Source organism: Callorhinchus milii, unplaced genomic scaffold, assembly GCF_018977255.1.
Source record: "Callorhinchus milii isolate IMCB2004 unplaced genomic scaffold, IMCB_Cmil_1.0 Scaffold14, whole genome shotgun sequence".
NCBI classification, from domain to species: domain Eukaryota; kingdom Metazoa; phylum Chordata; class Chondrichthyes; order Chimaeriformes; family Callorhinchidae; genus Callorhinchus; species Callorhinchus milii.
The window spans coordinates 16,183,972-16,256,060 of record NW_024704755.1 but is presented as its reverse complement, the minus strand read 5'-3'; the positions used below and the strand labels follow the sequence as shown (position 1 = coordinate 16,256,060).

At 48.4% G+C, this 72,089-nt stretch overlaps 1 protein-coding gene across 1 annotated transcript; it reads left to right on the top strand.

The window, feature by feature from the left end:
• Positions 1 to 38,807: 38,807 nt before the first annotated feature.
• e2f4 (E2F transcription factor 4) lies at positions 38,808 to 61,026 on the top strand. The gene is made up of 10 exons (XM_007905841.2): positions 38,808 to 39,114; positions 47,381 to 47,490; positions 48,915 to 49,076; positions 50,096 to 50,139; positions 50,675 to 50,739; positions 51,454 to 51,736; positions 52,864 to 53,064; positions 55,789 to 55,836; positions 56,541 to 56,585; positions 57,739 to 61,026. The coding sequence occupies exons 1-10, from the start codon at positions 38,998 to 39,000 to the stop codon at positions 57,852 to 57,854; spliced, it is 1,191 nt and encodes a 396-aa protein (XP_007904032.1). The 5' UTR covers positions 38,808 to 38,997; the 3' UTR covers positions 57,855 to 61,026.
• The last annotated feature ends 11,063 nt before the right edge of the window (positions 61,027 to 72,089 follow it).

Here is a 72,089-nt window from a genome sequence, read left to right as displayed (position 1 = left end):
ACCTATTTAAAACCCAGGTGATTTCTGTGTAAATCGCTCTATGAAAATATTGCAGCCAATAAGATTTACTGGCACTGTATAGTCAAAGTATTTCAGTAGCACTTATTACTTTTGGGAAGGGAGTGAATGAGAAAACGAGGGTCCAATCCCTGAAGCAGAATGCAAACTAGCTTTTAAAAGAGAGTGAGATAAATCTCTGCATATAATATTGTGCATATCGCATCGGCAACACGTCTCAAAGAGCTTCACAGGATCTTCCTGTAAAGTGCAGTAACTGTGTATTTGTAGGGAAGCCCAGTAGCCAATTTGCACACAGCAACGTCCCACAAACAGCCATGAAGCGAATGAGCAATTTTATATGGGGGATTGCTGACCGGGAGAGAGAAACTCCCTTCTATTTTTCAATAGTGACTTTAATGTCTCCCTAAAGCAGACAGGACCTCGCCTTAACATCGCTTCCAAAGGACGGCACCTCCAACAAAGCATCACACTACACAGGGGTGTCAGCCTAAACTGCGATTAAAGTCCCGACGTGGGGCTGGAACACACAACCTTCTGACGTAGAGGCGAGAACGCTCCCACTGCGCCAGGCTGACTGACGCACCAGCATTAATCCCAGAGACAGCAGCCCTGTGCACTCAGTGCCAACGCTCATTGCTAACCTTTTCCACCTTCCCCAATTAGCAGCCTCACCAGGATGCGATGCTCTAAAACCTTTGGTGATATTGCAAGTGGCAAGATATTTATCAACCTCTCAGGTTGCCAGGATATTACGTGTGGAGTAACACGGATCCTGAAGCAGGCGGTATTGATATCATAAATCACGGGAGCAGCTTATTTAGCAGCATTTGAGCAGTTACCAAGCTTTTTAATTGATCTGGAAACCAGAGTAAACAGTCTGATCAATAACCGTTGACTTCAGTCACACTGACTGATGGAATATCACTGCTTTTGCATATCATAACAGTCTCCTTTCCAGTCTAATACCTGTTATTTTACTGCCTTCCATATAATCGATGATCACCTTGTTTGTCTAAGTCGCTAAATGTAATCTCACAAGCAAAATCCAGCCTCCACTGAGTAATGTATTCCCTTTATAAATTGAATAATAAGACTGACACACTGCCTTTTGACATTGTTGTGATCCTTATCAGCTAGAATTGATGGCTTGACAGCCTGTGCTGACATTAGTCACTGGACCAGTGAGACTCCGGGTTCCTAACAGGATAACTGTTACCGTTGGGTTGGACTAATTCAGTCAGCCCAGGACTGTGAGCAGCTATTGATCAGTTTGCAAAGGATTTTGCAGTGTGTGTTACAAAACTTCAGTTGCATGGGAATGTTATTAGCAGCCTCCAAATGTTATAGATTCACGCTCCCCTCCCTGCCTGGCTGTGAGCTGTGGCTGCATTTGAGTGGGATAATATTAATAATAATAATAATAATCATCATCATTATCATCATCATCATCATCCGTGCATTGGATACAGCATCTTATCACGTTTTCGAGACGTCCAAAAGCGCTTCACAGGACACACTGTAAAGTGTAGTGACTGTGTATTTTGTGGGCGAAACGCAGCAGACAATTCTGCACAGCAGCGTCCCACAAACAGTAGTGAATTGAATGATTCAGTACTGGAATCTGATAGACAAGCAATGAGGTGCTGACGTGATCAACACCCTTTACAGAAGCCGTGGTAATGATCAGCAAAGGATGGAGTGGCTCAGGGATACACTCAGACCCTGAGCGTTTCATCACTCCTCCTTGTAATGGAGCACAAGAGAAGCTATGAAAAGGCAAAGGGATGATGGAGTTACAGTGGCCAATCCCCCTGAGGTTAAGTGTAATTACAGAGTGTATATTGCTGAGATCAGCTGAATTGCATGGACAGTGCCCGCCTTTGGGGAGTTTCAGTTAAAGCAATCTACCTTCACAATGGAATGTGTGTAGACAAATCTGCTTCTGGTCTGTTTCGATTTGAGAAGCTTCAAAGTCACAGCGCAAACGCATGGCAAAATAATCCCAACTCCGTCAAGCATCACAGTTCCTGTAGTTATTATTATTTGGGACTCACAACAACAACAACAAGATTTCATTTATAGAGCGCCTTTCACGTCGGGAGGACGTCCCAAGGCGCTGGACACTTGGGTCGGGACCCGAGCATTGGGGGGGAAATGGTCAGGGTGAGGGGAGGGAAGGGAGGGAGCGAGGAGGGGGTAGAGAGTCGAGAGGGGAGCTGAAGGCACGGTCAAAGAGAAAGGTTTTGAGACCGGCCTTGAAGGAGGAAAGGGAGGAGGCGGCGAAGGCACTGGGGGATGGAGTTCCAGAGCCTCGGGGCTGAGAGGCTGAAGGCCCGACCACCGATGGTAGGGCGGTTGGGGCGGGGGATGTGGAGCAGACCGGAGCCAGAGGAACGGAGGGTACGGGCAGGTAAGTAGGGAGATAGTAGGTCGGAGAGGTAGGAGGGAGCGAGGCCGTGAATGGCCTTGTAGGTGAGGATGAGGATCTTGAAATCGATCCTCTGGGGGATGGGGAGCCAGTGGAGGCGAGCGAGGGTGAGGGTGAGGGCGAGGGTGAGGGTGAGGGTGGGAGTGATGTGGTCGCGGTGTCTGGTGCGGGACAGTACACGAGCTGCAGAGTTCTGAATGACCTGCAGTGTGGAGGGAGGTGGCGGGAAGGCCGGCGAGGAGAGAGTTCCCATAGTCCAGCCTTGAGGTGATAAAGGCGTGGACCAGAGTTTCAGCCGCGTGAGGGGTGAGGTAGTGCCGTAGTCTGGCGATGTTCCGGAGGTGATGGAAGGCGGTGCCAGTTGTGGTGCGGATATGAGGAAGAAAGGACAGCTCAGGGTCGAACAGAACCCCGAGGTTCCTGATGGCTTTGAGAGGTGGAGAGTGCAGCCTTGGATGCTGATGGTGTCAGCGCCTGAGGTGCGGAGGCGCTGACGTGAGCCAATCAGGAGGGCCTCAGTTTTACGCACGTTGAGCTGAAGAAAGTTGTCTCTCGTCCAGGACTCGATGTCGGACAGACAGCTGTCAGGACATCGGGGGTCGTGGAGTTGAGGGTAGAGGAGGAAAGGTAGAGTTGGGTGTCATCCGCATACATGTGGAAGTTAACCCCATGTCTGCGGATGATGTCACCACAGGGGGAGCATATAGAGGGTGAAGAGGAGGGGACCGAGGACAGAGCCCTGAGGGACACTGCACGAGACAGTGCGGGGGGTGGAGGAAAAGCCGTTCGTGGAGACAAAATGAAGACGTTGGGAAAGGTACGACCTAAACCACTCAAGGACAGGGCCTTGAAGGTTGAGGTGGGAGGACAAGCGGTGGAGGAGGATAGCATGGTCGACCGTATCGAATGTGGCCGATAGGTCAAGAACGACGAGGAGGCAGAGGAAGCCCTGGTCGTAGATGGTCAAGATGTCATTAGTGACCTTGACCAGAGCGGTTTCTGTGCTACAGGATGAGGTTGGTGACAGAGGGTGGGGAAACGGGTTCGAAGGTACGTAGGGGAGGATGGGTAGGAGTCGGAGTGTGGGAGGGAAGGGGTGGGGGTCGGTGGAAGTTGGAGGGCAGTGACCGCGGAGCGGATTCCCTTGATTTTGGATTCAAGTAAATCCAGCATCTCCTCACAGTGAAGGTTGGAGGAGATGACCTGCGCGGGGTGGCGGGGGGGACGGAGACGTCGGGATGTGGTAGAGAACAGAAGCCTGGGGTTGTTCTTCGCCCTCCAGGATTATCCTGGAGTAGAAGGACAACTTGGCCGAGGCTAGAGTAGAGCGGTAGATTTTGAGGAGGTCCAGCCAGATTTGTCGGTGGACCGTTAGGTCAGATTTGACCCAGCTGCGTTCAGCGGCCCGCACCTGGCTCTTCAGTGAGCGGAGGTGGGTGGTGAACCAGGGGGAGGAGCGAGAGTAAGAGACAGTACGGGAGGTGATGGGGGCAAGAGTGTCGAGTGTGGAGGAGAGGGTGTTGTGGAGGAGGGTGAGGGCAGAAGAGGTGTCAGTGAGGGATGAAGGCCAGAGGGAGAGGAGTTCAGAGGACTCCAAGGCAGCGGTTAGGGATTGTGGGGGTAACTTCTTCCAGGGGCAGTAGAAGACGGTGGTGGGTCTGGTGGAGGTAGGGAGGGGGGTGGAGGTGGTGAAGGAGATGAAATGATGATCGGAGACGGCCTTGTTGGTAATAGTGACATCCGAGACACTGAAGCCACAGGTGCCTCACAGTCCAGGCAGACATCACGTTCAGTCCTGTAGCTCAGTGGTTAGAGCTCGCAAGGACCTGAGTTCGATTCCCGGGCAGAGCAAAACGTTGGGGACATTTCCTTACTACGCACGCCTCTGTTTACTTAGTAATAAGTAGGAACCCGGTTGGTAGTCAATTGGCAGATTGATTTTCTGGATAATCCCTAAGAAAAAATAATAATTTGTTCCCTCGACTGTCTGTGGGACACTACTGTGTCCAATTGGCTACTGTGTTTCGCCCACAAAATATACAGTCAATTCACTTTATATTATATTCTGTATTCGCCAATTGACTATCAACCGGGTTCCTACTTTCTGCTGGGTAAACAGGAGTGTGGGGTAAGGAAACTTATCTAATATTTCGTCCTGGCCGGGAATCAAACCCAGGTCCTCTCGCTTGCGAGGCGAGTTCAAGATCCTCATCCTCACCTACAAGGCCATTCACGGCCTCTCTTCCTCGACTCTCTACCCCCTCCTCGCTCCCTCCCTTCCCTCCCCTCACCCTGACCATTTCCCCCCAAAGCTCGGTCCTGACCCAACTGTCCAGCGCCTTGGGACGTCCTTCTGACGTGAAAGGCACTCTATAAATGGAATCTTGTTGTTGTTGTTGTTGTTGAGTGCTCTTACCACTGAGCTACAGGACTCCATATAGGTTAGGATGACCCGACACAGTAGTTGCAAAAGAGCAATCTGACACCAACACTCGGAGGGTGATTAATTATAGGGCAGGGGGTTGAGGTCAGGACGCTAGACTTATTTAAAAAGCAGCGTGAAGCTGCAATGGGAGGACAGGGAGGGGTGTGTTCTTGAGGGTTGAGATTGAATGGACTGAGAAGCCGCCTTCCTCCTGTTCAATCTTGTGACCTTGGTTTTCTCAAAGCAATAATACGCTCCAAATGGATTCAACTTTACTTCAATCAAACTCCGACCCTATGTGTATAATGACTTGTTTTTCTCTGGGACGTACACAGACCAATCTATAATCCCATTACTTTCCCCGGTGTTCAAATCACTACATAAACCTCTGCAGATTCATCAGCCCCGACTAAACAGGGGCCGATTCTGAGCAGTGGCTTTATGGCCTGTCTCGTCGGCTCGGACTCATTTTCCCCCTCTCTGAAAAGCCAGCCATCAATCAAGAGTTGTGCCGCAACACGTCACCCATTATTACACACCAGACGTGGAGATCTATCACAGCATCGCTCTAACCTGGAATTTTGGTGACGGAAAAGATTTTGTCAAAATTTGTTTTGTGCTCGTCGTGTGAAAGTATTTATACCTTCGTACAGTGTAGTCAGAGATAGACAGGGGAAACCCATAGCCATGCTTAGGAATATCCCAACCCAGATTGAGCTCTGTGCTTGCCACCTTCACGTGGAAATTTCCCCGAGTTTGGAATGGAATGTGCACTCTCAATCTGCACAGGTTGGCAAGAGCTGAAAGCTCAGCAGGATACTGCTGGGTCTAACCAGCTAAAACTGCACAGCTTGCCACTCCGATGCTTTGAGATTTACTCCTGATGTGACAGTTTGATCACAGCAAATGCTGTTTGAATGTCCTTTGGTCAACCCCAGCAACTGCCCCTCTGCTCCCCCTCGCTCAGTGACCCCTCCACTTGCCTTTGTGAAGGCCTTTATGACTTGTATCCTGTGTGAAAGGCATAATTGCAAATTGTAATTACATCGCCCACAAAATACAGTCCACACAGACACGCCACTTCACCCTTCACCTGCAAAGTGTTTTAAAACATCTCAATGACCTGAAAAGGCGTTGTATCAAATGCAAGGATTATTCCTATTATCTAAAGAACTGCAACTGGCTCAAGGTGGGTTACCTCCAATTACCAGCACGGAGCTTCATCGAGATCAAAGTACAGTGACTGAGGGACTGAAAGCCATGAATAAATCACGACTCTGAAAGTTGACACAGTCGAGCAGTTACAGAAATTCAGAGATCCATTAGATGTGCATTACAGAGAGCCTCTTGCACATCAAACTGCTGTTGCAAAACTAGTTTCTAATTGATAAGCAGTTGCTGTGAGTTGTGAGGCCGATAGAGCCGTAGAGAGGAAATCGAGCATTCCTTGTGTTTTTTTTTACATAACGTTTATTTGAATCTATAACATGTTTTGCTTTCCACCTTAATGTTTTTAAAGGGAAGCTGTCCTTGTGAAATAGTGCCTGGCAAACTTTTTTTAATTGGAGAGAAAAAGACTTTACTACAGTCCTCATCGGACGGTTGCCGCAATGCCTTTGGGCTGTTAATGGTCTAATTTGGGAAACAGTGTCTGCAGCATGGTTTATATAATAATAATAATAATAATAATAATCATTGAATTTCATATAACGCCTTATCACATCTTCGAGACGTCTCAAAGCGCTTCACAGGATATACTGTAAAGTGAATTGACTGTGTATTTTATGGGCGAAATGCGGCTGAAATTCCATGTTGATTACACATTGGTGATTTCTTGGATAACAATTTTTATTGTACGTCAACTTACAAACATCTCACAAAGTGCTGTACAAAGAGGGAGTGGGAAGGCTGGGAGTGGGGGGCATGGGTGGGAACGGACCAAAGGTGCAATCAAGGTCTTTAGCTGGATTTGGAAGGCAGAGAGGGAGGGAAACGGTGGGATAGTTTGTGGAAGAGTACCAGGCAGGGCAGGAGCAAGGTGGCTGAAAGCTGACCCGCTGATGGTGGGGCAGAATGGACAGGAATCATAGAGTCGCACACATTCACAGCGCAGGAGGAGGCCATTTGGCCCATCGAGTCCACAGCGGCTCTCAGAGAAAGAACTCATTCAGTCTCACTGACTGCCCTATCCCCAAACCTCTTCATGCCTCTATCCTTCCTATATCTGTCTACTTTCCTTCAAAACCCACAATGGACTCTGCCTCCATATGATCCCAACAACTCTCTATGTGAAATACATTACTCCTAAGCTCTCCTGTTGCTCTTCATGTGACTATGTTAAATCCTCCAATTTTAAATATTTTTAATAATAATAATCCTTGCATTTGGTATAACAACACCTTCTCACGTTTTTGAGACGTCTCAAACACAAGAAAAAGTGGAAAAAGCAACAAAGGAATACAAAGACAGTTTAGGCTGACACTCCACTACAGTGCTGGGGGGAGAGCTGTCTTGTCAGAGGTGATTCCCTTCAGATGACACATTAAACTGAGGTCAGTCACTGCGTTGTTGCAACATCTCAAAGCGCTTCACAGGATTTTAGTGACTCTGTATTTCATGGGCGAACTTAGCAGCCAATTTGCAGCCAGTCAAGGACCAATTTTATTTGGGGGCTTGTTGGCCAGGATACCGGGAGAGAGAAACTCCTTTCTCTTTTTGAACAGAGCCTAGGAATCTTTAACATCCACCTGAACAGGCAGACGGGACATTAGTTTAATGTCTCATCTGAAGGACAGTACCTCCAACAATGCAACACCCCCGTTCCCCACTGCAGTGTCAGCTGAGACCATGTGAGTTGAAGTCCTGACGTGGGGCTTGAACCCACCACCTTCTGGACTCAGAGACGAGAGTGATCAGAGGTAGAGTGGGGCAGGGTAAGGGCGAAAGATTGATGTCTCCTCTGTAAAGGTTCTCTCATGAATTTGACGTTATCTGACTCCGCAATCCCCCGAGGTTGTCCATTCCACACGCTCAGCCCTCACTGTGTAAAGTCAGTGCACCGGGCTGACACCTGTGTCAGTAAATGGAAGCAAACCACTGTGACTTCAGTGCTTATAGACAGAGGACATGGTTTCTGGTTCTGCTGTTTACCTCTGCCCCCACCTCCCTGCCGTGCACTGGTTTACTGCTTCTGTGCCTGTGATTAATTCTATTTTATTTCCTTACAGGCTGTACTTCTGTTTACAGCTAACACCAGCTGTTTAGCAATTTTGCTCTAATTAGGAGGAGTTCTGTGCAAATTAGGTTGTTTCGCAACAATTGTTAAGCTGCCACTGCAATTTCCCTTTGGTTAGAAGGTTAGCCCTGGGATCAAACTCCATTCCTCGCAGAAGTTGCTTTGATTCTCCAGCTTTCAAATAACGGTGGATTGATTAGGGAATGGCTCCCCTTCCTCTCTCAGCTGTAAATGGGGGTTTGATACTGCTGTTAATAATTATAATCCTTGCATTTGATATGGATCCTGATTATGTCTTCGAGTCGTCTCAAGCACTTCACAGAATATACCGTAAAGTGAATTAACTGTATTTTGTGGGCGAAACACAACAGCCAATTACACAGAGCAGTGTCCCACATATAGTTGTGGGTTGAGTAATCATTTTTTTTTAATATTTATTTACTGTTGGACAGAAATGCATAGCACCAGCCTGGCTCAGCCGGTAGAAAATAATTTAATCATTTTTATACAGCGCTTTTTCACGTCAGGAGGACATCTCAATGCACTTCATGGGTTCCACCATAAAATGTAGTGACTGTGCATTTGTGGACGAACACAGAAGTCAATTTGCAACCAGAAACCTCCCACAAACAGCCATGAAAGTGAATGGTTGCGAGAACATTGGGATTTCAACCTCACAGTCTTGGCTGACACTCCAGTGCAGTACTGGGTGTGGGTGGTACATTACGAGAGGTGTCATCATTCAGATAATAATAATAATAATAATAATAATAATAATAATAATAATAATAATAATCCTTGCATTTGATGTAGCGCCTTATCAAGTCTTCAGGACGTCTCAAACACTTCACGGAATATAATGTAAAGTGAATTGACTGTATATTTTGTGGGCGAAACGCGGCAGCCAATCCCAGCACAGCAGCGTCCCACAAACAGCGTGGATTGAGTGACCAAATTATTATTTTTTTTGAAGGGATTATTATCCCCAGAAAAGCGATCAGCCAATCGACTAACAACCGGGTTCCTACTTACCGCTGGGTAAACAATTTAAGCCACTGAGCTACAGGACTCCACATTAGACTGATTTTTCGTCTGCACCTGTTCAGTTGGGCGTTAAAGATCCCATAGAACTATTTGAAAAAAGAAGAGTTTCTCACAGTGCGTTGGCTATCAATCTGCCAGACAGAATTGATCATTCACTTCGTAGCTGTTCGTGGAACCTTGCTGCGCGTAATTTGGTTGCCGTGTTTGCCAACAAAATACACAGTTGTTGACAGCAATTCCCTGTGTAGCGTTTTGACAATAGAGGCACTTCATCAAATGCAAAGATAAAAAAGAATTTGCATTATATATTGACTCTCTCACTCCCCACACTATCTCAAGCTTCCTTCTCATTCTCTTGAGATGGATAATTAATGAGAGAGATAATTAACAGGATAGATAATTAATGAGATAGATGCCTGAAACTCAGGTTCAGTGGAATCCTAGCCTGGGTCCCAGAGGTGAAAGGGTAATTTGCCCCCAAACCAGACTCCCTGACATACAGGGCAGCGGCATGGGCAGGAATGAAATAGGGTCAGAGAACCAGTAATGGAATAAAGGTAATTCACTTCCTTAATCAAGGAACTCATTTAAGGGACAACAGCGACGGTCTGGAATGCCCTGCCTGAAAGGCTGATGGAAATGGATTCAATGACAACTTTCAAAAGGGAATTGGATAGGTACTCGAAAAGGAAAGATTTGCAGGGATAAGGGGAAAGAGCGGGGGTTGAGACTGGTTGGGCAGCTCTTCCAAAGAGCTGGCACAGGCACCATGGGCCGATTGGCCTCCTTCTGTGTGATAATATCCAGTGATTCTATGGATGGGCTAAATGTGTTTGAAACCCCCATAGTTTTCTCAATATTGGCAGTGCCCACATCTTGTTGGCAAATGTTGCCATCTTGCCCTCTCGCTCGGCGATGCCATTCTATTGGACCCAGCGGATCGTGTAGGGTTCTGAAACGTGTCAACTCCCACCGAGCGTTTCTAAATGAAGGAGCAGGATGTGTTTTGGAATCCCCCGCTTTGAGTTAAACGGCTATTTTGCTGTGTTTTTAATCCTGCCCTCTCCACTCGCCACCCTACCACTCGATGTCCTGCCCAGCCCCACAGTAATATAACGTCAAGGTCAGTCCCAGCCCCACAGTAATATAACGTCAAGGTCAGTGTCTAGTCAAGCCACAAAATACACAATCAATCCATTTCACAGCAGGTAGGAACATAGGAACAGGAGGAGGCCATTCAGCCCCTCCAGCCTGTTCCGCCATTCTATTAGATCATGGCTGATCTGTTACTCAACGCCAATTACCCACCTTTGCCCCATATTCCTTGATACCCTGACCTAACAATATAACAAGTATATCCTGTGAGGGAAGCACTTTGAGACATCTTGACGGTGTGATAAGGCAGTATTTCAAATGCAAGGGTTATTATTACCGATCAGGGTGTAATAATAATAATAATCCTTATATTTGATACAGCGCCTGATCACGTCTTCGAGACGTCTCAAAGCGCTTCACAAGATAAACTGTAAAGTGAATTGACTGTATGTATTGTGGGTGAAACACGGCAACCAATTGCGCACAGCAGCGTCCTACCCACAGTCGTGGATTGAGTGACCAAATTATTATTATTATTATTATTATTATTTTTGAAGAGAATTATTATTCCCGGAAAAGTGTGTATCGAGGCAAAGTCCCTGAGCAATGGTACACACAGGAGTTGAATGTCAACAAGACCGAGGCCCTCCTAATTGCTCCCGTCAGCGCCTCCTCACCTCAGGCGCTGACAGCATCACCATCCATGGTTGCACACTCCACCTCACTGAGCCAGTCCGCAACCTTGGGGTCTTGTTTGAGCCTCAACTATCCTTTCTGCCCCACATCTGCTCCATGACCCCCCTGCATTCCCCCTCCTCTACAACATCGTCCAGGTCTGCCACTGTCTCACACCGCAGACCGCAGGAAACCCTCATACACACCTTCATTACATTGAGGCTCGACTATGCAAACTTCCTGCTTGTCGGCCTTCCAACTCCTCCCTCCAGAATCATCCAGATCATCCAGAACTCTGCAGCCCGTGTCCTCTCCCCCCCCCAGGCTCTGTGACCGTATCACCCCCATCCTCGCCCGACTCTGCTGGCTTCCCATCACACAGAGGATACAGTTCAACATCCTGGTCCTCACCTTCAAAGCCCTCCATGGTCTTGCTCCCGCCGACCTCTGTGACATCCTAACCCCCTACCAACCTGCCTGCTCCCCCCGCTCAGCGGGCTCCAGCCTGCTTCACATTCCCCGCCTCGCCTGCCCCACCACTGGCAGATGGGCCTTCAGGCACTCTGCCCCCACTCTCTAGGACTCCACCCCGCAGTCCCACCGCCTCGCCCCCTCCCTTGCCTCGTTCAAGACCCATCTCAAGACCCTCATCTTTGTCCATGCCTTCGATCTCTCTATGTCCCCCCCTGCCCTCCAACCCCCAGCTTGGGTCCGAAACACTGATTGTCCAGGGCCTTGGGACATCCTCTCAACGTGAAAGGCGCTGTACACATATAATTCTGTTGTTGTTGCTGTTGTAGTGTGGGTGGGGATGGGTTAATCCACAGTAAGTTGACAGAGACTTGGCACAGTGAGTGGCAGAATCACTTACACCGCTCTCCCGCAGATAACAGCAGTGACAGGCTAAAAGATCATTTTTTTGTGGTTTAACGAGAAATATATTGAGTTGCTGACAGTGGCAGAGTTGTTACTCCTGTTCACAGCTGATTTGTTTCAGTGATAGAAATTCCTACATTGCGGTGGGTTGTCAGCCAGGGGCAACTGAGCCAGAGCGCACTGTGAGTGTGTGTGTGACTGTGAGTCCGGGTGTGCGTATGATTCCTGGTGTGTGTGTGAGTCCTGGTGTGTGTGTATGTGTGTGCATGTGTGAGTCCTGGTGTGTGTGTGTGAGTCCTGGTGTGTGTGTATGTGTGTGCATGTGTGAGTCCTGGTGTGTGTGTGATTCCTGGTGTGTGTGTAAGTCCTGGTGTGTGTGTGCGTCCTGGTGTGTGTGTGAGTCCTGGTGTGTATGTATGTGTGTGTGTGTGTGTGAGTCCTGGTGTGTGTGCGAGTCCTGGTGTGTATGTGTGTGAGTCCTAGTGTGTATGTATGTGTGTGAGTCCTGGTGTGTGTGTGTGTGAGTCCTGGTGTGTGTGAGTCCTGGTGTGTGTGTGTGTGTGAGTCCTGGTGTGTGTGTGTGTGAGTGCTGGTGTGTGTGTGTGTGTGTGTATGTGAGAGTCCTGGTGTATGTGAGTCCTGGTGAGTGTATGTGTGTGTCCTGGTGTGTGTGTGTGTGTGTGTGAGTCCTGGTGTGTGTGTATGTGTGTGAGTCCTGGTGTGTGTGTGTGTGCCTGTGAGTCATGTATGTTCCTGTGACTTCTGTCTGTATGCATGCATGTGCCTGCCTGCTGCCTGCTTGTAAGTCGTATGTGTGATATACCTGGCGTGTGTGTATCCTCTATGGGTGCGTGGGGTTCTACTGCTGTTAGTGCTTGGTGTGTGTTTGGCGTGTGCTTGTCTTGTGTTTGGCGTGTGTTTGTCACATCCTTGGCACGTGGAGTCCTGTAGCTCAGTGGTTAGAGCACTCGCTTTGCAAGTGAGAGACCTGAGTTCAATTCCAGGCAGGGCGAAACCTTGGGCAAGTTTCCTTAATCCACACAGAGCCTAATAATAATCCCTCCAAAAACAAAAAACAATAATAAATTGGTCATTTTCAATCTACGACTGTTTGTGGGACATTGCTGTGCGCAATTGGCTGCCGCGTTCGCCCACAAATATACAGTCAATTCACTTTGCAGTGTGTTCTGTGAAGCGCTTTGGGACGTCCTCTCGACGTGAAAAGCGCTATATCAAATGCAAGGATTATTATTATTATTATTATTATGTGCCAAGCGTGTGCCCAGTAACAGGAAAATAAAGTTGCGCCAAACACTTTCCGGAGCTGAGAAGTGCCATAAAGCTTCACACTGAGCTCTTGTTCCTCTAACGACTAAAACCTTCAGCCACTTTCTCATGGTCTCAGTGTCAGCCTCTGGGTCCTGTGCAATGGATCGCTCGCTCCCAAAATGGAGTCCTGTAGCTCAGTGGTTAGAGCACTCGCCTCGCAAGCAAGAGGACCCAGGTTAGATTCCTGGGCAGGGTGAAACTTTGGGCAAATTTCCTTACTCCACACCCCTCTGTTTACCCAGCAGTAAGTAGGAACCCAGTTTGTTGGTTGATTGGTGACTTGCTTTTCCGGGGATACAAATCTATTCAAAAAAAATAATAATAATTTGGTCACTCAATCCACGACTGTTTGTGGGACGCTGCTGTATGCAATTGGCTGCTGCATTTTGCCCACAAATTCTTTGGCATTGTACAAAATGAGAAGAGAGTTTCTAGGTTCTCGGGAGACAGACGTTGGAAGCAGAAAATGTTGTTTGTTTCAAGAACAAATGAGGTAGATTTCTGCTAGAAAATAATATCTCAGGATACATAGTTTGGGGCACGACATGTCAAGCCACTGCCAGGAAGGTGAACTAAATGGACGTTGGTTTTCTTTAGCCAATTCTTCTGTTTCTCTCCAGATGTCCTGGCTTGATGGAAAATTGGTCACTCACTCCATGGCTGTTTGTAGGACATTGCTGTGTGCAAACTGGCTGCAGTGTAACTCCCACAAATATTGTCACTCAACAACACCTCCCACTGTTTCCCTCAAACAGCCATGGAGTGAGTGAACAATTTTTGGGGGGGGTTTGTTGGCAGGACACCAGGAGAAAGGAACTCGAAACGTGCACAGCATCTTTAACGCCCACTTGGACAGGGACACAGGATTTCAGTTTAACGTCTCAGCACAACAACACAGCGCTGCATTGGAGCATCAGCCTAGACTAAGTATTTCCAGGTCCTGACGTGGGCTTTGAACCCACAACCTTCTGACTCAGAGGGGAGAGGGCGCTACCAACTAACCCAGGCTGACGCACATCTCTCCCTGATGGCTCACAATCTCCCAGATAAAATTGGACGCTCACATTACACATTACACATTACACACATTACTGTGTGCAAATTGGCTGTCACTTTTCCCTACTTTACCTTATATCCTGTGAAGTGTTTTGAGGTGCCCGAAAACTTGACCCTAATGGTGGGCAGAGAGGGTGGGTTCTGTACCCTCCACAGTCTACCCACACTCCACGTGACATACTTGAGCCTGCTAAGCTTGTTGAGGTGTTAATAGACTTGTGTCTAACCCTGTGTGAAGGCTTGCTGCCTCCATCAGCATTTCACGGGGATCTTTGTTGCGATCAGCTTTTTTTTCAGAAGATGTTGCAGAAACTGTGGCGAAGGTTCATTCTCCGGGGCTCTCCACAATTGATTCACTTTCACCGACCGTTCAATCACCCAATTAAAGTGCCAAAGGATAAACGCTCGTCTCTTACAAACATCCATCAATCTCCCCGGCTGCACATTCCCCCGTTTCCTCACCCCGTCGGGATTTGGTTATTGTACGGTGTTTACTATACGTGTCTTGGGCTATTGTTGCTGACACTTTCAAACTGTTTTCTCAATGGCTAGTGGTTCCTTTTTGATTGCAAGGCTGAACGGCCTCTTTCTGTAATAGTAATAATCTTTGCTGTTGGATTGTTGAGACGTTTCAAAGCGCTTCACAGGATATATTGTAAAGTGTAGTGACTGTGTTTTGGGGGCAAATATAGCAGCCAGTTTGCGCACAGCAAAGTGTCCCATGAACAGCCATGAAGTGAGTGACCAATTTTATTTGAGGGTTTGTTGGCCAGGACACTCGGAGAGAGAAATTCCCTGCTCTTTTGAAATAGCGGCCTAGGATCTTTAACGTCCACCTGAACAGGCAGATGGGACCTCGGTTTAACGTTTCATCCAGAGGACAGCTCCTCGACAATCCCTCAGTTAAAAATGGTCACTCGTTTAATTGCTGCGTGCAAATCAGCATTCACCTACAGTCCTGTGTCCTCCTGCCCGGCATGATGGAAAGTATTGTTCAGGGTTGATTATCTCTCAAAGCCATGTTGAATGTGATGTGAAATGTGGCTGATTTTCCCCCTCTGATTGACTAAGGAAGGCAAGGCTTTGGATAGTTGTCTCAAAGCTCTTTTTCTCTAGAAGTAAAGTTTAAAAGCGTGTAACAGCCGTTGAAATAACATGTCTGTGTTTTTAATAACAGAGCTCCCATCTCACCCGAGCATTGGGTCAGACACTGTAGGAGATTTAATAGCCCTTCAGCACTAGAAAGCAATTTTATCACTTCCTTGTGCTAGTTTATTTCAAGGCTGCCTCGGCAAATTACACCGAGACGAACATTTTATATTCCGACTAGCTTTCAGCGCAGGGGAGTTTTGTGTGTCAAGCGGAAAGGGACTGTTTTTTAGACCCAGAGTAACGTCAGTCATTGACGTGAAGGCTCAGCTTCACATTGTCTCAGATCGTGAGAGCAAACAGGTCCTGTGTCTCGAGGTTAAATTGAAGCTTTCAAATCACTTCACACCCCCAACCTGCCTCTCCTCCCAGCCCCAGAAAGAGCTCTTTGCACTGAAATGTCAGATCAGGTCTGGTGTAATTGTGGAACCTTTCCCGCCCATTCAGAAGCTGTTTGTTCTGCAGTTCTCCCACAGAAATCCGACAGTTATAATAATAATAATCCTTGCATTTGATATCACGTCTTTGAGACGCCTCAAAGCGCTTCACAGAACACGCTGTGAAGAGAACTGACTGTATACTTTGCGGGCGGCCAATTGCACACAGCGGTGTCCCACAAATAGTCGTGGATTGAGTCACCCAATTTTTTTTGAAACAATTACCATTAACCCTGGAAAAGTAAAATCGATTAACAACGAGATTCCTACTTACTGCTAGGTGAACAGAGACATGTAATTTTTGTGTGGTATTTCTCAAGTTCTTATGTTCTTATGTAATGCTTAAAAAATATGGCACATTGTCCCCGTGATTTTATATTTACTGAGGTCCTTCTGTGGACGTTAAAGACCCATGGCAATACAACTCAAATCGTCGATTGGCGGATGGCTTTTCTGGGGATAATAATCCCTTCAAAACAAACAAAAAATGGGATCACTCAATCCAAGACTGTTTGTGGGACGCTGCTGTGCGCAATTCGCTGCCGCATTTCACCCACAAAATACACAGTCAATTCACTTTACAGGATATTCTGTGAAGCGCTTTGAGACGTCTCAAAGATGTCATCAGGTGTTATATCAAATGCAAGGATTATTATTATTACAACACAACACAATTTACATTTATACATCGCCTTTCACATTCGGAGAACGACTCAAGGTGCTTGACATGGGTTTTGAGGTTTTGAGACAAGCCTTGAAAGAGGAGAGGGAGCAAGAGAGTGGGAGGAGCTCGAGATGGATGGGGTTCCAGAGATCAGAGGCAGAATATTTGAAAGAGAAGGGAGTTTCTCCTGAGATCCGGTCCCAAGTTGGTCACTCACCTCATGGCCGTTTGTGGGACATTGCTGTGCGTGCAAATCATCGCATGTGCCTACAAATACACAGTCACTGCACTTAACAGTAAAAATCCTGTACAGTGCTTTCGGTCGTTGTGACGATGTGCTAATGCGCTGTAACAGATGCGAGGATTATTATATTATCATGTAATTATCATATAATATTATTATAAATAGCAAAACACAGAGTCACTACACTTTACAGTATATTCTGCGAAGTGCTTTGAGACCTCTAGAAGATGTGAAAAGCGCTATGTCAAATCCAAGGATTATTATTGTATTATATATTGTTATGAATCTGTCAGCATTTCTGGTTCAGGTTTACTGCGGGAAAAAAAAACGAAATTGGAAAATGAACACTGAACTATTTCTTGTGCTGCTGCACACCAACTCCACACAATGAATGTTAAATACGGTTACATCCTAATTAAAAACAATTTCTCATGTGCTTTTTAATACCTGTCAGTGAGATATTTAAAACAGCATTTGTCTGCATTACCACATAATAAATTGCTGCCCAACATCTGTGCAGTGAGGAACAGAGTAACGTTCCTGTCAAAGGGAAATTAATTTGGTGTTCGGCGGATAAATAAATTATTTAGAACTGGCACCAAGCAAATCCAATCTTATTCCAGGCCAATAAGAAATTAATTTTTGTCATCGTTGCCATAATTAAAGGGCTGCCCATAGGATTTCTTGAAAGGATGACTGAATTGAAGATAATTCAGACAGTTTTCAGAATAAAATTGCTCTCAATCTGTGCCGGTGCCAGCCAGTGTCTGGGCTTCTGTCTGCTGTGGCCTGTCTGCCCGCTCCCCACCCTCTCAGGCCTTGTCCAGCCAATGTCCTGTAGCTACAGCCAATGTCCTGTAGCTCAGTGGTTAGAGCACTCGCTTTGCAAGTGAGAGACCTGAGTTCAATTCCAGGCAGAGGGTGAAACCTTGGGCAAGTTTCCTTACTCCACACAGAGCCTAATAATAATCCCTCCAAAACCAAAAACAATAATAAATTGGTCATTTTCAATCTATGACTGTTTGTGGGACATTGCTGTGCGCAATTGGCTGCCGCGTTCGCCCACAAATATACAGTCAATTCACTTTACAGTGTGTTCTGTGAAGCGCTTTGGGACGTCCTCCCGACGTGAAAAGCGCTATATCAAATGCAAGGATTATTATTATATTATTATTATTATTATATTATTATTATTATTATATTATTATTGTCCAGCCGCCTGTGTTTGTCCACCTGTGATCCAGAGAGGCAAATTTACGCAAGTATTATTATTAGATACCAGTGGCAGTCTCTGTGCGCGTCCATCTGTCTGTCTGTCTGTCTGAGTCTCTCTGTGTCTGTGTGCTTCTGTCTGTGTGTCTGTCTGTCCCTGTGTATGTCTGTCTCTGTGTGCGTCTCTTTGTCTGTGTGTGTGTGTGTATCTGTCTGTGTGTTTCGCCCACACAATACACATTCAATCCACTTTACAGTATATCCTGTGAAGCCCTTTGAGACGTCTCAATGACATGATAAGGTGCTGTATCAACTGCAAGGATTATTATTATGTGAAAGATCCTTTTTGAAAAGAGAAGAGGGCTGCTCCTGGTGTCCTGGCCATCAAACCTGCACATGAATTGGTCGCTCACTTCGTTGTCTGTTAGCGGAAGCTGGTGAAGGCTCTATTAATTTGTCCTGTTATTACAAGTGGAGCAGAGCATTGCTGTCAGACACACTCATAATAATAATAATAATAATAATCCTTGCATTTGATATAGCGCTTTTCACGTCGGGAGGACGTCCCAAAGCGCTTCACAGAATAGACTGTAAAGTGAATTGACTGTATATTTGTGGGCGAACGCGGCAGCCAATTGCGCACAGCAATGTCCCACAAACAGTCGTAGATTGAAAATGACCAATTTATTATTGTTTTTGGTTTTGGAGGGATTATTATTAGGCTCTGTGTGGAGTAAGGAAACTTGCCCAAGGTTTCGCCCTCTGCCTGGAATTGAACTCGGGTCTCTCACTTGCAAAGCGAGTGCTCTAACCACTGAGCTACAGGACTCATTGTTCTGTTCAGTGCTCAAGATCACAAGCCGGTGTCTGAACACTGCGGAACAGAGCTCTGGATGTAAACCTGATGGGGGAGGGGAGATCGTGGCAGGGGGTATGGGATCGTGAGATGAGGAATAATGCAGGGCCCATCCGTGCTCTGGTCCTGGTTCGGGTTGGATGTGGAGACGAATGGTTTGGAGTGTGTTGTCTCACCTCCTCTCCCTCTACCCCTCTGATTCTCTGCCCACCTCCAACTTAACGACAACCACAACTTGCACTTGCACAGTGCCCCTCACGCAGGGTAGCGTCCCAGAGCGCTTGACGGTGGCGGAGCACGATGCCGAGCCGGTGTGGGGGAGGGGGAGGTAACCGAAGGCACGGTCGGAGAGGGAGGTTTTCAGGCGCGACCTGAAGATGGGGAAGGAAGGGGTCAAGGCGGAGGGATTGAGGGAGAGTGTTCCAGAGTTTAAATCTTACAGTCACTCCCCTCGGCCTGTGCCCCTCCCCTCAAAGTGCGGTTTGTGGTGAGTTCCCAGACTTTAATAACGTAAATCATTAACACGTTATCTCTAATGGCATAATTACACCGTACACATTTAATACCGATTAAAGTGAAACTATTTTCTAATTAACCTAATGTGCATATTTAGATTAGGTTAATTAGCATAATTAACAAAGAATTCAAAATGACATTGTAACTGATCAATGGATGTCTGTGATCGTCGTATTGTGTGTGTGTGTGTGTGTGAGAGAGAGAGAGAGAAAACAGAAATGGGGTCTGTGAGCGCGTGTGTGTGTGTGTGGTGAGATGTGTGGTGTGTATATATGTGGTAATATAATAATAATCCTTGCATTTAATATGCGCCTTATCACATCGTTGAGACGTCTCAATGCGCTTCACAGAATATACCGTAAAGTGGATCGACTGTGTATTTTCTGGATGAAACACGGCAGACAATTTTCAGACTTCAAATGTCCCACAAGCAGCCATGGAGGGAGTGACCAATTTTATTTGAGTGATTGTTGGGCCGGGACACCGAGAGAGAGGGAGAAAGAGAGGAACTCCCTTCCCTTTTCCAATAGGGCCATGAGAACTTCATCGTCCACCTGACAGGACCTCGGTTTAACGTCTGATCTAAAAGGACGACACCTTGCAGTGCTCCTCCCTCTGTACTGCTGGGCTGGAGTGTCAACTTGGACTGTGAGCTTCCGACGTTTGACAATCAACCTCTGATGATCAAACGTTGGTGCCAATTGTAGCCCAACTGCTGTCTGGCTGAGATCAGCCCAGCCCTGAGCCGCTCAATACAACACAAACTCACAAAGCATTATTAATGAGTCCAATCAGTCACTTTTTTGGCAACGCAAAAATAATGAGAACCCCTTCAAATATACGGTGGGATGGTAACCAATAGACTGCAGTCAATGAATCCTCTGGTCAGTCAAGGACCTCACCAGAATTGCCAATCCTGGCAAGTCCTTCACTTTTGCTAATACGATCCTGACTCATTCACAGTGGCCATGTGTCAGACGAGAGACTGTGTGTGAAGTTGGAGGGTTTTGGAGTTTGCTGGGAGGCAAGTTTGGATTTCACGTGCAAATGGTTTGTGTGTGACCAGTGATGTTGAGCCCAGTGTGTGTCTAGCGCCCCCTGTTGGACAACTTCTAGGTACTGCACAGCCTCTGATTTCAACAAAGTCCTTTCTGGTCGGGAGGATGTCTCAAAGCGCTTCCTAGAATTTTCCAAGGGGGAAACTGAAAGAGATCTGGGGGTGTTAGTTTACTTATTATATCAGTTGACTTTAGATGTCATACCGGGGCAGGACTGTACAGTGCTCTTGTCAGACTACATCTAGAAAACTAAACACCGTTCCCATCACCGTGACATCAGCGGCAATTGCAGAGGAGAGCAACGAGGATGATCCCCAGGGTTAGAGGAACGAGCTATGGCCAATGATTAGACAAACCAGGTTCCTCTTCAGTCATGAGAAAAGACGACTGACTGTGTGGGCACCGGCTAGTGATGGGTAACATTTTAAATGGGATTGTGAAAGGAAACCCAGAGCAATACTTTAGGATTCAACAACAACAGCAACAACAACAAAATTACATTGGTAAAGCACCTTTTCCGCTGGGAGAATGTCCCAATGCACCAAAACAGTCGAAGGGGAAATAAGCTTAGAATTGCAAAGGGCAATTTCAGGCCTGATACCAGAGAGTAATATACCCTGAGGGTACTGAACAACTCGCACAGGGTTACCAGGAAGGTCGGTTGAGACCAGGATGCTGAACTCATTAATAAAAAAGCATCTTGCTGCTGTGATAGGGATTGGTGGGGGAATGGGTAGATGTTCTGGAGGTCGAAGAACAGATGGGCCAACGGGCTTTCTTCATCCAAACCGATCTTGTAGTCTTGTATCATGTTATTGAATTGTACATATGAAACATTAAGAATTGTTATTAATCTCGATTAGACTGAACCGTGCACAGTGAGACTCCGTCTCGGTCTGAAATGCCGTACTCTGTCCAGCGCCTTGGGACGTCCTCCCAATGTGAAAGGCGCTATACAAATGTAATCTTATTGTTGTTGTTTCCACTAGATGATGCTGTGTCAGCAATGAGCAGCTACACAATGTCAGCAAGTGCTGAATAATAGTCCTCTCAGTGCCTGATCATGTCGTTCACAGGACATACTCTAAAGTGAATCGACTGTATTTTGCAGCAAGTGACCAATTTTATTTGGGGGAATGTAGCTCAGTGGTTAGAGCACTCGCCTCACAAGCGAGAGGACCTGGGTTCGATTCCCAGACAGGAAGAAACTTAATTCACTTTACAGTATATTCTGTGAAGCGCTTTGAGACGTCTCGAAGACGTGATAAGGCTTTATGTCAAATGCGAGGATTATTATTATTGTTGTTGGCCAGGACACCAGGAGAGACGGAGAAAAACACGCTTCTCTTTTCGAATAGGGTCGCGGGATCTTTAACATCCACCTGAACAGGCAGACAGGACCTCAGTATAACGTCACATCTGAACTGACCCTCTCTCCCCCCGCAATGCTCTCTGGAGTCTTCCCCCCACCCCTCCCCCTCCCCTCAGTGTGTCATAGGCTCTGTGTTAGGCATTTTTTATACCTCCCCCACCCCCCACCCATCTGCTGTGTGTGAGTTTGCTGGGGTGGGCTGGGCGAGGGGGAGGCGAGGAGATGGCAGGGGTTGCACTGGGTTAATGGATGGAGCTGGACAGTCTGTTTTTGACTGACTGTGAAAGGTCACTCAGTGACCTGTACTAATCGCCTCTTTATTTCCCTACAAAGCCCTTCATCCACGTTGGGAAAGGTTCTGCATTCAGCTTCCTTTCACTGCTGCTCATTTGCCATTCATGGCATATGGTTTGTTTGTTGGTATCCAGCGGGCTCGGCTGGTGACATCCGCATACCAAGCAGCTGGGGAGGAATCCTGGCAGAAAGCCTCCAAAGGCTCGTCAAGCGGAGAGAAGGGCTGGTCCCATTTGTGCAGTCGTTAACCTCACTTTGTTTCAACCACCAGCTCTATCTTTACACAACCCTGACTATCCTCCTGGGGTGGGGGTGGAGGGAGGAGGTAAGCAGGGTCTCCTAGAAGCTGAACTGGCTCCTGCAAGCCAAAGCCCTGCGGGAAAGCTTGCCCGTCAGCGCTCTCAATGGCAAGCTATGTGGGTTTAGCTGGTTAGACTTCAGCAGTTACCCCTCCTGCCAACCTGCGCCTAATACTTTATGGAATCCAGGGAGAGAGAGCGCATTCCATTCCAACAATCTCTCTCTGGGATTTCCATGTCGAAATGGGATGTATGGAAATCTCAGCTTGGTTTGGAGGCTCTTAAGCACAGTTATGGGTTTCCACACGTGTCAGACACCCGGCTGGGTAAAAATAACAACACAACCCTCTTTCCAGTGACAGTTCAGGTCTGGTGCTCACTAATATACAGTCCAGCTGCTATATTGTTGAAACGTCTCTAAATGCTTCACAGGAAAATTGCCGTCAAGTGTAGTGACTGTATTTGGAGGTGCACAGCCAGATCCCACAGGAAACCGGGAAGTGGGTGAGCCACTTTGGCAAGTCCTTTTGGAGATGTTTTGATGCTGACGTGTCAAACGCAATGATTTGTTTCATCCACAAAATATACGGTCAATTCACTTTACAGTGTATCCTGTGAAGTGCTTTGAGACGTCTCGAAGACGTGATGAGGTGCTGTATCAAATATGAGGATTAATATTACTATTATCATTACAATGGGGAATGCCAAAGTAGGGATGTTGACCAAAACAGCAATATTTTTGGAGAGTTTTAAAGGTAGAGAGAGAGAGAGAGAGAGCCCTGTAGCGTAGTGGTTAGCAAGCTCGCCTGGCAAGCGAGAGGATCCGTTCGATTCCCGGGCAGGGCAAAACATAAGGCAAGTTTCCATACTCCACACCCCTCTGTTTACCTAGCAGTGAGTAGGAACCCAGTTGTTACTTTCCGGGGGTAATAATCCCTCAAATAAAGAAAAAGAATTGGTCACTCAATCCACGATTGTTTCCTCACACACAGCATTCTCCTCCCACTTACCTCCCCCTCCCTACCTCCTACCCTGAATTTGTGTTGGGATCAGGTTTCATGCTCACAGGCCATCCCTCAACTGCAGGACGTCATGTCGAAGCCTATTGCTGTGGAGTTGGGGGATTTTCTGATTTTGTTTCTTCGAAAGTTGCTTAAGACCAGCTTCCAAATTCCCATCACAATTTCACAACAATGGTTCTAAGGCTAAGTCCATAAGAACTAAGGGCAACTATTGGGTCCCTGACTGATTCCCCAGCCCCAGCCTAACACTCCCATGACCATGACCCCAGCCCCAGCCCAACCCACCACAACCCCTTTGGGAGATGCTGGATGTGATGGGCCAAATGGCCTTTTCTGGAATGTTTTATGGAGTAATCTTTGTAGTGCTGTTGAGAGCCCGAGGCTGGTGGTGGATAAAACAGGAGGTTATGATGCCCCCGACTGGGGCCCAAACCCCCCCACCCGACACATTGGATGTGAGGCCATCAGTGATGGTGATCATATTGAGCAGGGTGGCAGGGGAGACCCTGACCTGGGTAAACTACACTGTATACATGTAACTTATTGTTAACTGTCAGGTGCCTTTGGGTGGGGGGGGGTGCAGTGTGTTTGTGGGGGGGGTGGGGAGGTTTGGGGTGCAGTGTGTGTGTGTGTTCGGGGGGGTTTAGGGGGTGCAATGTGTGTGCGGGGGGCTTAGGGGGTGCAGTGTGGGTTTGCGGGGGAGATTTGGGGGTGCAGTGTGTGTTTTTGCAGGGGGGATTAGGAGGTGTAGTGTGGGTGTGTACGGAGGGATTTGGGGGTTACAGCGTATGTGTGTGTATGGGGGGGGGTTGGGGTTGCAGTGTATGAGTGAGGAATTATTTGTGGAGTCCTGTAGCTCAGTGGTTAGAGCACTCGCTTTGCAAGTGAGAGACCTGAGTTCAATTCCAGGCAGAGGGCGAAACCTTGGGCAAGTTTCCTTACTCCACACAGAGCCTAATAATAATCCCTCCAAAAAACCCAAAAAACAATAATAAATTGGTCATTTTCAATCTACGACTGTTTGTGGGACATTGCTGTGCGCAATTGGCTGCCGCGTTCGCCCACAAATATACAGTCAATTCACTTTACAGTGTGTTCTGTGAAGCGCTTTGGGACGTCCTCCCGACGTGAAAAGCGCTATATCAAATGCAAGGATTATTATTATTATTATTATTAAGGTGTGCAGTGTGTGCGTGGGTTTGGGGGTGCCGTGTGTGTGTGGTCGGGGTGGATTAGCGGGTGCAGTGTGTGCATGCAGCGGGTTTAGGGGGTGAAGTGTTTGTGTGGTCAGGGGGGATTAGGGGGTGCAGTGTGTGTGTGCAAGGGGTTTAGGGGGTGCAGTGTGTGTGTGTGCAGGGGGATTAGGGGTTGCAGTGTGCGTGTGCAGGGGTTGGAGGTAGTTGGGGTGCAATGCTTCGTGAACACACAGCAGCAGAAGCCGGTCCTGATCTCTCCCAATCCAGAGAGGCCAGACTCACTCCTTCCGTTGTATCCCCACCCAGCGTCCAGCCTCAACCACAGCCATAGCCAGGCCTCACCTCTGTTTACCTCCGTGCTGAGCAATGAATGAGGCTGTGTGTGACACTCAGAGCAACACAATAGCTGCACACAGAGAGGGAGGTGCTGCTCTGAGCAGCCTGTGGTAACTGATTGCCCTCTCCTCTGCCAGGGCCAACAAACACACAGCTGCCCACAGCCTCTCCTGCTCTTTGATCCGCACCGGCGGGAGGACAACCTCTCAGAGCTGCCCCCCGCCCCCCACCGACAACGGTGGCCATGTTGACTCTATCTATTGCGATGCCCTTTCCTTCTGCATCACAGCCACGCTTAGCACAGCCGCCGAGACACTCAGCTTTAGTCTTTGTAACGATTCTCAGTCTGCCTCTCCGCCCCCATCCTCTGGAACTCCATCCCACAGTCCCTCCGCCTCACTCGCTCCCTAGCTTGCCTCCTTCAAGGCACGTCTCAAGACCCTCCTCTTTGACCAGGCCTTTGGCCACTCTCTTACCCCCTACCTTCCCTGCCCTTCTGATCTCAACCCCCAGCTCAGGTCCATATCACTGACTGTCAAACACCTTGGGATGTCCTCCTGACGTGAAAGGCGCTAGGTAAATGTTATTTGTCGTTGTGTGTGTGTGGGGGGGGGGGGTTGGGGGGGTGCGGAGAGGGGAGGCGAGTTTTAGGGAGATGTGTGTGTTACCGGGAGCTGAGCTCCCCCCCACCCCTGCCCCCCAACTGGCTGAGGAGCCCGATCCAGGCAGTAGTACTCAGAGAATTCCATGCCGCTTCCTCTTTACACGGAGCATTCCAATGGGCTGAATCACTTCCCGCTGATTCTCGGCATTCGGCATTCCAATGGATCAAATTGCTTCTCCTCCACTGCTGTTCACGCAGCTCCGAAGGGTCTGAATTGCTTCCCAGCCTGCTCCATGCGACCTCCGCACCCGTTAGTAAATAAATGGTAATAATCCTTGTGTTTGATACCCAGCGCCTTCTCACATCGTTGAGATGTCTCAAAGCTCTTCACAGAACACACCGTAAAGTGGGTTGACTCAGCGGGCGAAAGTGCTACCAGTGAGCCAGCCTGACACACTTAACATTTAACTTCTTAAAGCAATGTCCTACCCTCTTTGCTAAAGGCCCAACGTTTACACTTACAGCAGTGTCCCCCACACAGTCGTAGATTGAGTGAGCCATTCCCGGGCAGAGCGAAACCTTAGGCAGGTTTCCTTACTCCACACGCCTGTGTTTACCCAGCGATAAGCAGAAACCCGGGTGTTAGTCGATTGTCGGATCGCTTTACGGGGGTAATAATCCCTCCCCACTTGAAGGGCTTTGAGACATTTCAAAGACGTGATAAGGTGTCAAATGCATGGTTATTGTTATTATTATTATCTCCCCCTCTCTCTTGCCCCCTCCCCCTCTCTCTCTCACTTGAGCTAAAATTAGTGACACATTGACAGACTGACTGTGAGATTGGGCTGAGCTGCTCTTCTGTTGCCTCCAATCTGATGTAGTTCTCTGGACAATGAACGCCCCTCTAACCCTCGACATTCCTCAGGACCACAAAATGACCTCTCAGGTCGGGGTGGGGGGTGGGGTGTCAGGGGTTAGCCTGGCTCAAAGCCAACTGTGTCCCTGATGAGCTGTGGCTGGGAGGTGAAGTGTCTGTGGAGGGAGTGATTGAAGCTGTTAACACTGGCAGCTGGTGGATTGGGCAGAGAGCAGTGGTGGAGCAGGGCTGCCTCGGTGGGATTACACACGGACAAAGCAGCTCACTTTGGGTGGCCCACAGTCAGCCTCAGCAGCTAAAGCTTTCTATCCTGACCCGATCCCAGCGCTGACAGACTGTGCTGTCCTCTTGGCTCAGGATCATCCTCCATCAACGCTGTCTCCCACTCAGATGCAAACGGGCCAAATGGCCTCCTTCTGTGCTGTATAATTCCATGAAAGCCTTTAAGTCTACCCCCACTAACCTCCCTACCCCCTGGTTATCCCCCCACTGTCCATCCACCACCCTACACCCCCTACCTACCCCTCTTATACATCTCTAGGAGGTTCCCCCTGAAACATCTCCTTTCAAGACAGAAGAACCCCAAGTTGTCTAATCGTTACTCATATCTCGTTCCTCTTACACTGGGGATCATCCTCTGCCTCTGTGTGGCGCTGCCCAGGACTGAACGCAGTGCTTTGGTGCAGTCTGACCAGCTGTCTCAATGATTTTACAAACGGCTCTGAGCTCCTTTCCGCACAGCCCACAAACTGTGCAGGTGAAGCCGACTGTTCTTGGAAATTGGCTCGGCTCACAAACCCTCACCTTGCTTGCTCCCTCGCGCTCTCTCTTTCTCTCGTTCCCTCTCTCGCGCTCTCTCTCTCTCTTTTGGCAAGCAGTGAGACTACCAGATCACTGCCAGGCTCTCCAGCTTTCTTGTGGTTTAACTGTCTTATTGTTTGGTTGGATTGCAGGTGCAGGGAGAGGAAGGAGGGAGAGGTTTTTGATGGTGGGGGGTGGGTGGAGGTAGAGTTCTTTCTCAAACGATCACCCATCTCCAACCTCCCTTTCCTCTCCAAGGTCTTGGTGCCCAGCTTCGCTCCTTCCTCTCCCGTCACTCCCTTCACATACCTCTCCAATCGGGTTTCCGTGCCGCCCACAGCACAGAAACAGCTTTGGTCACAGTGACAAATGACATTTTGTCCACCTGTGACCAGGGCTACCTCTGCTTCCTCGTCCTCCTTGACCTCTCTGCTGCCTTCGACACTGTCGACCACTGTATCCTCATGCACTGCCTCTCCTAACACTTCAACCTTCATGGTTCTGTCCTTGAATAATTCAGATCGTACCTCTCACACCGTCTCCACTTCATCTCCACAGATCTATAATAATCCTTGCATTTGATATAGCGCCTTATCACATCTTCGAGACGTCTCAAAGCGCTTCACAGGATATACTGTAAAGTGAATTGATTATATTTTGCAGGTGAAACATGGCAGCCAATTGCTCACAGCAGCGTCCCACACGCAGTCATGGATTGATCTCACCTTCACCTGAGTCAGAAGATTTCCGCTGCAAGCCTCATGTTCAGCTCATGCAGTTCTGTGGGAGCACATCATTCATTGTCGGAGGTGCTGTCCTTTGAATGAAATGTCAAACCGAAGCCCCATCTGCCTGTTCAGGTGGACGTTAAATAATCCATGACACTAACCCAAAAGAGAAGAGTTCTTCCCAGGGTCCTGGTCAACAATCCCTCAGGTAAAATTGTTCATCCACTTCATGGCTTTCTGTGGGACATCAATGTCACTGCACTTGGCCAGCAATTCCCTTGTGAATGCTTTGAGATATTCAGATGTTATAGATGCTGTGTTAGGTACAGTACAATTTACATTTCTATAGTGTCTTTCACATCGAGAGGATGTCTCAAAGCGCTTAAAGATATAAATATTATTAATAAGAAGAAGCCAATGCTTTTATAACCGTGAGTCATTTGGGGCCTGTGGTAGCTATTTCTCTACAATTGTGTGATGCGTTAAATCGGTGTCAGGGTTAGCAAGTGTCTTCTCTCAGGGATCGGATTGAAATGATCCCAGACTAAACAACAACAGCACATTACTTTTACACACACAGCGCCTTTCATGTTAGAAGGACGTCCCAAGTTGTTGGACAGTTAAGGGACTGCATCCAAGATGGGGATTGGAGTCAGGTAGGGTGTGGAGGGTAGGTGGGGTTGGGGGTAGGAGTGTGGCTGATGCATTGTCAAAGAGGAAGAAGTTGAGACTGGCCTTGATCAGAGCAGGAACCACAGCATCAATCTGACCTCTGCAGATCTTAGCCTCTCCTGTCTGCATCGTGAGCCAACCCAACCTCCAGTGTAAACCCAGCAGCTTAGCTCCCCTGAGCAGGCATTCAGGCATCTATACTCCCAGCCCATCTACACACACATTGTCCATCTACAAATCCGCACACCTTGGTTTGTCGATCACCTCTCAGGAGAATAATGTGAGGCAAAGTGTTTGGCGGGAGCAGCCCTGAGATGTACAGAGATTCACTCCAGCCAGGCCCTGGGGTGGGACCGGTGCGGGGGGGACAACTCATAAAGTGAGGTCCAAAACCCCAGCTCTAAATTACTCACAAAAATACCAGGCTCTGAAAGACAGGATGTCAGATAATTAGCTGCCTGCCTGCCTTCCTGTTTGTAGCCGAGAACATTAATGACAGATGGTGGTCAAGAAGAGAACTCTAATGTTTAGTGATAGGAGAGAGGGGTCACGGACATGGCTTCTAAACACTGAGGGTTATGTCTGGATCACCTGAAAGCTAATCTGTGTGTGTAGGCAGTTACTTTTGAAATACTGAAAAAAAATCTTCCGAATTAATAATAATCATTGCATTTGATACAGTCCCTTATCATGTCTTCTAGACGTCTCAAAGCGCTTTACAGGATATACTGTAAAGTGAATTGACTGTATATTTTGTGGCAGCCAATTGCGCACAGCAGCGTCCCACAAACAGTCGTGGATTGAGCAACCAATTTATTATTTATTTAATTTTTTTGAAGGAATTAATATCCTTGGAAATGCAATCCGCCAATCCACTAACAACCGGGTATCTACTTACCGCTGGGTAAACAGAGGCGTGTGGAGCAAGGAAACTTGCCCAACGTTTCGCCCTGCCCGGGAATCGAACCCAGGTCTCTCGCTTGCGAGGCGAGTGCTCTAACCACTGAGCAACACAACTCTACTCACCATAACCAATATGAGCCAAATCCACTCACCATAACCAAAGTGTAGTTAAAACTACACTCAGTCTAAGCCAGGAAGCAGACCACCATGTCGAGGGTGGGATGTGGGCAGAGAGTTTGCTGGTGTGCTGATCACCAGTGTTAGAAAGTCCCCTGTCCACTGAACTTGGGAGGAAATTGACTGTTGGGTACATGTTTGTTTGGTGGCTTATTTGCATAACTGATTCACAGCCTGATTTCCTGCACTCAGTCCCCAGAGAAGTGGCTTCCTTTCAATCCTTCAAAAAGTGTTCGTTTTATTCTTCAAGAAGATGGGTCTCGCTGCTGCCACTGCTGTTAAGCTTTCCCACCCTCTCCACCTTGCTTATTCCCCACGCCACCACCCACCACCTCCGTTCAACTGGCTCCGGACTCCTGCTCGTCCCTCATCCCCTCCGTTCCGCCATCGGTGGCTGTTCTTTTAGCCATTATGCTCCACAACTCTCTCCCTCAATCCCTCCACCTTTCCCCCTCCTTTTCTGTTTTCAGAACGCATCAAGTCTTCTTCGACCATGCTTACGGTCACCTCCTCCCTCCGGCTCGGTGTCAGACTCCGCCACTGTTAAGTACTCCAAGACGCATGGAATCCTGTAGCTCAGCTTAAAGCATTTGCCTCTCAAGCGACCGGTTTCGATTCACGGGCAGGGCGAAACGTTGGGCAAGTTTCCTTACTGCGCACGCCTCTGTTTCCCTAGCATTAAGTAGGAACCCAGTTGTTAATCAATTGTCGGTTCGCTTTTCCTGGGGTAATAGTCCCTTGAAAAACAACAGTCACTCAATCCACGACTGTTCGTGGGGCGCTGCTGTGCGCAATTGGCTGCCGCATTTTGCCCACAAAATATTCAATCAATTCACTTTACAATATATCCAGTAAAGCGCTTTGATACATCTCGAAGACGTGATAAGGCGCTATATCAAACACAAGGTTGATTATTATTACCCTGCGTGGGGACGCTATATAAATGCAAGTTGTTGTTGTTGGGTAGAAAGGTCATCCTGGCTCAGTCAGTAGCCCTCTTATCTCTGGGCAGGAGATAGTGGGTTGAAGCTGACGCTCCACCAAGTACAGTGGGAGAGGAGGGGAAACATTGTTTTGTTGGACATGCCACCCTCGGGGTGGGATGTAACACCAAGGTCCTGTCTACACCGGTTGATCTGTGATATTGTGTCTCATGTCTGGCCGGGACCTTAGACAAATTGACTTCCTTTGTATTGCCTTCTGATTTGCTATTTTAACACAGACTTATTAGCCTTTGGTGCCACAGTGAAATACTAAGTGAAGTCAATTTGCAATCACAGTGAAAACGTTCAGGTGGTGCAAGTGTATGATATAACCAGCCTTGTGATGATATGCGAAGTGATACATTCATACATGTTTAGAGTGAGACATACGCAAAAACTGAGAGACCGGGAAACCGACAACATACAGATAGTTAGTTAGAGAGGAAGAGATACACACACAGAAAGGCAGAGAGAGAAAAATAGAGAGAGACACACACACAAAGGCAAAGAGAGGCAGAGCCAGACAGACAGAAAGGGAGCTACATACACATACACAGAGGCAGACACACACACACTGAGGCAGAGACAAACACACACACATTGAGTGGACTGACCTCCACATTCTTTTCATATCCACAATGGATCGGTCCCAATTAGAGTGAATGTGGGGGTTACTCCGACCTGTCACCTCACAAGGCTGCACTGGCTGTGGTAGTTGGGGGCCCTGCTCTTGAGTCCTTGGGAAACCTGGTATTTACCAGGACCTCAGCTGTCTTTAATTGGGCTCCAGTCAGCTCTCCAACGTCAGCTCTCTAAAGAGACCAGGGCTGCTGCAGGTGAAGCTTTGTGTTGTTAGACAGTGGTAGTAAGTTCTAATAATATTAATAATCCTTGCATTTGATGTAGCGCTTATCACATTGATGAAACGTCTCAAATTGCTCCACAGTATGTGGTGTAAAGTGGATTGACTGTATTTTGTGGGTGAAATGTGGCAGCCAATTGCGTGCAGCAGTGTCCCACGAACAGCCACGGATTGAGTGACCAAATGTTGTTGTATTTTTTTGGAGGGATTATTACCCCCGGAAAGTGATCCGCCAAACGACTGTGAGGAGAGCTGTCGGGATAAAAGATAATGGACTTCAGTCATGTGAGCTGTTCTTTGTAACAATGTTCAAGCTGTTTGTCTGTTTCTTTCTCGTTATCCGCAAAACCCCCAGTTCAGCTCCATGGAGCTTAGTCCCCCCCCCCCCACCCAGGTAGGATAGATACTAGTTGGTGAGGCTGTGTTGAAGTAGACATTGTGCTCAGTATCTAACCCGTCCTGTAGCTGATCTGGGAGGACTGGATGGTCAGTGTAGAGGAAGTTTTACTCTGTATCTAATCTGTCATTGACCTGGAAATGACTGACAGACAGTGTAGCTTTACTCTGTCTCTAACCCGTACTCTCACTGATCTGGAACACCCGGTGTAGAGGGAGCTTTGCTCTGTCTCTAACGTGCACTGACACTGTCACTGGACATCCTAAACGATGGTGTACCGTTTCCTAAGGCTAAAGCCCTTCACGCAAGATTTGATGATGGGTCTAACATTTGGATAGTGCTTCTTTGTCCTGTAGTTGGACATCGATTCTGAGCCGGAACAGTGTGACCCCTGTTTGTAAATCCCCCATTTCCTGTTTATACTTTGTTATTTTAAATAACGTTTGTGGCCGAGGCAAATACCTTTGTGAGGATTTTGTTATTTGCAGCATCGTACCCCTGGCTGGGGAATCTCCACTCCTGTGGTCTCCCTGGCTTTATTTTCCTACTCACCCGATACCTACCTCTTTACTTTACTTTCAGTGCATTTTGCTCTCGGTTTTTCATGAAGATGATTCTTGTTTTAATAATAATTATAATAATCCTTCCATTTAATATCACATCTTTGGGACATCTCAAAGCGCTTCAAAAAATATACTGTAAAGTGTTGTGACCATACATTTTGTGGGCGACAGCCAGTTGCGCACAGCATTTGACCCTCAGTCGTGGATTGAGTGACCACATTATTATTTTAAACTCACTTCTCTCGATTTTTGTTTCGATTTAAAAAGGTGAGAATTTGAAGGTGTTTTTTCTGCAAAGGACAGAAATATATGTGTGTGATCACTGTTAATGCTTTCTAACCCACCACCCCACACACACACACTGACACAGAGACAGCGACACACACTCACACAGAGACACACACGTCGAGACACACACACGTAACAGTGACCTGTCTAGGCTGTACCTCCAGTGCAGTGCTGGGAGAGCAGTGCATTGTCCAAGGTACCATCCTTCAGATTATTTCAAAAGGACCTTCGTCATGATAATAATAATGCTAATCCTTGCATTTGATGTATCGCTTTATCATGTTGTCGAGACGTCTCAAAGTGCTTCACAGCATAGACTGCAAAGTGGATTGATTGTGTAATTTGTGGTGAAACGCGGCAGCCAACTTGCGCACAGCAGTGTCCCACAAACAGCTGTGGAGTGAGTGACCAATATTATCTGGGGGATTGTTGACCAAGACCCTGGGAGAGAGAAACTCCCTTCTCTTTTTAACTAGTGCCATGTTTACATCTCATCCGAAGGACAACACCTCCGACAATGTAACCCACCGCCCCCATGTCCCCCCAGTACTGTATAGAAGTGTCAGGTTTGACTATTCGGTTCCAAGTCCCAATGTGGGGCTTAAACTTACAACTTTCTGACTCAGAGGTGAGAGTGTTTACCCACTGAACCTGACTAATACAAGTTCAGGATTTGGGGAAGGGCAAGTATAGGAAATGGAGCAGGAATCCTGCTTTTACATAAAGGAGAATCAATAGCTGGCAGGAAGCCGTGTGGACACTGGACTCATTTAAGATCCCAACCCTACCATGTAACATCATCACATTGTTTCCTAAGCGAGTCTGTTGTTCTGGCCTCTACAACTGGACCTGGTCAATTGATTACAACGGACTTCTTTTCTTCCAGCCACCAGTATCCAAACTTTATTTTGCCTGATAGTGAGGGCAGCTCTAGACAGTGCTATTGAGCCTTTCTATCTTCAACCGCTCCACGTCCCCCACCCCAACCTCATCCGCTCACACGTAACATGGCTCAGTTGGACCAGTAGTGCAGTGATATTTCATGTCTATTGATTACCTTCCCATGAGATTACATCAGAGGGCATCAGAGCCACCAGCCAGCTTGTTCCATTGGCCAGAGATAACCCTGTACCTGCTCGTTGATGCAACCAGCACCTATTTGAACCTTGTGACTCATTCGCTCCTTGTCTTCCTTTGCGGCTCCTTATCTGCATTTATTGCGCCAGCCTTTTGATGTTGCTTCCCACCCCCTCGTACCTCAATTGCTGGATGCCTTAGTATATTGCTGGAGCCACACCCAGCACTAATCTCCCGGGCCATGCCACCTCTCTCCGAGCTGCTGCTGTGAAATGAGCTATTTATAAAGCATCTTCTCCTCCATCCTATTCTCATGGGCATTCCACATAGCCTTCCTTAACAATATCCTTCTGCTCCATTTTGGTGGAGTTTCATCCTTTTCCAGCCACTGGCCTGTCTGTGAAAGGAGCTATGTAAGTGCAAGTTAAGAACACTTCCTTTTGATCTTGCCTTCCTTGAGCCTTAGGTTGAAACCCATCTTCTCAAAAACAACAACTTATACAGCACCCTTCACGCGGGGCAGCATCTCTGAGCGCTTAACAATGGCACTTCTTGACACCGAGATGGGGAGGGGCGGGAGGTGACCATAGGTACGGTCAAAGAGGAGGGTCTTCAGGTGTGACCTGAAGTTGGACAAGATGGAGTGATTGAGGCAAGGAGGTTCATGGTTTCAGGGTGTAGCATAGTTTCATGCTGAAAGCATAGCCGCCAATGGTGGGGGCGGAGGGAATGTGTAGGAAGCCAGAAACCCTTAGTGATGGGGGTCGGGTAGAGCAGAGAGGTGTTAGCAGGTGCCTAGATCATAATAATAATTCTTGCATTTTATATAGCGCCTCATCACTTCTTTGTGACGTCTCAAAGTGCTTCACCGAATATACTGTAAAATGAATTGACTGTGTATTTTGTGGGCGAAACGTGTCATCTTAGTATCATGTTCTGTTCTTTGCTTTTCTTTTACTTTTCTTCTCTCTGATTGAAAACAAGATCAATGTGGGAATTGGATATTTGAAGAGCAAGAATATAACCAGGGAAAGAGCAGGGAATTGGTGGTTTACATTAGTGAATGTTCAGCCATCGTCTAATGCTCAGTTGTCCGTGGAATCCTCTATAAACTCCCTGTGGAATTGGTGGTTAGAGCACTCACCTGGTAAGCGGGAGACCTGGGTTATATTCCCGGGCACGGCGAAATATTGGGCAAGTTTCCTTACTCCACACGCCTCTGTTTACCCAGCAGTAAGTAGGAACCCATTTGTTAGTCGATTGGCGGATCACTTTTCCGGGGGTAACAATTCCTTGAAAAAAACTATAATAAATTTGTCACTCAATCCACGATTGTTTGTGGGATGCTGCTGTGCACAATTGGCTGCCACGATCCGCCCACAAAATATACAGTCAATTCACTTTGAGACGTCTCGAAGATGTGATATGACAGTATATCAAATGCAAGGTTTATTACTATTATAATAATAATAAACCGCGCCCTCCACTGTAAACAATACCTTCCGGTAGAAATAGCGCACCCCGCTAAAAAAACGCTGATAATGACGTTTCTTGCGCTGTGAGTGTGTGTGTCTCTCTCTTTCTAAGAATGTGTGTCCCTCTTTCTGTGTGTGTGTCTCACTCTCTCTCTGGCTCTGTCTCTGTGTGCAGGAGGTGGTGAGTTCTTGCAGCCCCACAGTCAGGACACTGGCTCTGAGTGTCTGTTTTTTATGAATTTCCAGGCCTTTAGGGCTTGCGCTGGTGCCCCACCCCACACACCCACCCCACCAAAGAGTTTTTATGAAAAAGGAAATAATTTCTTTTTTGCAACAGTCTAATACGTGTTATTTCTTCATGATTAGTTTTTAGCAATTAAGTTTAAAAAAAAAGTAGGTAAAACATACCTCAATAGCACCAATCAATTCCCTGCAATTTTCCGAAAAACCCTCAAAATTTCCCTGCAATCCTGTCAGAATTTCCCGCAATTTCGGGCAAACATTTCCACCCTCTTCTATTGGGTCAGGTTATCGGGGACTAAGGATCAATTGGTAGCAGCCCCTGTGATTACATTCCTGTGTGTATTTGCCAGACTCAGTACACTGTGACCTCCACATGAGCTCACGAGAGATTCGTAACAAAGTGTGGAATGAGAAAAATCCATTCAGCATATTGGCCCGATCCTCCCATGGCGCATGTCAACCCCAGCCCACCCCACCCTCCGTGTACCTCATCACAGTTACACTTACCACCTGGGGAGAAAGTTCTTCAGGAGGGTGCCCTGTGCTCCAAATAGAAATTGAGCAAAACGTGCAATACATGTGTCCGCTAATGAACGCTGGCCTCCTTCCCTCCACACACGTACATATTCTCTCTTCCCTCCTCTCCTTCCCCGGCCCCATCCTCAGCAGCACACTAACTCCCGGTATCCTGTGGAGTATTTGTTCCCCTCAGAGGCCTTCCCACAGCAACACCTCCTCACACCAGATACCTCATTGTGATCTTGCACAAATCGCCTTTTCTTCAATTCTGCTGCAGAGCGAGAGGCTAACTGAGGCAGAGAAGCAAACATGTTTTTTTCCCCCACTAACGGCCTATAGAAAGCTTCCCCCCCACCCCCGAGTTATTGCTTTCGAGCTTCGCTCCTTCCTCTCCCATCACTCCCTTCACTTCCCCTCCAATTGGGTTTCGAATTCAAGATCCTCATCCTCACCTACAAGGCCATTCACGGCCTCGCTCCCTCCTACCTCTCCGACCTACTATCCCCCTACCTACCTGCCCGTACCCTCCGTTCCTCCGGCTCCGGTCTGCTCCACATCCCCGCCCCAACCGTCCTACCATCGGTGGTCGGGCCTTCAGCCTCTCAGCCCGAGGCTCTGGAACTCCATCCCCAGTGCCTTCGCCGCTTCCTCCCTCTCCTCCTTCAAGGCCGGTCTCAAGACCTTTCTCTTTGACCGAGCCTTCAGCTCCCCTCTCGACTCTCTACCCCCTCCTCGCTCCTTCCCTTCCCTCACCTTGACCATTTCCCCCTTTCTCGCTACCCCCTTCCCCTTACCATTTACCCCCCCAATGCTCGGGTCCTGACCCAACTGTCCAGCGCCTTGGGACGTCCTCCCGACGTGAAAGGCGCTCTATAAATGGAATCTTGTTGTTGTTGTTGTTTCCGTGCTGCCCACAGCATATTAGTGATTTTGCCTCTCTGCCTCCTTGTGTTCCTTGACCTCTTTGTTGCCTTCGATACCGTTGACCACTCTTTCTACTGTTGAACGTCAACAAGACCGAGGCTCTCCTGATTGGTTCCCATCAGCACCTCCACACCTCAGGCACTGACAGCATCACCATCCATGGATGCACTCTCCACCTCACCGAGCCAGTCTGGAACTTTGGCGTCTTGTTTGACCCTCAAGTGTCCCTTCTACCCCACATCCGTCCCATGACCCGATCTGCCTTCTCCCACCTCTGCAACATCGCCCAGCTCGGCCGCTGCCTCACTCTTCAGTCCGCCAAAACCATCTTCCACGCATCACACCTAGGCTTGCCTACACCAACTCCCTGCTTGTCGGCCTTCCCATCTCTTCCCTCCACAAGCTGCAGATCATCCAGAACTCTGCAGCTTGTGTCCTCTTCCCACCAGGCTCCATGACCCCATCATCCCCACACTCGCCCAGCTCCACTAGTTCCCCATCCCCCAGAGGATAGAGTTCAAAATTCTCTTCCTCATCTTCAAGGCCCTCACTGCCTTGCCCCTCCCTACCTCTGCGACTTGCTGACCCCATATCTCCCTCCGCTCAGCAGCCTGCTCCATGTCCCCTGCCCAGTCCACCCCGCCATCAGCGGTTGTTCCTTCAGCTTTTCTGAACTGCTGAGTGTTCCCAGTGACTTCTGCTTTTATTTCAGACTAGCTGTACCCTTTGCAGCTATGCTTGCAACCAGTTTCATTTAACCGGCCTTCTCTCTTTCACCTGGCCTTTTAATTTGTCCTTGAAAGGCTTGATCTTTGCTTCTTAGACATCTTTATCCTTTAAGATTAAGAAAATGTGCTAGTGAACTTGTTAGCTTCCCTTGTGCACATATTTGTACACATATCTTTTTGGGAGGTCTTAGTGGGAAGACTCCTGTGGGAAGACTCCAGGTTGGGAGGACTACTTGTTAGGAGGACCTGTGTTGGGAGGACCCTTGTTGGGAGTCCATATATGTGTGATGACCTTGTTTAGGTCATGATAGGAGATCCCCTCCAAAAAAATATGCCCATGACACTCCCCCATCCAAGACCGTTCTGATGATCATTTATTTACATCAATTGGTTATTGCGTTCTTGGCCGACAGACAGACAGACAGACAGACTTGCAGTTCACAGGCAGACACACAGACATTTCATCTTTATTAGTCTAGAAGAGATAGATAGATAGATAGATAGATAGATAGATAGATAGATAGATAGATAGATAGATAGATAGATAGATAGATAGATAGATAGATAGATAGATAGATAGATAGATAGATAGATAGATAGATAGATAGATAGATAGATAGATAGATAGATAGATAGATAGATAGATAGATAGATAGATAGATAGATAGATAGATAGATAGATAGATAGATAGATAGATAGATAGATAGATTTCCAGCATCTGCAGTATTTTGCCCCACTGGCAGCATCAGTTGCTGCTCTGTGTGTGGCTGTGTCTTTGCACACGATCCCCTCGTGCCCTTGTCAGCCGCTCCCCGGCTGTCAGCCGCTCCCCGGTTGTGAGACGCTCCCTGGCTGCAGGCTGGTCTGTGCGCCTCCCCGGCGGGGCAGCGCTTTGCGGACGCCCCCTGGCCTCCCGGCGGCTCCTGTTTGCGGCCACTTTCAAACCGGTCCCGGCGTGCACCGCGCGGCTAACGGCTCCCGGCGCCTCTCACACACTCACTCACTCACACACACACACAGGGCCGCGGGGAGACAGCGGGCGGGAGGGGGCGGGGGGGAGACAGCGGGCGGGAGGGAGTGGGGGGGGGACAGGCCGGGAGGGGGGACAGGCCGGGGAGGGGGGACAGGCCGGGGAGCGGGGGGGGGGTGCAGCGCAGCAGAGGCCGGGTTGAGGGGGAGCTGAGGCCGGGTGGTGTCGGGTGGTGTCGGGGGGGCAGAGACCCGGGAGGGAGGAGGGAGAGGAAAGGGGTGCGGCGGTGGGAGGGGGTAGTGAGACCGGTCGGCTCGGGGCTCGGGGCTCGGGCCTCGGGTCTCGGCTCGGGCCTGGGAGGCAGCCATGGCCGAGTCGCTGCCGCAGACGCCGAGCCGACACGAGAAGAGCCTCGGCCTCCTGACCACCAAGTTCGTGTCGCTGCTGCAGGAGGCCAAGGACGGGGTACTGGACCTGAAAGTGGTGAGAAACTGGGGGGCGGGGGTGGGGGGAGGTGTGAGCGGGGGGGGGGGCCCGAGCACAAAAGATCCTCAGCCACACGTGCTCACACCAGCCTCCAACACCTGCCCTCCCCGCACTGCCCTCGTTATACTGCCAACACTACCCTCAACACTGCCCTCAACACTACCCTCTACACTGTAAACACTGCCCTCAACACTACCCTCTACACTGCCCTCAACACTGTAAACACTACCCTCGACACTGCCCTCAACACTACCCTCTACACTGCCCTCAACACTGTAAACACTACCCTCTACACTGTCAACACTATCCTCAACACTGTCAACACTACCCTCTACACTGCCCTCAACACTACCCTCTACACTGCCCTCTACACTGTCAACACTGTGAACACTACCCTCTACACTATCCTCAACACTGCCCTCAACACTGCCAACACTACCCTCAACACTGCCAACACTACCCTCAACACTGCCCTCAACACTGTCAACACTACCCTCAACACTGCCCTCAACACTGTCAACACTACCCTCAACACTGCCAACACTACCAACACTACCCTCAACACTGCCCTCAACACTGTCAACACTACCCTCAACACTGCCCTCAACACTGTCAACACTACCCTCAACACTGCCCTCAACACTGTCAACACTATCCTCAACACTACCCTCTACACTGTCAACACTGTGAACAATACCCTCTACACTATCCTCAACACTGCCCTCAACACTGTCAACACTGCCCTCAACACTGCCCTCTACACTGCCAACACTGCCCTCTACACTACCAACACTACCCTCAACACTGCCCTCAACACTGCCAACACTGCCCTCAACACTACCCTCAACACTGCCAACACTACCCTCAACACTGTCAACACTACCCTCAACACTGCCAACACTGCCCTCAACACTGTCAACACTACCCTCAACACTGCCCTCAACACTGCCAACACTGCCCTCAACACTGTCAACACTACCCTCAACACTGCCAACACTGCCCTCAACACTACCCTCTGCACTATCAACACTACCCTCTACACTACCCTCAACACTGTCAACACTACCCTCAACACTGTCAACACTGCCCTCAACACTGCCAACACTGCCCTCTACACTGCCAACACTACCCTCTACACTGCCAACACTACCCTCTACACTACCCTCTACACTACCCTCTACACTGTCAACAACACCCTCAACCCTACCCTCAACACTATCAACATTACCCTGAACATTACCCTCTATAATAATAATAATCCTTGCATTTGATATAGCGCTTTTCACGTCGGGAGGACGTCCCAAAGCGCTTCACAGAACACACTGTAAAGTGAATTGACTGTATATTTGTGGGCGAACGCGGCAGCCAATTGCGCACAGCAATGTCCCACAAACAGTCGTAGATTGAAAATGACCAATTTATTATTGTTTTTGGTTTTGGAGGGATTATTATTAGACTCTGTGTGGAGTAAGGAAACTTGCCCAAGGTTTCGCCCTCTGCCTGGAATTGAACTCAGGTCTCTCGCTTGCAAAGCGAGTGCTCTAACCACTGAGCTACAGGCCTCCAATGCTATGCTAGCCTCTCCTCAACACTACCCTCTACACTATCAACATTTCCCTCTTTACGTTTTGCCCACAAAATATAGTCAATTCACTTTGACAGTGTATCCTGTGAAGCGTTTTGAGGCGTCTCGAGGACGTGATAAGGCGCTGTATCAAATGCAAGGATTATTATTGTTATTATACTACACGGCTCCCTGCTATACCCCCACTGCCCCTGCTATACCCTCACTGCTCCCCTCTGTCCCCGATATACTGCCACTGCCCTCACTGCCCCCCTCTATCTCTACAGTCCTGACTGCTATATCCTCACTGCCCCCGCTATACCCCCACTGTCCTCACTACCCCCTGGTCTACTCTCACTGCCCCTGATATACCGCCATTGCCCTCACTGCCTCTCTATATCTCTACTACCCTCACTGCCCCCGCTATGCCCTCAATGCCCCCGCTGTAGCCTCACTGCCCCCGCTGTATCCTCATTGCTCCCCACTATACCTCCACTGCCCCCGCTATATCCTCATTGCTCCCCACTATACCTCCACTGCCCTCACTGCCCCCTTGCTATACCTCCACTCCCCGCTCCCCCACTATATCTCGACTGCCCCCTTCACTGCCCCCCGCTATCTCTGCATTGCTCTCGCTGTACCTCCATTACATTCCACAGGGTGCCCTTTCACGGATCCCAACCCCCAACAGCTTCTCTCACTTGCTCCCCGAGACAGCTCAATACTTATCGTCCACTCTCAGCCCCCACCCGCCTCCCAACTTTATTTATTATTCATAATGTTTTTAACTTGCTGCTTGTATTATTCTTTCATTTGAAGTCCAATCTCTTAGTAATTAATTTACAGGTTGCTGTGTGCGCGTGCGTCTGTTCACAGTTGGCATGTTTATACGTCGAGGCCTGTGTTTGCGTATTTTTCGGAGTGGGGGGAAGGAAGCATATTTTCTGTGGAAATGAAGAATCTTTAGTCACTTTGAGGATTTTTGTTTTTAAATGATAAATGAAAATAAGTGGGGAGAGAAGGGATTGGGGTCCTTCCATTGTTGCTATGTGCTAAGGGTTGGCAGTTGCACTAAGTTAAGTGGCCATGCCAAGTGGTGTGCAGCCCTGCTGGGTGGTGTGGGCAGCAGGCCACAGCCTCAGTGCAATGGGGGGAAAGTGGCTTTGCAAGTTGTGAGGTGACCTGACCAGAGGAAACACTTTGCAAGATCGGAAGTCACAGCTGTGAGCCCAGGGCTGCAGTCACTGAACTACAAGCCCATCTTCATTTCTGTTCTGGCGCCTTATTTGAGCAGTTTAAAAGTGGCAATTGTTTCATTTGTTTTATGAGGCTGCCTGGAGTAATGCTGGCTGTCATCACATCTGTGTTTTCATCTGGATTCCTACTCCCTCACTCCTCTCTCACTACAAAAAACAATAATAAATTGGTCATTTTCAATCTACGACTGTTTGTGGGACATTGCTGTGCGCAATTGGCTGCCGCGTTCGCCCACAAATATACAGTCAATTCACTTTACAGTCTATTCTGTGAAGCGCTTTGGGACGTCCTCCCGATGTGAAAAGCGCTATATCAAATGCAAGGATTATTATTATTATTATAAGCCCCTCCTCCCCAGACACACAGAGCTGATGAGTTAAAACTTCACTGCAATGAATAAATGATGCTTGTTTGTGTGTAACACTGAATCGATGAACAGAGGCATTGATCACAGAGACGTTTGATTTCTATTTGTATCACAGGGATTTTATCTGCATCAGATTCCCTCCTTTGTAATCTATTAGGTGTCACCTTGGCTCAGTAGGGTAGAATTTGTTAACCTTGCAAGCCCAAAGCTCTAAAGGACTTAGGTCAGAGAGTGTCTCCCTCCGGGGAGGGAGTGCGCACCCCAATTCCACATATGGGGTATGTAAGTAGCGTGCATATACAGAACTGTTTGGATACTTTTAGACACTGTGATGGGTTTCTGCATGTGTCAGGCAACAACAACTTGCATTTATATAGTGCCCTTCATGCAGAGTCGTGTCCCAGAGCACTTGGCTGACAAAAGAATCTCTCGCTTCTTGGTCAGCAGATTGTGGGTTCAAGACCCACGTTGAAACTGAGCTCACAATCTCCTTGACACTCCAGCTCAGTACTAGGGGAGCATTGCATTGCTGGAGGCATCCTCTTTCAGATAAGATTCGGTCCCGTCTACCTATTCAAGTGGATGTTAATGATCCTGTAGCACTCATTATCTTCCAGATAAAATGGTTATTCACTTCATGGGTGTTTGTGGGGTATTGCTTTGTGCAAAGGGGTTGACGTATTCACCTACAAATACAGTCACTACATTTTACGGCAATTATCTGAGAGAGGCTGGGTTTCTATTCTTTATGGGGTTATTTGATTGAGGTATTTAAAATAATGGAAATAATTGACAGGTTAGGTCATGGATGACTCTTCCCTCTGGTAAAGGGATCCATTACAAAGGGGTCTGGCCTTAAAATCAGAAGTACGATGGTTAGAACTGAGATCATGAAGCATTTCTTCACACTATTCTGAAGATGTGGAATGTTGTGCCCCAAAGAGCTGTAAAAGGCAGTATCAATAGGAATATTTAGAAGAATGATTGATAGATAGACACTTGGATTGTAGAAGTATTAAAGGTTATCAAAAAGGCAAGGCGTTAAGATGAAAAGATCTGCCAAGGTCCAATAAACTGGTGGGACAGGCTCTATGTGATGAATGGCCTCCTGTTCTCTTATATCCTCTAGGTGCTTTGACACCTTTTGAGATTGTAGTTGCTATATCAAATGAAAGGATTACAACGAGTGCAACCTGTGCTTGGCACTGTGACAGCTCCAAGACGCACTGTTTTGCAATCCTTTGATGTGCAGCAGTGTCAACAGGTCACAGGAAAACGCCACAATGTGTAACTTGGGAAAGACAAAGGCTGCCTTGTGCATGGGCACGTGGCCTGGGATTGTGGAGTTTAGACGCTGAATGATGGTCACCTGTTAGTTACCTGGGGAAAGGGGGAGGATAAGAGACCTGGAACTCAGGAATCCACAGCACAGCAACCCAGCAAAACATTCCTGTTATCCCACAGGAAGGGGCTCGAGAGATCGGGTCCAACACATAGTGCCAGAGGCAAGGCCCTGCCTTGTCTCCCTTACACCACCGCCCCCCACCCGCTTTGCCACACACACACACACACGCCAGTCAGAGGTCTGTTCCTCTGGCATTCAGAAAGGAAGTTAAAATGTCTTCTAAAGGCCAAAGGTGAAGGAATATTAAGAGTATTTCGAACAAAGTGGAACAGCGATCTTTATTCATGACACTAAACATGTGGCCTTTGGCCCCTGCACACTGACTTGCCTTGTGCCGTGAATACCCATAATTAAAGGTGCATTATCCCAGGTTTAGAATTTTCCTTGGCAACCTCTTCTATTTTTAAAAAGGCAAATTTAGTTAAATAACGTCATTCAACTTTCTTTTCATATATAATATTTCTTCCTCACACACACGCACAAGGAAACCCCGTGCCTGCTCTCAGGTGTGGGGGAGGGAGACGGTGTTTGACCAAGCAGCGCAGAAACTGGCTGAAAGCACGACCGCTGATTGTGGAGCGGGGGAGACAAGGGACATCGTGAAGAACTGAGCAAAGCCAGGGGTAGAGCAGATCAGAGATGAAGGAAGGTGGCCGGGTGTGAATAGATTTGAAAGTGAAGAGATTGAAATCTGAGGAGCTTGAAATGGATGTGTTCTACCACAGGAGCTAGCGGAGGTAGCATGTTTAATGTCTTCATTGGAGACAGGGCAGCAGGTTGCAAGCTCTAAAGCAGTGGTGGCCAACCCGTGGCCCACGGCCATTTACGGTCCACTGTGCCGTCAAGCAGCATTCCCCCCCCCCCAACTAAACATTCATACGAGCCGAGGTAAGTTTGTGTTCGATCGGTACTTTTGTCCAGGTGTTTATTGATTGAATATCAAGAAATATTCAGTTGGTTACAAACTAATCTGTAGCCTGGATCAAAACTGCAAGTTAACTTACGAGAACTGAGTAGAAGCCATTGGTAAATTGGAGTGGCATGAAGTTAACAGGATTTTTTGCTCAACCCTTGTTGCTTTGAGAAGGTGGTGGGCCTGCTCATTAAACTGCAATGCAGTTAACTGGATTCAACAAGGTCCTCTTGCTTACGAGGCGAGCGCTCTAACCACTAAGCTAAAGGAGTCCACATGGCTCGACTGCACTTCTGACAATACAGGCTCAGAACCCACACCTGGGCACCTTCCTACATCTCCGATCGGCTATTTTAGCACAGGTGGGAAATCCCTATTATTTTGACAATGACTTTACATTTATCGAGGTTGGCAGATATTTTCATCTAGTTTACTGTTTTGTTCAATTTCCAGCCCTGGGAGTTAGATCCAGTGGTACAGTCCTGAGCTGATCAAGTTTGAAGGACCAAAATCAAACTCATTTGACACAGCAAGGCTCCTGGGGTCTGGTGCAGAAATTTCACTTGGGTAAGGGACTAAAGCGAGGAGTCAGGACCTTCAGAAGAAGGACAGTGGGTTGCCTATGCCGTGGGAAAGCCTCAAGTCTTTGAAGTGTACTAACACATGCAGGAAATGCTATGAGATTGGATGCAAATCCTTGTGCAACACATTCTACGTTCAGTCTCATAGCATTTCCTACTGTTGCATTAAGAGAATGCTAATTTGCATTGACACAAGTGAGGGGGAAACCAAGGGCTTTGTTCAGAGGAATAAATGGACGGTAAACAATCACTTGAACTCATGGACATGAGGGTCAGTGATCCACTAGAAACCAGGAATTTACCACTGTGTCTCGATCTGTGTTCTCAGTAGTGAGATGTGGCCATTTAACCCATCAAGTCTGTGCCACATCCCCCACCTGCTGAGATCTGGCCGGCATGGACAGGTCCATTCTCTGTAGTTTTTCAATGTACAGTGAGACGGGAGAGGATGCGAGGCTGTGGTCTGGAGTCGAAAGAAGGGAAAATCTGAAGTCTCTGTAGAAAGTAATGTCTACTTGTCATAGATGTTCAGTTGTACGTGGAAGAAGAGGTTGATTGTTGGATGAAAGTGAAGGATGAACTAATGTGAAGGACCAACAACAACTTGCACTTATATACCGCTCTCTACCCTGACTTTGAGCTGGGGGTGGGTGGGGAGGGGGTGGTGGAGGTGGCCGTAAGCATGGTCGAAGACTTTGTGCAATGAACGGCAAAAGATTCCAATAGACAGGACATTGAAGTCAGGGTGGGAGGACTCCGTGAGAAGATCACAGTGTAAGCCTGGCAAAGCAGCGAGTGTGTGGTGAGGTGTGGTGGTGTCTGGTCGGTTTATGGGTTGGGCAGGTGCGTTTTTGAAATGTTGGGCAGAAGCACGGCTGCAGTGTGGCAGTACGGATCCAGAGCTGCCCGTTCTGAATTTGTCCTGGTCTGAAAACACTAGTGTGTAAACAAATTGTTCCATTTGGTCAGTGGGTTTGTCAAGAAAGACGGCATTTTAATACACCTCATTGTTTTGAAATATCTCAATGCGAATGCGCCTCACAGATCAGTACCTTTGAAGTAAATGTGCACTTTCTTGGTATCAGAGCTGCCCTATAGCCTCATGGACGTGCCTCCTAGGATAGATTGGCAGAGCTGGCCCTAAACATTGGGGTGAAAGGGAAAGCCGATAAGAGGACTGAAAAAACCCAGCCCACAATCTGGCTGCTTTGTCCTGACTGGAGTTCCCCACTCTAGTTACTCATTACAGCAATGCTCTCTCTATTGCTGAGCAGCTCACAATGCTGTGGTTTGCTCTGGGTCTCTTCAGAGCCAAGCTGAGGTCCCCTCCCATACCATTACCCTGCTCTTGCCTTGTTAATAACCAACCCACTCAAGGGACCATAGAGCCTTTTTGAGTGTGCGAGAGCCCTGGTAGAAGGCGACAAGGAGGAGATGATGTGTCATCTCATTCCTGCAGTGACTCAGATAGCTCCCCCTGGGATTTCCCCCACAGAGCTGCAATGTCAGATAACAAATTTTCTTTTTTGTTTGAGTCCATGTGGCAAATGTATGTATTTTTCTTGATTCCCCACAACCCCCACAATGGTAAGGGGGTGTTAGTGCTGGAAATGGGAATTTCAGGCAGCCAGTGTTAGCATCGATCACCTCCTGTGGATAGATACAGATTACCATCCATCCAACACCTCTCCCACTTGCTTACTCCACAACCCACAACCCAATGCCTCCGCTCGACTGGCTCCAGCCTCAAGCATTTCCCTTATGCCCTCCATTCCACCATCAGTGGCTGCGCTTTAGGGCACTAAGCCCTGAAAATCTGGAACACTCTTCCTCAATCCCTCCGCTCAACCCACCCTCTTTCCCCATTTTCATGTTGCGTCTGAAGACCTTCCTCTTCGACTGTGCCTACATCACCTCCCCCCGGCTCGTTGTTGTCTGCCACTGTCAAGCGCACTACCCTACGTGAGGGGCGCTAAATAAATGCACATTGTTGCCTGATGCTGTGAGAATTCCCACCATCAACACAAGCCACCATGTGATCTCATCATTGCAGAATATCCACTCTGGCACCATCCCGTTACAGCAACTCAAAAGAGCTGAAGAGTTTTCTGCAGCTGAAGCTCCCTGCCTTTTTGCCGTGTTATTGTATAAAACCCAACTCTCTCTCTTTCTGCAGGCTGCAGACACACTCGCTGTGCGGCAGAAGCGTCGCATTTACGACATCACCAACGTCTTGGAAGGCATTGGGTTGATCGAGAAGAAATCCAAGAACAGTATCCAGTGGAAGTGAGTGTGTGTCTGAGAAAGAGAGAGAGAGAGAGAGAGACAGCACAGATTAAATACAGGGTCTCGCTCGCTCTGTCTCCCTCTGCACTGTCCCCATGTTTCTACAGTGCAGGGTAGATGCAAAGTAAATCTCCCTCTGTCCTGTCCCGTCCAACACTCCCAAGTCAGCTGGAGCACCGTTTAGGTTGTTTCTACAGGAAACAAATGCAAGATTAACAGTCTTGGTCTGTCAGCTATTGTCAACCTTGATTCAGAAGAATACTAACTCATTTCACCAACTGTTTTCAGTATCTTAGAGATGACTGAACCACTGCCCCACCTAAGTCACCAACTGCTGTGTCTTCCCTACACTAATAGGGGAGAGAGGCTCTTAACCAGACAGCGCATCTTTTAATGTGCTGATTCATAACTTGTCAGATTGTGGCTCAGCCTTGCTCTGTCAGGAAAAACAAGACTTGCACTCTGAATGATAATTTTGTATAGCGCCTTATCAAGTTGTTGAGACACCTCAAAGCGTTTCACAGGATATTACTGTGAAGTGCAGTGACTGTAAATGTGTCACAGTGTCTCATTACTGAGTGTTCAACTAGAGTTGTGAAGGAAATATTTCCTTCAAAATTATTACAGAAAATTATCAAGCTCTGCGGCTAGTCAGTTCCCTTCAGCTGGTTTAACGTCAACTGAATCATCCTGAACCTCAGCAAATTTAATTCTCTCATCTCTGTTTCTTGGAGGATTGAGGGATCAAGCTCCATGTTGATTCTTTGAGCTCCCAGTCCAGGCCATCATTCCAGTGCAGGGAGCACTGCATCGACTGAGATGTCCTCCTTTGCATAAGATGTTAAACGGTTTAGGTGTTTAGGTGGATGTTACAATTCCCATGGCACTATTCGAAAAGAGACGAGAATTTCTACCAATGTCCTGGCCAGCAATCTTTAAATAAAATCGGTTATTCCCTTTGTGGGATGTTGCTGTGCACAAATTGGCTGTTGGGTTCACCTACAAAACAAGTCACTATTTATAATAAATCACATAAAATACTCCCGATGTGAAAGGCACTACATCAAATGCACAGATTATTATCATTAAATCCTTTTTACGATTGTGTACCCAAGGTTCTCTTGAAACAATTGTGTGAAAATTACGACCAAACTATGAATTAACTGTGTCGTTTTTGAGTGGTTTTGTAATTGTATCGACATTGAGAACAGCAGGTATCCTGGGAAGGGGGACAGGCTGTGCGGTGTAATCTGTCGTACATTCACTTCCACGCTCCAGTTGATGTGGCGGTGAGCCATACTGTAGCTGTGGGTTTACTTTCCTAGCGGTCTGTAATATTTCCCTCTCCGTTTCTCTCTCTGTGTGTCTGTCTGTCTGTCTGGGTGCTTGTGTCTGTCTGTCTGTCTGTCTGTGTGTGTGTGCAGAGGTGTGGGTCCAGGCTGTAACACCCGGGAAATCGCTGATAAACTGATTGACCTGAAGGCAGAGATTGAGGACCTGGATCGGAGGGAGCAGGAGTTGGACCAGCAGCAGGTCTGGGTCCAGCAGAGCATCCAGAACGTGACGGACGACATTGAGAACAGCAGATATCCTTCTGGGAAGGGGTCGGGCCTCTGGGAACTCCCAGCTCAGGTCTAAAAATCCCTGACTGCCCAGCGCCCTGGGACATCTTTCCAACGTGAAGTGCACTGTGCATTGTGCAGTGCAGACAGCCCATAAACAAGCACACTCAGATACACTTGGACCACCCGTAAGATTGTAGGCCCACTGTGCCCCTGAGGTGGGAGATTATCTTTTCCAGCTCTGACCTCCTCACTGAGCGCCAAACTAAAAATGTTTTTTTTGGAACTTTTGCCGAACATCAGCTGCCCCATCTTATCTACCCCCACAGTCACAGGGTGCGCTGCACCTTGAATAGAAATCCACTCAACCTCCCCCTCCGTAGAAAAGGGCAATGATACGGATTCATGGGGAGGGGGCAGACACTGCATTGTGTGATGGGGTGGCTTGTGACGGGGAGTAGGGGCTTGTGACGGGGAGGGAGAGTGACGGATGCTGCATGTGGTGAGTGGGTTGGGGGCTGGGGGATTGCAGATTCATTGTGGATAGATGTGTCCCAGCCAATGGGGGTTCCCAGTGAGCGAGTGACTGCTGTCTCTAGGTCAGAGGACCTACTATCCCCCTACCTACCTGCCCGTACCCTCCGTTCCTCTGGCTCCGGTCTGCTCCACATCCCCCGCCCCAACCGCCCTACCATCGGTGGTCGGGCCTTCAGCCTCTCAGCCCCGAGGCTCTGGAACTCCATCCCCAGTGCCTTCGCCGCCTCCTCCCTTTCCTCCTTCAAGGCCGGTCTCAAGACCTTTCTCTTTGACCGAGCCTTCAGCTCCCCTCTCGACTCTCTACCCCCTCCTCACTCCCTCCCTTCCCTCCCCTCACCCTGACCATTTCCCCCCTCCTCGCTCCCTCCCTTACCTCCCCTCACCCTGACCATTTCCCCCCTGCTCGGGTCCTGACCTGACTGTACAGCGCCTTGGGACGTCTTCCCGACGTGAAAGGCGCTCTATAAATGGAATCTTATTGTTGTTGTCTCCTTAACTAGCATCACATTAGCATATGTCACACATGAGGATATGTGTCGGTGTTTTAAAGGTAAGGAACCAAAGCTTTATTGAACATTCTAACAGGTGCACTGAGAGGTGGGATCTGCTGTGTGTATCTACGTCAGTGTCTAATCAGCACTGAGTCGTACTGAGCCATGGACAAAGACAGAAGGAAGCCATACAACCCATTGGCTGTGTGTTTCCTCCAGATTATTAGTCTTTTAAGACTCCCTGCCATTTTTCCCCCCTTAATATCCCTCACTTCTCAAGGTCCTGTCTATAGTAATAATAATAATCCTTGAATGTGATATAGTCTTATCACGTCTTCGAGACGTCTCAAATACGGTAAAGTGGAGTGACTGTATATTTTGTGGGTGAAACGACAGCCAATAATTGTGCACAGCAGTGACCTACAAACGGTCATGATTTGAGTGACCACATTTTTTTTTGAGTCCCTGCAGCTAAGTGGATATGTCTATCGGGGTGGGTGGGGGGGAGAGAGGGTTTTCTCTTGCTTGAATCTTGAATTAAAATCAGGTCGGGATAAAATCTCTTTAACTGTTTTTCTTCTCTCTCGTGTTCAGGCGATACGCTGTTGGCAATCCAGGCTCCCTCGGGCACACAGTTAGAGGTTCCCATTCCAGAAGGGGTAGGTACCGGACTCTTCACTCGGTGAGGGAGGGACTCAGAATGAACAGACCAACAACTTGACAATTTTGAAGATCTTTGCTTCAGTGACTCAAACCTGGAACTGGCCACCAAACTATTCCAATTGTATGATGGGAGGCATCAGGGCTGTGCTCTTTTATTGCTCTGGCCCACAATGGCTCCATGTGGGGTGGGCACTGAGCCATACAGAGCGGGAACCATTCCATGGTTCTGTATTGCTTGCTGATGCTGCCAAGAAGTTACTATAGTCATCCCTCAGGGGCCGGGGGTTCTGAGAGAAAGATCACACAGGGTTACCGCACCTGATAACTGTCCAACTGTACCCCACTTTGAATGTGTTTGTGTGTGTGTGCGCACGCGCGCCCGAATAGTGTGTGAGGTCAGGATGGGGCTGAGCTGTGATGTCTGTTGACTTCCCTCTTCCCCCATCCCCCACCCAAAAGAAATGCAGGCTACCAGAGGCTGGGGGAAGGCAAGTCACTGGCTTCAGCAGAGGAGGGGAGAAAAGTAAGTCAGTCCTCTGACTGACCGCATCTCTTGTCCAAGGGCCCCGACATCCTTTTCAGCTGCATCATCCGAAAGCACAAATCTGTGGCTGCTTCTCGAAGGCTTAAGGCAGTGTTTCCCTTTAATGTGTCTCACTTCTCTCTTACCGCCATGCCGCTAACTGCTGTCACACTGTTCTGCATTGCAGGGCTCGAACGGACAGAAGAAGTACCAGATTCACTTGAAAAGCACAGCAGGTCCTATTAACGTGTTGCTGGTGAATAAAGACACGTCATCGTCCTCGCCGGTGGTGGTGCCGGTTCCTCCGCCCGAAGACCTGGTCCCGTGTCCGCCTATCGCCCCCACCACCCCACAGAGGCCGGCGCTGAGCGCCCACCTGGAGCCCGGGGGCTTCTCTCCACCCCGGCCGGACTCACCGCCTGCCACCACACACATAGCTCTGCCCCCAGAGACCACCGCAACTCCCACAGGTCAGACACCACCTGATGATAATAATCATAATAATAATCCTTGCATTTGATATCACGTCTTTGAGATGTCTCCAAGCGTTTCACAGCAAAGTGTAGTAACTGTGTATTGTGTGGGTGAAACGCGGCAGCCAATTGCCCACAGCACCGTCCCACAAGCAGTCGTGGACTGAGTGACCAAGTTATTATTATTTTTGAAGGGATTATTATCCCCAGAAAACTGATCCGCCATTCGACTAACAACCGGGTTCCTACTTAATGCTGGGTAAGGAAACTTGCTCAAGATTTTGCACTGCCTGGGATTGGAACCCACTTTTCAACAGAATGATGGGATCTGGAACATCCACCTGAACAGGCACCTCCAGCAATGCAACTCTCATAGCATAACCACTATGCTACAGGACTCCGTACTAAGCTTGGCTCCCCTACCCTCGGAGTTTAACCCCACACTCCCACTGGTTAAACTGAGAGCTACCACTGGCCAGACGATGTTTGGGGGAGTCGAGAGGGGGAGGGGAAGGGAGAGAAGTAGGACAATCTCCACTGACTGACTACAACTACTCACTGTGCCACATCTCCTGTCCAGGGGTCGGTCTCCAACAACCTTTAAAGAGTGTCAGCTTTAGCTCAAGTCAGTAGTATTCTTGCCTCTGGATCATTGGTTATTGTCTCATGTCAGGACTTTGAGCTTGCAGTCAAGGCTGATGCTCCAGTGTGGTGCTGGGAGAGAGTTGGATTGCTGGAGATGCCTGTTCAGGTGGACATTCCAGATCCCATCATTCTGTTGAAAAAACAAAGGGAGTTTTTTCTCCAGTGTCCTGGACGACAAGCTGAAAAGTGAAATTGATTTCAAGGATAGGGAATGAAAAACTAATGGCACAGATGGAATGGGCCAAATAACCTCTTTCAGTGCAGAAACTTTCTGTTACTGTAAATTAGTTATTCACTTCGATGAGTGTGGGACCCTGCTGCGGGCAAAATGGCCGCCGTGCGTCACAACAAAAACTACATGACCGTAATTAAATTAGACCGTCCTATTCATGTATCGAATGCAAGTTCTTTCTCCTGTTGTACCTTAGCATTGCCAGTGTTGTCATCCTCTCTCTCTCTCTCTCTCTCTCTGCCCTCAGTGCCAAGCTCACCAGCACAGGAGATCCACAATGCCACCAGCATCTTAAGCCTCGAGCCCCTCAACATCGTGCCCACGTCCACTAGCCCAGGGGTAACTGTGGAGACGCAGCCGCTGGAATCATCTGCCTCATTAGACAGCAGCACCTCACTATCCAATCCCACTACCTCCTTTGAGCCAATCAAACCTGATCCTTCACTGGGTAAGTTGGGCAGGTTTGCTTTGGGAAGAAGGTTTGTGTTCAGGTGTAGGCTGGATCACTGTGGGAAAGGGCCTGGTGATGTTCATGTGTGTTTATGACAGGGCCTGGGCATGAGGCCTGCCAAGAACCGAGGTTTGGGGACCCCAGAGTGTGCGTTGGGGTAACTGCTGGAGTCTTTAACTGCACAATTTGCCATTGAGAGCACTGTTTGGCCAGCTTTCCCACTGTTTATCCAGAGAGGACTGTCCTACCCGTTAGAGCTTCATTAGAGTATCAGGGAGACATGGCCTGAGTGCCGCAAGATTTGTAGTCGTTTGCAATCTTGGCATTTGCTGAAAGAAAAATCCCTGGGCTTTCTGCTCTCTTTTTTCTCTCTTCCCCATCTCCCCCCCCCCCCCCAACAGCTGCAGGCTGGACTGAGCCAGGCCTCGGGGGGGCTGCTGTTACCAGTTACCATTGGAAACGATGCAGAGGAGTGTAAGGGGGTGAGTGGCTGCCAATTCTCTGTGTGGATCTAGAACAGGATTGGAAAGTCCCAGATGTGTGTGGGGAGGGGGAATGGGGGAATTTGTATATCTCATCTCCACACTCTTGGCCTTGGATTTGAAAAATCCCTTTCATGTCCTCCCAGAGCCGCTGGCTGGCCCCACGTTTGCCTTGTGCTTGTGTCAGACATGCTCCATGTCGACATGAGGCAAGCGAGACAGAGACAGACCCGCCTCGGGGTGGGGGTGCAGAGGATTATAATTTAAAGATGTCACTGAGCGACAGATGGGAAAAATCTTTCTGCAGGCAGGAGGTTTGAGTGATGGAAGGAGCCGAGGGAAGGGAAAATAATTTTCTTTCTGGTTGTTTAAGTTTTGCCCACCTCCCTTAAATCTACAGTTCAGTAAAACACAGCCTTTTCCAGTTCTAGCTTGTTCCATTGCCAGCCTCGGCAGCAGGAAGGTCAACAACTTGCCCTTACAGTGCCCTTCACATAGAGTAGCATCCCTGAATCTGCCAAGTTCAGGCCATCTCTTGAGACCCTGAGTGGGGGAGCGTTTGGGCTCCTTCTCACAGCACTTTGAGACGTCCTCCCGAAGTTGAAAGGATTATATAAAATGCGAGGATTATTATTCAATAATTAATTGCATTTGATGCATTGCAGCATTATAGGTCCCGGATGCTTTGCAGGGATTATCGTTGCAGTGTTATTCTGGATATCATGTTCATGTGAAGGTATCTGTTGAGAGTGCCTGCAAATCTGATTGAGAGCCCTGGTTCTGCAGGCAGGGATGGAATGAGTATCAGGCGGGTTTAGGTGTGGTTTGTGAATGGTATTTTTAGACATAGTAGAAACAGTCAGACTTCTAGAAATGAGACAATTACATAAAGGCTGTGACTCATGTGCAGCCACAGCGCTATAATATAATAATCCTTACATTTGATATTGCGCCTTAGCACATCCATGGAGGCAAGTGGTATTGCACTGGCTGGCGCCTTTGATGCCAGAATTCAGGCCATCTCTACTGGAGACCCTGAGTGGGGAGTGTTTGGGCTGCTTCTCACTGCTGGCCCTGAGTCACAAGTTTGCGGGTTCAAGTCACACACTCGACTGATAATCGAACCCACTGTCTAGGCAGATGCTGCAGTTCTAGGGGTCGGAGGGGTCGTTCTTCGGTTGAGTCACTAAACCTCGTTTCTCCTGGTGTCCTGGCCAATTTGCAACACCGCAATGTCCCATAACAGCAAAATTCTCAACATTCCCAACACGATACGAAGATAGGTGGGAGAGTAAGCTGTGAGGATGACACACGAACATGTTCAAGACTGAGATTGATAGATTTCTAAAGAATCGTGGGACTAAGGGATATGGGGGCATTATCTTATTAAATGGTGGGGCAGGCTCGAGGGGCCGAACGGCGTACTCCTGCTCCTACGCCTTATGATCTTATTCCCTGCAAAATAAACAATCTACATGATAAATCATGTGAATCGCATTGAGTGGAAGACACTCTTATCGGGATGCAGGAATTTTATTATTACAGTAATATTTCCAATCAGTGTCTTCTGTGGATGGAGAGGAGCAGGAACCTCTCAGTTTATAAAGGGAGGTAAGAGGCTCGTGTCGGTGCTGCCTCGTGTGTGAAGTGCTGCTCCAGACTGGGGCTGCCTGCAAACCCACAGGCATCGCCGAACAGGGGAAGTGCTCCCCCTGGCAGCACAGTGGGGAAATGCGGCATTTGGAGTCCTGTAGTTCAGTGGTTGGAGCACTCACCTCACAAGCGAGAGGACCCGGGTTCGATTCCCGGGCAGCAGGGCGAAACACTGGGCAAGTTTCCTTACTCCACACTCCTCTGCTTACCTAACAGTAAGTGAGAACCCGGTTGTTAGTCAATAGGCAGATTGCTTTTCCGGGGGTAATAATTGCTTTAAAAACATTAAAATAATAAATTGGTCACTTCAATCCACGACTGTTTGTGGGACACTGCTGTGGCAATTGGCTGCCGCATTTCGCCCACAAAACATATAGTGAATTGACTTTACAGTATATCCTGTGAAGAGCTGTCTCGCAGTTGTGATAAGTCGCTATATCAAATGCAAGGATTATTATTATTACAGGGAGGTGCTGGTCAAATTGTACCTGAGATTGCTTTTTGGTACGGGTGGGGGTGTGAGGGGTGAGGGCGAGGGGGTCAATCACTGTTCTGAAGCTGACTTTTTTCTCCTCCCACCCCACAGTGCTGGAGTTTCCCAAAGAGCTGACCGAGATGTTCGACCCCACAAAAGGTAGGTGCTGATGGAAATGAGCTTCCATCCGCTGACCCCTCCCAGTCTGAAGTTAATAACCTAGATTTATTTGCCTTCCACTTGCGCAAGAGGCACTTCACTCCCCAACCCTCCCTCCCACCCCACCCCGGTGTGAAGTGCCCGCCACTTCCCCCATCCCTCTCGCCAATATTGGGCAAGATTTCAGCCATTCTACCCCTACCCCCCCACCCCGCACACTCTGTGAGCCGCTTTGAGATGTCCTCCCATCACAAAAGCTCTACACAAATGTGCAGTTGTTGTTAGATACAGAGTAAAGTATTTTTTGCTTTGCCTAACAAAGCAGGGCCCTGCCCCCACTCGGTTCCACCAGATAACTTACAACGCGATTCCAGCTGTTGTTTTGCTCAGAGATTTGCGCTGTGCAGCTGCTAGTCCAGGCTGTGATGTGAAAGCTCTGCATCAACTGTCAGTTCAGACATCTGTGATGTCCCCACACCTACACATTGGGGCTCAGTATGTCTCTTTGTCTCTCCCCCTCACCACCACCCTCAACTTATCTTCACCACAAGGGATGAGCCTGCCGTTGTGGGGGAGTGAGTAGGCCAGACTGTGGGGTGGTGGGTGGGTGGGGGAGACAGTGCTGTCAATGTGTAGGGAGGAGGGCGTGGGGGAACGTGGGCTGTCAATGTGTGGGAGTGACTATTTGTGTTTGTGTTTGACAGAATGTATGGATTCAGACCTCATAGATGAGTTGATGTCTTCAGAAGGTGAGCGCCCTCTACAGTCCAGCACCTGCTGTGGGCCTGTGGTTCAGGGCCCGTTCGGCCCCAGGGTTCTGGTATCTCTGCTCAGTGCTGAGTTACTGATCTCAGCCGTCCTGAGAAGGGAGAATAGACAGGGTTCCTGGCTCAGCCAATTTGGAAGGTGTTTGTGAGAAAAGATCGGTATTCAGCTGGACTAACTGGTGCTCCAGTCTCAGTGAATGAGGTGGCAGCCTGGCTCAGTCAGCAGCAATCTCACCTCTTGAGGCAGAAGCTGAGGGTTCAAGCCCCAAATCAGGACTTCAAATTCGCAGTCCAGTCTGATGCTCCAGCACAGCACTGAGGGGGCCGCTGCATTGTTGGAGGTGCCATCCTTCAGATGGGATGTTAAAGATCCCATGGCAGTATTCGAAAAGAGAAGGATGTTTCTCCCAGGGTCGTGACCAACAATCCCTCAAATAAAATTGGTCGCGAACCTCATGGCCTTCTGTGGGACATTGCTGTGTGCTGCCACATTCGCCTACAAATTACACATTAAAATCCTGTGAAGTGTTTTGAGATTTTTCAGCGATGTGTTAAGGCACTACATCAAATACAAGGATGATTCTTATTATGATAATGGGCTGTGAGGGGAGGTCATAGAGCGGGAGTGGAACTGTCCCCCTGGGCAATAATAATAATAATTCTTGCATTTGATACAGCGCCTTATCACGTCATTGAGACGTCTCACAGCACTTCACAGAATATATTATGAAGTCGATTGACTTTACTGTATTTTGTGGGTGAAACGGGGCAGCCAATTGCACACAGCAGTGTCCCACAAATAGTCATGGATTGAATGACCACGTTTTAATTTTTTTTGAAGGGCTTATTACCTCCAGAAAAGTGATCCACCAATCCGGGTTCCTACTGATAGCTCAGTAAACAGAGGTGTGTGGAGTAAGGAAATTTGCGCAACCTTTCAGCCTACCTGGAATCGAAGCGAGGTCCTCTCACTTGCTAACCACTGAGCTACAGGTAGTGTAGGCTCTTGCTAACCACTGAGCTACTAGTGTAGGGAGATGATGAAGCGGGGGGGAGTAATAGCTTGGTGCTCGGGGTGGGTAGGGAGTAAAGCCTCTGAATCACGGTGCTGAATGTTGTCCTCCCTTCTCCGCAGTGTTCGCCCCCCTCCTCCGGCTCTCACCTCCACCCGGGGACCACGACTACTACTTCAACCTCGACGACAGTGAAGGGGTCTGCGACCTGTTCGACGTCCCCATCCTCAACCTGTGACCTGGGGCTCGCCGCGGGACCTTTTACACAAAACACACAGAGAACCTTCCTTTGGTATTTTTCTATATAAAAAGAAAAGGATCTTAAAGTGGCTTTAGCCTTGGAGTGACGTGAGCTACGGCCAATACAACTGCACAATAACAGAGAGAGTGTAAGCGAGAGGACGAGGGTCGGTAATGCCCACACAACATGATGTAGGAACTCGCCAAGCCTGGAGGAGCCGGACCTGACAGCGAGAGGGGTGGGGTGCTGAGTGCGACCGTCAAGCGGAGATTCGCTCCCCGTGTGTGTGTGTGTGTGTGTGCGTGTGTGCATGCGTGCGTTTCCCCGATCTTCACAGCCAAGTCCCGAGTGCAGCTTTTTATTATATCCTGACGTTTCGCCATCTCTTCGAGTCCCGCAGTGTGAGCGCTCTACCCACCAGTGCCTGTGGTCAGCCTGAACCCAGTGGGGCTGCAGTTGGACTCTGCACTGGGGGGATATCAGCCTAGACTGTCCTGGCGACCACTGTCCAGAGAGGCACGCTCCCCCTTAGCTAGAAGGGGGTGGTGTGTGTACACATCAGGTCAAGGCAGCATTGGAAACCCTGCATTGTCAGCAGGTTTTGTTCATAAATATTTGTTACACATCAGGAGTGGCAGCTTACTATTTGACGTCTGACTCTTTCCCTTCGCCTCCGTTCCCCCAACCCCCAGGATGGCTGGTGATGGATGTAGTTGTTAAATTCTCTGTGTTGGGGAGAGGCGCTGTGGCAGACTGGGACAGTGCTAGAGCTTGTGATTGAATCTGAACCCTGTCTGGCTGAGCGGAGGGTAGGTAACCTGTGTCCCTCCGTGAGTCAGCGTTGTCAGAAGAGAAGACGTAGGATTAGGAAAAGGTTTAGAGCTACAGAACGCTTCCACTGAACTGTGATCCTCAATGCTGGTGACCTGATTTATTCCTGCCTGACCCCCATATATCGCAGAAGCCCTGGGACAGTGGGGGCAGCTGGGGGAGTTGGAAGGACCAACAACACAAGCCCGACCACACACACACACTCTGTGTTCAACTGCTACCAATTCCTCCCAGAGAAACGGCATCAAGATATGTAAACTGTCCTAGCACCTCCCTGCACAGGTGAGAGCAGGGCACTCTCACGCTGTGACTCCCCACCCCCAGCACTTCCTCACCTCAGTCATGCAGCGAAATTGAAACAGAAAAAAAATGTACATTTTGTTATTTTTTTAAAAAAAAGAGAAAGAATAACGGAGTATTTTTTTAATCTGATTTTTTTTAAACTGATTTTAGGACATAGCACTTGCTTTCTACACTCCTACACACATCCTTCACCCCACCCCCCATACCCGTTTAAATTTTTATTCCAGGTCACTTTCTTTTTTAAAAATCCCTGGATTTGGGATTTTTGAGGGGGAAGAAAACAGATTTTCAGAAGGTTTTGTTACCTCGACACCTTTGGCTTGTTGTCCAGAGGAGACAACAAGCTGCCTGCCTGCACTCCCAGCTCTCTCTCAGGCAGCTCTTTGGGCAAAAGGGGATAGTCCACCTACACACCTCTGGGAGTCTGGTGAGGGAGCGAGTCCTGCATGGACTTGTTGGTGCTGTGTCAACATTCTGCCACACTGGCACTGAATCCCATTGTATTTGCCCATCCCACTTTGGATACAGGACTCTGGGAATCCGGGATGAGTGATATCCCCAGTACCCAGAAAAGCTGGTGAATCGGGAGTTCAACATTTCTGTAAAAGCGTTGAAATGGCTGGAGAAATGGGTGTCAGAGGTTGTACGCCTCATTTCACCCCCCGCTGTAAAATCCTCTGCCAGATCCGTCCTGGGCCGTCAGTCTGGCTAACTGCTGGGATCTCCTCTGGCAGCGAGTGGTGGGTTTATGCCCAAATTGGAACAATTGCATAACAGTCAAGTGGTTTAGGAAAATCAGATAGTTCATGTCTCCCTTTCCTCTGCTTGGCATCCGGCCCCAACTTTGTAAAGCGCTCCAAGATATTATTCTGTGTGAAAGGCACTATATAAATGCAAGGTGTTGTCCTTCCTCTTCCCCCTCTCTCCCCAAGTTTGTGAGAAGTAATTTGCAGTCACTTCAGTTTGTGGAGGAAACCATTCCAGCCCACGTTCTTTTGCATGAACCTTTATTTCCACGCAGATACTTTGATTTAGGATTTAATCAAAACTTAATACTGTCTTGGCAAAGTGGGGATTGGTTATAAAGATTTACAAATGAAAGGGGGGAAGGAAGCTCAGTTGCATTGTTTTTAAGCATAGTTCCTATGGTCTGAGGTCAGCGATGAGGTTGATTTTATCAGGACAATGTAAGAGTGGTATTAGTTTGCGGTTTAGTTTATCCGCGTGAGCCCAGGCCACTCAACAGAAGATAAGCCGACTGCCAGACTGAAATAACCCAGGTAGTGATTGATTCATTAATTAATCCTGAATTACGTTCAATTTCCCTCTTGGTGTAGATTCACCCCCAACAGCCAGACTTAATGCTGGGTGTGAGATGATTGTATTAATGGTTGCCTCATTGGATTAGTTTATTATGTTGGGAGGAGGAGTGGAAGGGGAGAGCTATTTAGATGGATTTTTGCAGTATGTAAAATAACCATTTGTTTTTCACGCAGCATACAAAAAAATATTTTTATACTTGTTTTTTTGGGGGGGGATTGTAAAGGACTCATTGAGAACGCAGGATTTGTACAATTTCTAGCCTCTAGTAAGAATTACGTTCATCTCAACATAGCACTTTAGAGAAATTGGATGTTTATATTTTGTATCATAAGATTTCTGACGTTATCTGAAGATCATTCCAGTGTAGCTCATGATTCACAAAGGAACTTTATACATTATATAATCTCCCTTGTGCTTTACACAGCGCATGGATTGGGAGACAAAATGGAGCCTCCATTTATTCAACATACCACAGCTCTATTGTTCTGTGTTCATCACCTCATGAGGAATTCTAATTGTGTGTGTGTTTTTTATATAAAGGAGTTAAAGCTGTTTTTACTTTGTTGGTTGGACTGTGTTGGCCGTTTGGAAGTCTCGGCCAATGCACACAGGCTCACAAAGAACCGGCACATCTTCCTTGTGCTGTCATTGTATCAACTGCAATGTGTTTTGGGGATTGTACAGTATCTCAATAAAAATTCCTTTTGAAACATTTTCTTCCTATTCATACGTAGCCTGTGCTCCTCAGCCCAGAAACTGGGCGTAGAGAGTGCCTATCACATCCAGCTCCCTCCCTGACCTCCCAATTCCTCTCGTTTGCTCTAATCTGGAATCAATTCCTCCATGACCGGGACACTGCTGTGCGCAATTGGCTGCCGCGTTTCATCCACAAAATACAGTCAATTCACGTCGCAGTATATTCTGTGAAGCGCTTTGAGACGTCTCATCAGGCGCTATATCAAATGCAAGGATTATTATTCATTTGTTGCAAAACTTCAGAGAGGTTCACGGATAAGATTAGGAAGGGGGAGAAAACCGTAAGGATAAATACAAATGTTTTATTACGAGGATTTTTAATCATGGAGAAGAGTGCAAGAAGGTCTGCCATGGTTGCTGAATCCCAGTGACCGACGGTGAGAGCAAGAAAGGAGCGTTATCCCCATTGGTCTCAGTGCTGATGGGCGAGGGAGCAGATGATCAGGTTCCTGCTTCCTGACTGTAGAGAGAGTACATTGATAATCCTCGCATTTGATATGGCGCCTCATCACGTCTTTGAGACGTTCCAAAGCACTTCACAGAATATACTGTAAAATAAATTGATTGTATTTTTTTTGGTGAAACGCTAATTAGGCACAGCAGTGTTCCCCAAATAACAACAAAATGATATTTATAGAGCGCCTTTCACGTCGGGAGGACATCCCAAGATGCTGGACAGTCAGGGGTCAGGACCCGAGCATGGGGGATGGGTGAGGAAAAGCAGAGAGGTGGGAGGGCGACTGAAGGCACGATCGAAGAGGAGGGTCTTGAGATCGGACTTGAAGGAGAGTATATGAGCTGCAGAGTTTTGGATGATCTGCAACTTGTGAAGGGAAGAGTTGGGAAGGCCAATGAGGAGGGAGTTCCCGTAATCAATCCTTGATGTGTGGGTGAGGGTTTGGGGGCCTGAGGGGTGAGGCAGTGGCAGAGTCCGGCAATGTTACGGAGGTGGTAGTAGGCAGTGCCCGTCATGGCGCGGATGTGGGGGAGAAAGGACAGTTCAGGGTCAAACAGGATACCCAGGTTCCTGACCGGCTTAGTGAGGTTGAGTGTGCAGCCGTGGAGGCTGATGCTGCCAGGGCCTGAGGTGCGGAGGCCTTGGTGCGAGCCAATCAGGAGGGTCTTGTTGACATTCAATTGGAGAAAGTTGTCCCTCATCCAGGACTTGACAACAACAACAACAACAACAAGATTCCATTTATAAGCGCCTTTCACGTCAGGAGGACGTCCCAAGGCGCTGCACAGTTGGGTCATGACCCGAGCAGGGGGGAAATGGTCAGGGGAGGGGAGAGAGCGAGGAGGGGGGAAATGGTCAGGGTGAGGGGAGGGAAGGGAGGGAGCGAGGAGGGGGAAGAGAGTCGAGAGGGGAGCTGAAGGCTCGGTCAAAGAGAATCGTGGATTGAGTGACGAATTTATTATTTTTTTTTGAAGGAATTATCCCCAGAAAAGCGATCCGCAAATCGACTAAGAACCAGGTTCCTACTTACTGCTGGGTAAACAGGTGTGTGGAGTAAGGAAACTTGCCCAACATTTCGCCCTACCAGAAATCACACCCAGGTCTTGCTTGCGAGGTTAGTGCTGAGCTACAGGACTCCACGGTATATAAACAGTATATACCCGGCTGCCACACATTGCTTTGGGCTCACACATAAAGAGCAGACACCGGTGGAACCAACAGCTTGGGAATCAAAATAAGTTCCAATTTACATAGTTTCATAGCACAAACAGACAACACTGTTGAATTACTGTAACCGTCTTATTCCTGTATGGACTCCAATGCTGTACAATTTATTTAATTCCCTTTAACTTGTGGAACAGAAACCACTTTCGAGTGCAAAGCGATATAGACAGGTTAAATGAGTGGGCAAGAAGGTGGCACATGGAGTATAAGGTGGGGAAGTGTGAAGTTATTCACCTGGTTAGAAAAAATAGCAAAGCAGATTATTTTCTAGAGGGGGAGAGACTAGGTAGTCTTTTGTTTTAAAAAAAACTAAGTGATTAAGGGATATGGGGATAGGGCGGGTAAATGGAATTAGGTTAGAAGATCAGCCATGATCTTATTAAATGGCGGGGCACAGGCTCGAGGGGCTGAATAGCCTATTCCTGCTCCTATTATGTTCATTCGAGTGGGTCTCTTGTGTTATTATACCATAGCCAATGGATGGCAGCACTGAGCTGCTAATGCGGTACACAACCTATAATAATAATAATCCTTACATTTGATGCAGCGCCTGATCACGTCTTCTAGACATCTCAAAGTGCTTCACAGAATACACTGTGAAGTGAATTGACTGTATATTTTGTGGGCCAAATTTTGTTTAATAACTTGCTCCATTGATAAAGAATCTGATGTAAATACCTGTATTTTCCTGTATTTATCTGATGTAAATACCTGTATTTTCCTGTAATAGGTTTTCCCCTTTCCTCAGATCACAAGGCAACACGTCTGCACTAATCCTAGAACCTCACACTGAGCTGTGTGGTGGGCTGAGTAAGAGGTCACCTCAGCTTGGACCTCATCTAACCAACAACAACTTGCATTTAAATAGCGCTTTTCATGCGGGGGGTAGCGTCCCGGAGCACTTCACAGTGGCGGAGTCTGACAAAGAGCCGGGGGGTGAAGGAGGGGGCAGGTGACTGTAAGCACGATCACAAAGATCTTTAGGTGGGATTTGAAAATGGGGAGGGAGGGGGGCACGGCAGAGGGATTGAGGGAGAGAGTCCCAGAGTTTTGGGGCCAGTGGCTGAAGGGATGGCCACCAATGGTGGAGCGGTGGGGACGAGGGACAAACAGGAGGCCAGAGCCAGCCGAGCGGAGGCAGCTCCCGGGTAACCTTCATCACAACGTTGGCCGGGGCGTCTGCAGTATTAACTCGCTCGCACCCTCAACTTGGGAAACTGAGAGGACAAAGAAAGAATTGTCATTTCTGTACTGCCTTAAATGTAAGTAATTCTTGCCAAGTGTAGTGACTGTTTTCATTGCAATTCCAGCAGCTGGTTTGTTTCACCACAAAAAGCCCTGAGGCTATGAATTGTAATCTGGAGGAGTGTCGGCCAGGATGTGAGGGAGACTGAATGCTACACAGAGTAAGACCTCTGACACTGGTTTTGAATGCAGCTCATTATGGGAAGAAAGCCTCTCAGTCTGATGGTAGGGAGTTTGGGCAGTGTCCTCCAGGCCCAGCCTGACTCATCCTGGGTTTGGGTACGTTTTAATAGTTAGCTCCGGTTTCTCACCCACTTCACGTGTGAGGTTAGATGGTAAGAGTCAGCCATTAATGTTGATCATTACAGTGATGGAAAGACTGACCGAAAACACTTCACTCCCAGTATAGTGTAGTGACTGTCTTTAGGCAAACAGAGCAGCCAATTTGTGCAGGAAAGTTGCATACAGCCTTGTAGTGTGTGACCAATTGAGGGATTCATGGCCTGGGCAGTGGGAGAAACTTCCGACAGTGCCATGGGATCTTTAATGTCCAACTTGCGGGACCTCGTAATTCAGCATTGATCAGGCACCGCAGTTTTAACGTCTTATCTAAAGAACAGCAGATCTGACAATGTAATGCACCAAAAATCCCTCCCTCCTCTCCCCCAGGACTGCACTGATGTCAGCCAATGATCTCAAAGTCCCGACAACAACAAGTTACTGGACAGTCAGGGATTGGACCCGAGCTGGGGTTTGGGATCAGGAGGGATGATGGGCAACGGTAGGAGAGTCTTGAGAGGTGCTTTGAAGGAGGCAAAGGAGGGAGCGAGGAAAATGGACTCTGTGAAATTTGAACCCACAACTTTCTGAGCAAGAAGTAAGTGCTACCAACTGAGCTGGTCTGACATGGGCAGTGGGTGGATAGGAGAGTCTTCACAGCCAAGCCTGATTCTGCCAGCAGTGTGCTTGGGAAGGGGAGGCGGCACTGGGTCGGATTGAGAGAAATCTTTACCAGTATTGCACTTGCCCCCTCCAGTCTCTCCCTAACTAAAGAGCTGCCTTTAGTTGTCTGTTGCTGTGAGTGGAACTGATATGTTGAAACCAAGTTCAAGGGAGGAACAGGAGAAGTGAAAGGACCCAGAGCTCAGGAACAGAAATAGTCTTGCCGTCTTGCAGTCGCACCCTTTTATTTTTACAAACCGTTTCAGGATCATTGTCATATAGAAACAAGCTTAACACGCCATTCGTACCTTCCAGGTCCTCTTTCAAGATTAATGCCCATTTCACATCCCTGTGACTCTCCCGTCAAGTCCAATCCGCATTTGAACGGTTGGGTTGGCTCTCTGCTTATTGCACCAGTTGCCAAAAGTCTCTGACCACACGTGGGGAATCGCAGTCATGTTTATAATTGTCCCTGCGTCACAAAGCCTCCGTCACAGTGTTGAAATGAAATAATCTGGGGGGAGGGCGGAGTGTGCTGGGAACACCAAATGTCGGCCATATTATCCCTAGTCTGATATCACGTGATTGGAACTGTTTGACTTTGAAGAGAAACAATGGATGTTCTTCGATTTGGGTGAGATCTTCTCTCAATTTCCCATTGATGTCCTGGCTACATAGAACTCCCCACTGGGGACATCCCAGGTAGCGCTTGACAGTGGCGGAATCTGAGCCCGAGCCAGGGGGAAAGGGAGGGTGGAGGGGACCGTAAGCACCATCAAAGCGGAAAGTATTTAGGCAGGATTTGAAGTTTGGGAGGGAGGGAGCAAGATGGAAGGATTGAAGGAACAGTTCCAGAGTTTCAGGGCGTAGGGGCTGAAGGGGTGAAGGCATGGCCACTGACAGTGGAGCGGAGGGGAAGAGAGACAAACAGGAGGCTGGAGCCAGCCGAGTGGAGGCAGCGGGTGGTGTAGTGGGTGGGGGGGAGGGGTTGGGGGTGGTGGTAAGCAGGTCGGGTAGGTAGGGAGATCCGAGGGCACGAAGGGATTTGAAAACAGAAGCTGCTTTAAATACTGACCAAGTCTCCCCTCTATCACCATCTTTCCCGGCTTCCAGGTGTTCTCAGTGGGGCACAGTGCTCCTTACCCTGGCAGCGCTGCCCCACTCTATCCCAGCCCAGTCTGGCTTCTCCCTCCTTTCTCCCTCCCTTCCTTCCTCCCGCCCTCCCTCACCCCTTCCTTCTTCCCTTCTTCCTTCCCTCAATGTACAGAGCACAAACACCATTCACCTGTTCTCACATCTAACTCCACCATAAGACAACTTCATAATAACAGTTGCCTACAAATGTACAGTCACATTATATCTCCTGTGAAGTGCTTCGAGACGTACCTCCGACATGATCAGGTGCTTTACCAAATGCAAGGATTATTATTATTATTATTTTCTGGGCGATACCTGCTATCCTGGCAGTGTGTGTCGGAATGGAGCCAGCCCTCTATGGCAGTCTCAGGCGGGTTCCTGAGCCAGGAAGGGCTGCAGTATTCCAGGGCACTCATTGCTGATGACAGCACAGCCCAGACTGGCTCATTTGCAGGACCTGGAAGGGCCGACACTCTGGGCTCCCCCCCAAGCCTCGGCTCTTGCCAATCTATGCCTAATACTTTCCGAAATTTGGTAAGCTGGATACGACCTTCCAGGGGAAGAGAGAGAGAGAGAGAGAAAGAGAGCGCGTTCCATTCCAACAATCTATCTCTGGGATTTCCATGTGTGGGTGGGATGCCTGGAAATCTCAGCTTGGTTTGGAGACTCTTAAGCAACGGTGATGGCTTTCCGCATGTGCCAGACACCCGGCCGGGCACAAAGAAAGAAAGAGATTCATTGGGGCAGGTTTCACAAAGGGGTGAAATTGTACAAGTTCCAAGAGATGAGGCTGCAGTTGACTCCTGATGGGTGCATCTCTCTCTCTCTCTCTCTCTCTCACACACACACACACACAGCGCTATACACGGCCAAAACCCACACGGACCTCTATTTATATACAACAGCGAGGCTAAGACTGTGCTACGAGCTTTTCATTTCACAGCGTTGGGAATGTGGTTCACAACAGCGGAGCACACACACCTAAAGAGATTTGCACAGCTTGGAAGATTGAGCAAAGCTGCAGGCTGGAATCTAGTCAAGAGTTTCAAGGTTTATATATTGAATAACTGAGCCCTGCACGTGAGTTACAGGTTGGAATCTAATCGAGAGTTTATTTATATTCGGATAAAAAGATCAGAAGGAGTGAGATACACGGTTGAGAAAAACACAAAGGCAAAATACTGCAGATGCTGGGAATCTGAAATAAAGATAGAAGTGGCCGGGAACACTCAGCAGGTCAGGCGGCATCTATGGAGAGAGGAAAGCGAGTTAAAGTTTCAGGTCGATGACATTTCGTCAGATATGGGGTTGAATCTAATTTGGGTTGGGCAGGGGCTGTGTATAAAGAACAACAGATGCCGGACAGAAGGTCCAGGTTGGAATCCAGTGGAGTGGGGAAGGGAGGGGGTGCTAGGGTGGCGATTCTCCCAGTTATGTACCAGTACTCGCGGCTCAAGCGCAAAACATTGTGGAGTCCTGTAGCTCAGTGGTTAGAGCACTTGCCTCACAAGCGAGAAGACCTGGGTTTGATTCCTGGGCAGGGCGAAGTGTTGGGCAAGTTTCCTTACTCCACACGCCTCTGTTTACCCAGCAGTAAGTAGGAACCCGGTTGTTAGTCGATTGGCGGATCGCTTTTCTGGGGGTAATAATCCCTTCAAAAAAAATTTGGTCACTCAATGCACAACTGTTTGTGGGTCACTGCTGTGTGCATTCAGCTGCCGCATTTCGACCACAAAATGTACAGTCAATGAACTTTACACTGTATTCTATGAAGAGCTTTGTGACGTTTCGAAGACATGATAAGGTGCTATATCAAATGCAAGAATTATTATTTATAGTGAAGGGAAGAAAAAAGTTTTGTGGCTGGTGTGTCAGGGGTGAGGTGGTTAGTGATGGGGAGATGCTGGGAGATCCCAGAGTCTCGCTGTTATGTTATGTGAGCTGCTCACTGCCCTCTATCGCCCTCAGTGTAACCACCTAATTTGCGTGTTTTAGTATAATTTGGTGTCACTGTGGCTCAATTGGTGACTTACTCTCGCCACTGACTCACGATTGTGCAAGAGTTCAAAGCACCAGGTCAGAACATGAGCTTATAGTCTAGCCTGACACTCCAGTCCAGTACTGGGGGGAAAGGAAAGCACTTCATTTCAGAGGTGGTAACCTTCTGATGAGATGGATCACTCAGCCAGCCACGGTCTTGCTCCTCCCTACTTCTGCGACCTATTAAAACTGTCCGCTTCCTACGCTCTGCAGACACTGCTCTGTTCCACGTCCCCCGCCCTGCCTGCTCCACTAACCTTGGTTGGACCCTCAGGCTTTCGGACCCCACACTCTCTGGAACTCCATCCCGCAGCCCCTCCGCCTTGATCCTTCCCTTGCTCCTTCAAGGCTTGGCTCAAAACCTTCCTTTTCGACCGTGCCTTTGGTTATCTTCGCTCTTCCGTCGTCCTTGCCCTCTACCCCTCTCTGATCCCAACCCGCAGCTTGGGTACAAACCCACCACTGGGACGTCCTCCCGACGTACGTGAAAGGTCCTATGTAAATGCAATTTGTTGTTGTTGCTGATCGGTTGGACATTAAAGATTCTGTGCCATTATTTGAAAAGAGAAGCTTCTTCCAGATGAATTTTCCTAGACTGAAGCATTGGCATTTAAGAGGAAGCACGAGGGAGAAGGAAATGGAGAGGTTAAGGGAGGAAGTAGTTACAAAAATTGTAGTAATGTAAATCTATTTAAACCTTGTGGCTGTTTGTGGGACATGGTGTATAAATTGGCCAACTGCTAGTTTGCCTGCAAAATTGTCTGTACTCTACAATAAATTTTGTGAAGCTGTTTGAGATGACAAGCTTGCATCATCAAGCCAGGATGTTATGAATGCATTTTTCTCTTCTATTTTCATCCTTCCCCATAAAGTCTCCCCAGGAGACTTAATTGGGGGAAAGGGAAGTAATTTCACCTCTCCCAAGTCCCTCTGTGGTTTGCTTCACAATTGCAATTGAATGTGAAATGAAATGACCTGCATCTGCAGCTGAGCATTTACTTCTCTCCTGATCAGTTGCCTGAGAGACTGATGGCTCTTGTATCTATCTCCAGAGCGCCTCGTGTGGGCGCGGAGAGGGTATAGTGAGGGCTCCTATGGTCTGAGCTAGCTCCAAGGTGGCATGCTTGGCCACAAAATATCAAAATCGAGTCACATCTCTTGGTATCTATCCTCAGATCTAGGTCTACAGTGATCTCATTAGTCTGGTTCCTGAGCCAGGCAGGTCCGTAGTATTCCAGAGCACGGCTGATGACAGCACAGCCCAGCCAGGCTCATCAGCAAGACCACTCGCTGGGGGCAGGGAATCATTCCACTCAGCTCCTGTTAACCCTGCAAGCCAAAGCCCTAACGGGTAGAGGGTGGTCCTAGCTGGGCAAGCAGTGGGAAAGCTTACCAGATGGTGCGCTCAACGCCAAAGTTTGTGGTTCATGAAGTTAAGCTCCGGCAGTTAGCCCAACGCACACTCTGAGCCAATTACCTCACTGAATCAGGTAAGTGGGGGAGCATCTCCCTAACCCCCAATCTCTGCATATCGATCTCTAACTTCAATCTATGTGTACTTCGCTAACCTAAATCTCTGCTTTATGGAGTCCTGCAGCACAGTCGATTTCTGGGTCCGGTGAAATGTTGAGCAAGTTTTCGTATTCCACACGCCTCTGTCTACCCAGTAGTAAGTAGGAACCCGGTTGTTAGTCGATTGGTGGATCGCTTTTCTGGGGGTGATAAGCCCTTCAAAAAAATAACAACAATAATAATTTGGACACTCAATCCACGACTGTTTTGTGGGACACTGCTGTGCGAAATTGGCTGCTGCGTTTCGCCCACAAATATACAGTCAGTTCACTTTACAGTATATTCTGTGAAGTGCTTTGAGACGTCGTCAAGTTTGGGCTATCTCTGGTTAGCTATACCCCCAATTTCTGGCAACTATCACCCCAATCTCTGGCTAGCTATTCCCCCCAATCTCTGGCTAGCTATTCCCCCAATCCCTGGCCAGCTAACCCACAAAATCTGGCAAGCTAACACCCCCAATCTGTGGCTAGCTATCCCCCGAATCTCTGTCTACTATAGCCCCAATCTCTGGCAAACTATCCACCCAATTTCTGGCAAGTTATCCCCCCAATCTCTGGCTAGCCTTACCCCAATCTCTGGATATCTATCCCCCCAATCTCTGGCAAGCTATCCCCCCAATCTCTGGCTAGCTATTCCCTCCAATCTCTGGCTAGCTATTCCCCCCAATCTCTGGCAAGCTATCCCCCCAATCTCTGGCAAGCTATCCCCCCAATCTCTGGCCAGCTAAACCCCAATCTCTGGCTAGCTAACCCCCAATCTCTGGCCAGCTAACCCCCAATCTCTGGCTAGCTCACCCCCAATCTCTGGCCAGCTAACCCCCAATCTCTGGCCAGCTATCCCCCCAATCTCTGGCTAGCTCACCCCCAATCTCTGGCTAGCTATCTCCGCAATCATTGGCTAGCTGACCCCCAATCTGGCAAGCTATTCCCCCCAATCTCTGGCAAGCTAAACCCCAATCTCTGGCTAGCTAACCCCCAATCTCTGGCTAGCTATCTCCGCAATCATTGGCTAGCTGACCCCCCCAATCTCAGGCTAGCTATCCCCAACTCTGGCTAGCTAACCCCAATCTCTGGCCAGCTAACCCCCAATCTCTGGCTAGCTATCTCCGCAATCATTGGCGAGCTGACCCCACCCCAATCTCAGGCTAGCTATCCCTCCAATCACTGGCTAGCTATACCCCAATTTCTGGGCAGCTATCCCCCCAATGTCTTGCTAGCTATTCCCCTGATCTCTGGCTAGCTTTCACCCCAATCTCTGGCAAGCTATCCACCCAATCTCTGGCTAGCTATAGCCAATCTCTGGCTAGCTATAGCCAATCTCTGTCCAGCTATTCCCCCCAATCTCTGGCTAGCTAGCCCCCAACACCAATCAATCTATGGCTAACTATCCCTCCAATCTCTGGCTAGTTATCCCACCAATCTCTGGCTAGATATCTCCCCTATCTATGGCTAGTTACCCCCCAAACTCTGGCTAGCTATAGCCAATCTCTGTCCAGCTAATCCCACCAATCTCTGGCTAGCTAGCCCCCAACACCAATCAATCTATGGCTAACTATCCCCCCAATCTCTGGCTAGCTAACCCCCAACACCAATCAATCTATGGCTAACTATCCCCCCAATCTCTGGCAAGCTATCCCCCCAATCTCTGGCAAGCTACTCCCCCAATCTCTGGCTAGCTATCCCCCCAATCTCTGGCTAGCTATCCCCCATCTCTGGCGAGCTATGCCCCCCAATCTCTGGCGAGCTATTCCCCCCAATCTCTGGCGAGCTATTCCCCCAATCTCTGGCGAGCTATTCCCCCCAAACTCTGGCGAGCTATTCCCCCCAATCTCTGGCGAGCTATTCCCTCCAATCTCTGGCAAGCTATCCCCCCAATCTCTAGCAAGCTATCCCCCCAATCTCTAGCTAGCTATCTCCGCAATCATTGGCTAGCTGACCCCACCCAATCTCAGGCTAGCTATCCCCCCAATCACTGGCTAGCTAACCCCCAATCTCTGGCTAGCTAACCCCCAATCTCTGGCTAGCTATCTCCGCAATCATTGGCTAGCTGACCCCCCCCCCCAATCTCAGGCCAGCTATCCTCCAATCACTGGCTAGCTATACCCCAATTTCTGGCAGCTATCCCCCCAATGTCTGGCTAGCTATTCCCTGATCTCTGCTAGCTTTCACCCCAATCTCTGGCAAGCCATCCCCCAATCACTGGCTAGCTATCCCCCAATCACTGGCTAGCTATAGCCAATCTCTGTCCAGCTATTCCCCAATCTCTGGCTAGCTAGCCCCCAACACCAATCAATCTATGGCTAACTATCCCTCCAATCTCTGGCTAGTTATCCCACCAATCTCTGGCTAGATATCCCCCCTATCTATGGCTAGTTACTCTCCAATCTCAGGCTAACTATACCC

Coding starts and splice junctions, on each gene's coding strand:
- e2f4 (XM_007905841.2), top strand. CDS start 38,998: ATGGCCGAGTCGCTGCCGCAGACGCCGAGCCGACACGAGAAGAGCCTC. Junction 50,140..50,674: donor TATGTGTCGGTGTTTTAAAG/GTAAGGAACCAA, acceptor TCTCGTGTTCAG/GCGATACGCTGTTGGCAATC. Junction 50,740..51,453: donor AGGTTCCCATTCCAGAAGGG/GTAGGTACCGGA, acceptor TCTGCATTGCAG/GGCTCGAACGGACAGAAGAA.